The sequence below is a fragment of the Leopardus geoffroyi genome, chromosome C1, assembly GCF_018350155.1.
Source record: "Leopardus geoffroyi isolate Oge1 chromosome C1, O.geoffroyi_Oge1_pat1.0, whole genome shotgun sequence".
Taxonomy (NCBI): Eukaryota; Metazoa; Chordata; class Mammalia; order Carnivora; family Felidae; genus Leopardus; species Leopardus geoffroyi.
In genome coordinates, this window is record NC_059328.1 from 115,898,208 (window position 1) to 115,970,296 (window position 72,089).

The 72,089-nt window shown below is 39.7% G+C and overlaps 1 long non-coding RNA gene and 1 pseudogene across 1 annotated transcript; one reads left to right on the plus strand and one right to left on the minus strand.

Moving 5' to 3' along the window:
* Nucleotides 1–9,738: 9,738 nt before the first annotated feature.
* Nucleotides 9,739–38,062, plus strand: LOC123596727. The gene is made up of 4 exons (XR_006711828.1): nt 9,739–9,751; nt 27,094–27,098; nt 27,725–27,727; nt 37,946–38,062. It is a non-coding gene; the product is annotated as an uncharacterized LOC123596727 (long non-coding RNA).
* Nucleotides 12,349–13,537, minus strand: LOC123596726 (annotated as a pseudogene).
* Nucleotides 38,063–72,089: the final 34,027 nt, after the last annotated feature.

The window sequence follows — 72,089 nt, forward strand, 5'->3', positions numbered from 1 at the left end:
ATCAGTGGGTGAAGGGGGTCAAAAGGTACAAACTTGCAGTTACGAAATAAATAAGTCATGGGGATGTAATGTACAGCATGGTGACTATGGTTAATACGACTGTATTGCATATTTGAAAGTTGCTAAGAGTAGATCTTAAAAGTTCTCATCACAAGAAAAAAAATTATAGCTACAACAGTGATAGATGTTAACGAGACTTATCGTGGTGATCATTTCACAATATATACAAATATTGAATCATGTCTTACACCTGAAACTAATATAATGTTATAGGTCATTTATACCTCAATAATAATAATAAATAATATATAATAATAATAAAGTCGTTTATAGTGCCCTTTAATGAAATCCCAAGCTCTTATCTTCAAGATTCTACCCACCATCCTACTCTACCACACTTCACAATGTAGGAGCTTTACATTTGCTGCGCCCTACTTTCTTGAATGTTCCTTCCCCAGATCCACACATAACTGCCTCTTTCTCACCAGGTGATACCCATTTCAAATACCCCCTCTTGGATGACACCTTCTCAAATCACCCAACATACACACCTTGTCGCTTGATCAGACTTTATTTGCATCACAGCACTTGTAAATTCCTGATATTTTCTTGTGACTTCATTTGTTTGTTCGTTTATCGTCTGCACTTAGAAAAATAGGCACATTGCAGGTAACACGGTACCGTGCAAGTTCTTTCAAAAGAAACAAAGTTAGGTATTTTATCACTGCCTTCAAGTTTCTGTGAATTTATAAACTCAAAAATCTATGGAAATATGTTTGCTAAACCTACATTTGCGGGATGCCATATTGTTAGAGTATGGTTATGAAAATGATAACAAAAATAACATGGCTACTGATTTTAAAACAGTAAAATCAGCCCTCCCTAATTCTCTGCTCAGATACAATAGCACAAGAATAGGGAGAAAGAAACGCAAGACCAAAAAGTCGCTTTTTCACGAAACTAGAAACCACAAGGTATGTAGTATGTTGAAGGACAAGATGAAAAGTGTTGTCATAGCTTCCCAGATGGTGCAAAGTCTGGGGACACATGATTACAATGTCAAAGGAGACAGTGAGGAATACACTCAACTTAAGAAAACGGGAGCGAGAGTGAGAGCTTCCATGGAAATTGTTTGGTACCAGGAATAAGCACAGGAGATGGGAACCTAGGACACAGTATATAACCTCCCATAAGAGGCAGCCTTTAGGGGAGGGCAATGGTGGGGAGTGAGAAGCACAAATAATAGAGCCCTACAGCTGCTCTGCACAGTTAACTAAGGGCTCACTCATGCACATAACCAAATCTATTAGCCTGACCTTGGCCTTGGAGTTTCATATGTACCTCTTGTAAATGTGGCTCAGAATATCTCACCCAACTGAAGATGAATAATTATGACAAAAATAACCCCTGGGGGCATCTGGGTGGCTCAGTCAGTTTAGTTTAATAAGACTCTTGATTTCAGCTCAGGTCATGATCTCATGGTTCATGAGTTCAAGCCCCACATTGGGCTCCACACTATCAGCGTGGTTGGGATTCTCTCTCCCACTCCCTCTCTCTCTGCCCCTTCCCCCACTTGCTCACTCTCTCAAATAAATAAATAAAACTTAAAAAAAAAGCTCTAGATCTATAAAAATATATTACCATTTATACACACACATATACACATGTGCCAAAAAAAAAAAAAAATACTGCTATCCAGTAGATAAAACCTGCCATCATTACCATAAAAGGAAAAAAAAACTTTAATGAAGTAATAACTTAGAAAAAAAACCAAAGACTCAAATTTGAAAAACAATATCTAAGTAAGAAAATCATGAAACAAAAGAAGGGCATGAGGAGCAGAAAAAAAAAAAAAAACTAAAGGAAAAGAAATGAAAAAATAAAACCAATGCAAAGAGTCGTATATAGGAGAATGAATATTGCAGAAAAACGGAGGCTGCTATAAGGAGCACAGGATGGAGAAAAGCAAGCCCAGGGATCAATGAGTTAACAGAGAACTGAACCAATAATATGATACAGACCCGAAACGATATTAAGAGCTATAGAAGACACATTCTTAAAATAGTTGTTTGGAAAGAAAAATATTGTTTCTGAAGAGGACAAAAGTAAAAAAAAAAGGAAAATGGAGCTATAATTTAATATTTTCCCCAGGTATAAAAGAAAACTTGATTTTAGATATTAAAGAGGGCATTGAGTCCTGGGAAAGAATTGACACATAACGATTAGCCCTGAAACATCTCCTAATAAAGTTACTGAAGAGTAAATTAAATCAGGAATCTTTCAAGCTAGGATTTCTAGCAGTGCTAAAAACTAGCAGGGAGTGCTTCAGTTTCTAAATGAACCAAAAAGTCCCAATAACGTGTATCAGCATTTAGGGGTTTAAGAGCAAAGACCATACACACACATTGTTAGGAATTTCCAGAAACAGAATAAAGATGTCTGGTGAGGCCTCCTTGAGGAAGCTATGATGGGATAACCTTGAACCAAGTGAAAAGTAAATGGAGAAACTACAGTGAGTGGTTAGGGCTGACCATGGACCCCATTTCCCTGTAGAATGAAGACCGCAACAAATGTGGCACTCGGCCTTCAGTACAAACTTTGAAGATTATAAATTTTGGTGTTTTAGAAAATCTATAACTAGCAGGAGTTAGATGAGGGAGAGAAGGTATAAGATGGTAGAAGGATGAAATTTCCTCATATTTCATGGACAGAGGTAAAAAAAAGTATTTGAAGGAGATACAATAATTCAGAATATTTTAAAGGCATAAACACATTAGGACGCATAATACAATCATGTAGAATGTGGAAGTGAAGAGAGTGAGCTCTGGAAACAGACAAAGTGGAAGATTTTTCCCTGCTATTATCATCTATGGAAAGGCAATACTACAAAATATTTAAGTGAAGGGAGACAAATGCAATATTTATATATATACACACACTATATATATAGTATATATTTATATATATACATATATATGTATATATACATATATATGTATTTATATATGTATATACATACATATATATGTATTTATATATGTATGTATATATGTGTATATCTATATACATATGCACACATATATGTATATATACATATTTTTATGAAGGTAGCAATTAGCTAAAAAGCATAAGAAACATACAATGCTAGCAAAGCAATCACAGACAGCAGAGTAGAAGAAACAACAAAACAAAATAATTGCTCTAAAATCAAATCAGAAACAATGGCATCAAAGAACATAATAGTACCAAGTCAAAACTATCTGCCAATCAATAAAGAAAAAAAATTAATAATGTCAATTAAAGCTAAAAAAAAAAAAAGAAAAAAAAGACTGGATCACAAAAACAAAATTTAAATAGTCTTAAAAAAAAAAAAGCAAGATGCAGGGCACCTGGGCAGCTCAGCCAGTTGACTGTCTGACTCTTGATTTTGGCTCAGGTCACGATCCCAGGGTCATGGGATCAAGCCCTGCATCAGGCTCTTCACTGAGCATGGAGACTGCTTAAGATTCTCTCTCTCTCCCTCCGTCTGCCCCTCCCCCATCTCCCTCTTTCTCTCTCTCTCTCTCTCTCTCGCTCACTCTCAAATTAAAAAATAAAATAAAATGTGTTTTAAAAGGCAAGACAAAGTGACTAAGGATTGAAAACAAAATGATGGGGAAAAGTTTTTATGCAAAACCAAACAAAAGGAAGGAAACAAAGACCAGCCATGATTTCAATATCAAGAAGTGATTTCAAAACAGCAGCATTAAATGAGACAAAGACAATTTATAAAGCTAAAGAGGGTAATCTAAAAAGTGAATAGAAAATGGAAAATTATTTATGATTTGCAACTAAACTAATCAACCAACCAAAAAAGGAAAGAAAAAAAAAAAACCACCTCTTTTGTGAACAAGTTTTTTCAAAGAGAAAACTCAAATGACAGAGAAGATAGAAATCAGTGAGTATGAAATACTGTGACTCAAAATCAACTGGACATAACAAGTGTTCAAAGGAACACTTAGTCTTAAATATTTAGTGACTAGAAAAGGATCCAAATAATCAAATCACTTCCATAGTCAAAAATATCAGAATAAGGAAAATAAAAATTTACAAATGATAATGAAGTGGGTAATAACAATAAGTAATAGATTAATGAAATAGAAAAGAGAAGAATAAAAGGAAAAATAAATAAGTAAAACCCTTGAAAAAATTAACCATCTTTGGGGCGCCTGGGTGGCGCAGTCGGTTAAGCGTCCGACTTCAGCCAGGTCACGATCTCGCGGTCCGTGAGTTCGAGCCCCGCGTCGGGCTCTGGGCTGATGGCTCAGAGCCTGGAGCCTGTTTCCGATTCTGTGTCTCCCTCTCTCTCTGCCCCTCCCCCGTTCATGCTCTGTCTCTCTCTGTCCCAAAAATAAATAAACGTTGAAAAAAAAATTTTTTTCAAAAAAAAAAAAAAAAAAATTAACCATCTTTTACTCTAATAAAAGTTCAAGGAAAAAGCATATACAAGCCAACAACCACAACCACAACACCACAACAAAACAATACAAATTTAAAGCATGAAAGCAATAATGATATTCAAAGCTATGGAAGTAAATTGAAAAAGATTGAACGGGTGCTCACTATGGACTACATAAATTATCAAAACTGGTGACTATAGAAAAGACAGGGAACCTAAAGAGATAGGAAACCAAACTCCGTTAAAAACAATTAAGCTAAAGAACACGTTGTGAAAAATCGCCTCTGTCAAAGAACGAAACAAGACAGGCAAATAAAAACAGGCCAGTGCGTTTCACAGAGGATTTTCACTAAATCATACCAAAACTCAATTAATACTCAATTAAGATCAATTTCTTATATAAATGTTGATTTAAAAAAAAAATCCTAAACAAAGTAGTTGCAAACTCTGGCCGCTCCCTGAAAAACAACATAACATGTCCAAGAGGATGGATTCCACAAAAGTGGGTGAGTTCCTATTAAAAAAATACACCAGTTAAATTCATTTGATTTCTACATCAAAAGTGAAAATGGTCTTCAAAAACTCAGCAAAAGCTTTTGATAAGATCAGTATCAGTTCAGGGCACCTAGCTGGCTCTGTCAGTAGAGCATACAATTCTTGATTTCAAGGTTGTGAGTTCAAGCCCCACATCAGGTGTTGAAAATACTTAAAAATGAAATGTTAAAAAAAATCAGAATTAGTTCTAGACAAAATGCTTTCAAAATACCATATATTAGTGATATGCATTTATTGAACTCTTACTCTATTCCAGTATCAGCGATATACATTTACTGAACTCTTACTGTATTCCAGGCAGCACTCTAAGTGCTTTTTGTGTATTAACTCATTTTATCATTTACAGCCACATTTACAGCCATTTTATCCTGAATACAGCCTTATAAATTCATCACGAGCAATGAGGCCAGGCACAGTTCTTTTTTTTTTTTTTTAATGTTTACTTTTATTTTTGAGACAGAGAGAGACGGAGCATGAGTGGGGGAGGGGCAGAGACAGAGGGAGACACAGAATCTGAAGCAGGCTCCAGGCTCCAAGCTGTTAGCACAGAGCCAGACGCGGGGTTTGAACTCACCGTCTGTGAGATCATGACCTGAGCCGAAGCCAGACACCCAACTGACTGAGCCACCCAGGTGCTCCAAGGCCAGGTACTGTTCTAAGTACTTTACATACATTATCTCCTTTAATCCTTATAATACCCCATGAGATAGGTGTTACTATCCCATCTTTATACATACATGAACATGAGTATACAAGCACACTTAATATATCAACTCAAAAGCCCCCTTCAGGGTAAATACGGAAGCATTGAAAATCTTCCCATTAGAGGCAAGAAGGAGATACGGGTTTTCATTAGCACCATTATTATCTCACTAGGCTTTGCAACTGCAAATAAATACAATTACACTGGAAAGAAAAATACATATAAAAATAAGATAACAAATGGCCAGATCCATTGCAAAGGTACAACCTTATTTGTGGAACACCTGCCAGATTCAATTGAGAAAACTCATTTCAATGTTCAAACAATCAAAAGAAAAAAAAAAAAAACCTCAGGATACTTGCTGTGAATTTCATATGTAGAAATAAATACTTTCTTATTACCATGTTGGAAGAAATAATGGAAGGATATATGTCATTTATATCAGGATTAACAGTAAGGCAGAGATTGTGGAGAACTAGACATAAATACCTAGAAGGTCTATCTTGAGGCAAGGTCTGCATTGAAAATTAAAATGAAAGTCATAAACACACAAAGACTTCAACAAATAGGTAGCCTTGCCATATTTAAGGAAAAGATAACCATTTTCGTTATCTCTGTAGACATATAAACTTCATGCTGATTTAATAAACATACCATGTTTTTGAAATACAGCTTTGTTCTCAAGATCCTTAGAAAATCTTGAGAAGAATGGCTTGAAAGTTCTGAGAAAAAAAGAATATGAGGGAAGATTACCTTAGCTGGTATTAAACATATTCTAAACCTCCAAAAAAGGAAGAGCGTGATTCTTGCATGAAGAGACAGGTAAATCAGACAACTGGAAAGCTGACAAGAACATAAAATATCGCTATCATGATCTAGGTGTCAAAAGGGCACTTCAGTTATTCTTTTTTTTTTTTTGTCAATATATGAAATTTATGTCAAATTGGTTTCCATACAACACCCAGTGCTCATCCCAAAAGGTGCCCTCCTCAATACCCATCACCCACCCTCTCCTCCCTCCCACCCCCCATCAACCCTCAGTTTGTTCTCAGTTTTTAAGAGTCTCTTATGCTTTGGCTCTCTCCCACTCTAATCTCTTTTTTTTTTTTTCCTTCCCCTCCCCCATGGGTTTCTGTTAAGTTTCTCAGGATCCACATAAGAGTGAAACCATATGGTATCTGTCTTTCTCTGTATGGCTTATTTCACTTAGCATCACACTCTCCAGTTCCATCCATGTTGCTACAAAGGGCCATATTTCATTCTTTCTCATTGCCATGTGGTACTCCATTGTGTATATAAACCATAATTTCTTTATCCATTCATCAGTTGATGGACATTTAGGCTCTTTCCATAATTTGGCTATTGTTGAGAGTGCTGCTATAAACATTGGGGTACAAGTGCCCCTATGCATCAGTACTCCTGTATCCTTTAGGTCAATTCCTAGCAGTGCTATTGCTGGGTCATAGGGTAGATCTATTTTTAATTTTCTGAGGAACCTTCACACTGTTTTCCAGAGTGGCTGCACCAATTTGCATTCCCACCAACAGTGCAAGAGAGTTCCCGTTTCTCCACATCCTCGCCAGCATCTATAGTCTCCTGATTTGTTCATGTTGGCCACTCTGACTGGCGTGAGGTGATATCTGAGTGTGGTTTTGATTTGTATTTCCCTGATGAGAAGCGACGTTGAGCATCTTTTCATGTGCCTGTTGGCCATCTGGATGTCTTCTTTAGAGAAGTGTCTATTCATGTTTTCTGCCCATTTCTTCACTGGGTTATTTGTTTTTCAGGTGTGGAGTTTGGTGAGCTCTTTATAGATTTTGGATACTAGCCCTTTGTCCAATGTGTCATTTGCAAATATCTTTTCCCATTCCGTTGGTTGCCTTTTAGTTTTGTTGGTTGTTTCCTTTGCTGTCCAGAAGCTTTTTGTCTTCATAAGGTCCCAGTAGTTCATTTTTGCTTTTAATTCCCTTGCCTTTAGGGATGTGTCGAGTAAGAGATTGCTACGGCTGAGGTCAGAGAGGTCTTTTCCTGCTTTCTCCTCTAGGGTTTTGATGGTTTCCTGTCTCACATTCAGGTCCTTTATCCATTTTGAGTTTATTTTTGTGAATGGTGTGAGAAAGTGGTCTAGTTTCAATCTTCTACATGTTGCTGTCCAGTTCTCCCAGCACCATTTGTTAAAGAGACTGTCTTTTTTCCATTGGATATTCTTTCCTGCTTTGTCAAAGATTAGCTGGCCATACGTTTGTGGGTCTAGTTCTGGGGTTTCTATTCTATTCCATTGGTCTATGTGTCTGTTTTTGGCACTTCAGTTATTCTATTCACACCTTACTTTCCTTGTCTGGAGAACACAGTCAAGAGTAGCAACTACCAGGTCACTTTGAATAAGCATTGCATGAAGGAAAGGCAAATCTGTATCCAGAGTCAGTGTCTATCACAGTAAGAACAAAACATTGTCCTTTCTGTTACAGAAGTGGCCCAGTGTAATGAACCTGCTACCAAGTATCTGATTGATTAGCCTGGGGAGTGGTGCCATATGAGGGACTTTGCATTGGTTACAATGGCTGGTGTTTTGGGCAAACTGCTTCTGAGAGTCGTTTCTGACATGCATGGAGAAAAAGGCACTTGCCAGATCAACGGATACCTACAACGTACCAAGGGATGTGTTAATTTACTCAAGCAATAAAACCACATCTTATACAATAACTGCAGTTACAATCATCACCACGTTTAAGTTTTGGTAATCTGCTCTCATCCTCCGAAATCTGTCTTCTGCATGGGCCACACAGGGGAGTCAAATATCATGAGAATCACCACCTTCAAGTCCTTGCTGGGGGCAGTGACCTCTGCAACCCCTCCATGAATAATGTATTGTCTTTGTTCTCTATTTTCCTGAGTAGAGACAGTCCTAATGGCTTCACTTGGTCCTTCTCACCATAGTAGCCCTCATCCCATAGGTCAGGGGACCAGACTGAGGATTCTGCCAATTGCTGAGCATGGCTATTCCAAACAAGCATTCCAGAACCAGGGAAATAAACACCAAAAGACTCCAAGGACTCACTAGACCCCACCGTGAGGTGAGCCTGAGCTACAACTCCATTGATCACCTGACTTCCAAAGCCTCTACTCTGACCGATGGGCTGCAGTGACGTTTTGGATCTCCTGGAATTATTGTCAGTTCAAAGTCATATTCAGTAATCTCTGGAAGGTCTGATTAGTTCCTTATCCCCAGTGCAGAGTCACCATGGTGAAAGGCCATAATCCCTTTTGGGGAAGACTGAGAGAAAGACTGACTATACATTTTTTATAGGGTACACGGTCGTCCCTCGAGGGAGCTCCTCGTTTTCTTTGTGCAAGGAGCTCGGGGTCAGTAAACTGGATCGAGTTTGGAAATTGATGTGAGGCGTCCTGAGTCTCTATTTTCATTATGTAAATTTGACTTTTGTTCACTTGACCTGGAGCCCTTCCTCTTAGAGACGTCAAGTAAGAATTTAGTAGGCTCCACATCTATTCCACTTTTAGGAACATTATGATCAACTAGCCAACACCATGGGTCTTTGTGAGTCAGACTATTTTAATTGCTGCTCGGACGCTGTTGTCCGTTGCAGTAACTATGGCCATCTTGCCTTTGGAAGTTGATGCGGCCACTTGGCCCCCACCACCCAGGATCCAATTTACCCTCTTGTATTAGGTTTTCTGTTGCGTTCAGTGGCAGCAGTTCCCATGGTAATTTCAGTCCTATGGAAACAGTGATTTCAGAGATCTGCAGGGAGGCTGGGGCTCCCCTCACAGTATTGATGATGGACATGTCCTCTGGACCCTCCTCTGTGGGTGAGCAGGCCTTCCACGACAAATCCACTCTAACGAAGCCATTTCTTTTTTGAAGCCATTTCTCTCCAGTATGTCAAGGCAGGGCTAGCATTTCAAGTTCATTTACTGGGGGCCACCTTTGTTCCCCATTTCCACAAAATAGCGAACTTTTAGAGCCCTTTCTAACACCGCACGTGGCAACATTAAATCCAGAATCTCTGCTTTGTGAGCTCATAGCAATAAATTCAGTCTGATACAACTTTATGTTCCTTCCATTATTACCCCATGCCCTTAGTGTACATTTCTACCCATATTCACCAGGTTTGTGTCTCAATAAATTGGAAAAATCAAATAGCTCTTTTGGAGTGCAGCACACCTCCACGTGGGTCACAATTTTCTACCTCACCTTTGGAGTCAAGTTAGAGGTCTAGAAGCAAAGAAGGGCGGTGGGGGTGAGGAGTATCAGTAGTGTATACAACTGTTTCAGGGGAGGCCACAGCTGTTTCCTCATGCAAATAGGGTTAATCTCCTCAGACAGGGAGGGAACAGCTGCTTCTATTGGCAAAGAAGAGTCATCAGAATTTAGGGGTTAGATTCTCCAGTTTCATCAGAGTCTTTCCATTTTTCCCCACTTCAACTTCCAGGATCTCATCCCTCCCACCCCCGTCAATGCCCTTGCTTTAACAGTAGAAATGCAGTAAGGTTGAGAATTCAATTTGTATTGCAATTCAGCCACTTGGGATGAGTTTCGGGTTTTGGTTTTTTGGCAAACTCAGTTCATTTACATGGCACTTCAGCTGGAAGCTGGAATCCTTGAGCTTATCCCTTTCTTGTCCGATGATATGGGAGCAACCAGACAATCTCATTATACTCGTTAATTTGATAAAAATGTTCAAAGATATCATACCTGTGGTCACATGTGTGGTCACAGAACCTTGCCTTTTATTTGATTATGAATATCCAATGGTGGTATCTTGCTTATCACTATTGCCACACCACACCATGGGCCACCACTGCTCTCCATACTACTGGTAGTGCCTTGAAACTTCATCTTTTAGAAGACCAATTCCAGGGAAGCGTGGGTGGCTCAGTCAGTTAAGGATCCAATACTTGATTTTGGCTCAGGTCATTATCTTATGGTCATGGGATCAAGCTCCCCATAGGATTCTGTCTCTCTCTCCCTTGCTCTCTCTGCCCCTCCCCCACTCACATCCATGCACACACTCTCTTGCTCTCTAAATAAATAGTTACTAAATAAATAGAAAACCAATTCCAGAAACACCAGATTCAATGTAGAAAGCTCACCTTTCAGATGATATTTCCCTTGAACCACTCTTTGTACCAAAATCTGAGGTAGTCAAAATTTCCCAGAGAAACAACAAATAGGATGCATGTGTTAACACACATATACCTATATAGACATATAGGTATAGATAAGTATGTACATGCATACAGAGATAAGTGTTTTTTGTAAGGAATTGGCTCACATGCTATGGAGGTTGGTAAATCCAAAATCTGCAGGTCAGATGGCAAACTTAAGACCCAGAGAAGAGTTGCGGTTTGAGTTCAAAAACAGTCTGTTGGCAGATTTCCCTCTTCTTCAGGGGAGGTCAGTCTTTTTTTTTTTTTTTTAAGACCTTCAATTGACCGGATGAGATCTATCTACATTACGCAGGGCAGTTTGCTTTACTCAAAGTCCACTGACTCAAATGTTACTCTCTCTTAAAAAGCCTTCCCCAAAATATCTAGACTAGTGTTTGACCAAATATCTGATCAAAATAAATCAAAATAAATAATCAAAGTAAACTTCAAAATAAATAGCAGGGTAATTTTAACCAAGTGAATTTTCTTAATGTAGCATGGAAGTTATAATGCTGATGCAAGTGTTGTTTTAAGATTTAAATGAGGTAATATGTAAGGTACAGTTCCGGGCTATAGTTCATATTTAATAAAGTGACAATTAGCCATAATTAAACTATCATTGTTCATATGTGTCTTTAAGCTAATTTCATTCAAAAGGTAAGTAAAATTTTATATCCTGCTTTTGTTGCTTATTATTAGTTGTGAGATTGCTTTGGATATTGTTATATAGAAGTAGTAACAATAATTTTACAAATATATAATATTCTATATATGGGCTTATCATAATTTGCTTATCTTCCACTTAGCTTTTAACTTATATCCTGTTTTTCGCTGTTATAAACTATGTCACAAATTTTGAATGAGAATCTACACTGCTTTTAATTTTTATTATTACACTCCATACAATGTTTACATCTTCCCATATACACACATGTTTTGGCCTGATGTCTTTATTTTTGAATGCAGATTTTAACTTTAAATATAAAACCTGAATTCAAGCTATGCCTTGGACTTCAATTTCATGTCTTTCCATCATAACAGGCAAGGCATTTATTTCCTTGGGAACACTGTAGATTTATTCATGCCTCCTCTACAAGAAAACAGTTAAGTGACCTTTTCCAATAATCTGTGCTTTGAGGGGAAAGGAAAAGGTTTTACAGGTGCCTTGAGAACCTTCCAGAATTTCATCTAGTATTTCCTGGTCTTCAAATATAACCTGAGTGCAGAGAGGTATAGCTGGGTACCTGGCAGAAATTAGTCAGAGAGGGGTTAATATACGAATGTATGATGGATCATACTAATGGACCAGCAAAGTAACTTGGTAAAAGTCTCACCTGTTATATATGTCTTTATCCTCTACCTTAGAGCTTGAATGCCTACCAAGTTACTTAACCTACACCTTAAGAACCTTAGTTCTTTCCGGGGAGTAAGGGCATAAATCAGAATCCCTCAGGGACTGGTTTTATTTATTTTTATTTTTATTTTTTTGTAGTTTTATGGTTTTATTAACACAAATTTATGTGCACATAAGCTGTCTGTCCATTCATTTTCTTCACTGCACAGCCTGGCACTGGGATTCCAGACTCTGATGGCCGGCTGGGCTGCTCTTTCCACACTGGCTTTGGGGTTCTTGGAGGAGACATTGTGAGCAATCTGCACAGGAAGATTTGCTGCACATCAGCAGCACTTCAAGCTCCTTGACCTTGTGGACTAGGAACCTCCGGAAGCCACTGGGCAGCATGCATTTTATTTTCTTGTTGCTCCTGTAACCAACGTTGGCCATCAAGATCTGGCCCTGGAATCTTCTGCGCACTCTATTGTCAGCGCCTCTGGGTTTTCGCCAATTGCACTTCATTTTGACATATCGGTCTGAATGGTGCCAGATGAACTTCTTGGTCCTCTTTTTAAGGATCTTGGCCTCCACCAGAGGTCTGAGGGCAGCCATGATGCCGAGTAACAGACGGCTGCCACCTCGAGTGCCCAGGAAGAGAGGGGAAGGTGGCGCGCGAGGGCTGATGGGACTTCTCGGGAGTGGTTTTGAAATGCGCTCGTCAGTTTCCACAGCGCCACCCTTGCTATTCAGCCACAACTTGAGGGTTAGAGTATGGGAGAATGCAGCTCTAATATACCGAAAAGAATCATCCCCAGGTTATTGTGATTACTCTGAGCCTAATTCTGCTTCCATACCCTGTGAAGGCCACAGATCTTGCCAAACCCTGATATTGTACAATAAGAACTGCCCTGTGATATGAGCTAGGAACAGAGCCAGAAATGGAATGCAGATCCCTTGATTGCCACCCCGATGCCCTTTTCAAGGCATCTTGTCTTTCCACAGGGATTATCTTCAATTCATCATTTGAAATTGGAAATATATTATATCAGCTGCAATCATTTAAAATGTTAACAAGAACTAGTTTTCTATGTTTCCGGAGATAGACTAACGCTCTCCAAAATTAGAAAGAGCTTGGAGGAGAAGTAAAAGATCAGGAGTGAGAGTATTTCAGATGCTCAAACATGCTACACACTATGGGAAAACAATGAATTTAGGAAATAGTTGCCTTGGAGATGAAACCCAACATCCCACTTACCAGCTGTGGGAACTTGAATCAATTACTTCACCTTCCTTTATCTTTGTTTCCTTATTGGGGTTATTGGAGATAATAATGCCTATCTCGTGGTGTTGTAGAGAGAATTAAATGATATCATTTATAAAGAGACCTTCTTGCTTAACAACAGTGGAAAGGATAGTAGTCATAATAGGAGTGGCTGTGACACAATAATTTCTAATTTCCCTCCTTATTCTCCCTAAGTTGGCAGTAGGTTGGAAGAGGGGTAGCCTTTATTCAGTGGGACCAGCAGAAGGCATCTCAAAAAGTTTATTTTGAAGATAACAGAAGAGTATTTTATGCTTCATATTTCACTAGGAGTATTCCCTATGGCCTTGTAGAATTGTTGGAGAAAATGACCCTGCAGAGAGAGAGAGAGAAAGAGCTTTCAGATCCGACATTTATCCTGCTTGACTCCAGGACACTCTGGAATACAGATATCGTTATCTTGTGTGACCCGGGACAAGTAATTTATTCTCTTTTCACTTTCTTCCCCAATTGTAAAGTGAGGTGGTGGGACACAGCTATGTCTATCATTACATGTGTCTTTAAGATTACAGTGCCCCCAGAAGGGTTCTTGCCCTAACGACAGTTGACCTGATGATTTTTACCCTTACGAGACCTGTCTAATTGGCAACCAATAGATAATGCGAAGCCAAAACAGTAGGAAGAAGGTAGTAAGGCAAGTTTCTCACAGGCAATGGTGCTCATACCCTGCCCTCCCCCACAGCTCAGGTAATAAGCACAGCCGGGATGCCCTCTGCTCTTCTGCATTTATGGAGCCTGCAAAGTGTGCACCCCAACAGGCACACGATGAAAGCGCGGAAATATTTGGATTCATGCTGAATTCTCTATGAAACTGTAAATTTCTATCTTGCTATCACTGCCGTAGGAAAGAAAGAATGGAAAGCTGACGGCCCCTCCTCATCCTCTACCTGTTACCCTTTCTTAAAAGCCTATCAATCCACGGAGATAGGAGGCCCTCCTGTGCCTCTCCAAACCAGTGAACAACCAAAGAAAACTAATCGCACATATTTGTATATATATATACATATACATATATATGATACACACATATATGTGTGTATATATATACATATATATGTATATGCATCATAATATATTAATATAAATTATATGTTTAATTATATATAATTGTGTGTATGTATATATATATATTTATATGTTATATATATATATACATATATATAAAATACATGATAGTGATCCTAATAGTAGTGGTTATAAAAGTCCTACTTTCCCTCCTTATTCTGCTATACTGTACCGTATATCGTCTGTTGTCCCATAGAGTAGCCATTTTAATGGGATGGTGATAGTAAAGGGAGCATACCATACAACAAAATGTGTCCTAGGAGTCCAGACACCCATGCCACTTCCCGGATAGCATCTGGAGGCTGGGAGGCTGGGACTTCTAAAGAAGCACGTACATGGCGAGGGGGGGGGGCAATTCAGGGGAGTGGATACAAAGGGTGTGATCTGGGGAAGCTGGGACCGCTTCACCTGCAGCCGGTGGCAGTGTGTTCAGCCGTACCCAAGAGAAGGGATATATTTATGTCCTGAAATTATGTGGCCATGGCCCTCTTGGAAATAGGAACATCTCTTGTGACTTGTAAAACACATTATGTTGCTCTACAGAACACACGATTTGGTGTCTTCAGATAGCCTTGTCCTCACTGGATTTAAATCTGAGTTGCATCCACAGTACTACAAAAAGACGTCCTAAAAAGACCTCGGTCTACAGAGAGAAGGGGCTGCAACGGACTGTCTCAATTTTTGTTGGCAGTTGGAGGGAAACAAAGGAGTTACATTCAGGGCACACGCCAACCAAGGACATAAGTCGGACTCCGGTAAACAACCATTGTGCTATTTCTAATCTATATCCATCCTAGTTTTTGCTCATCACAGCCTGATAGAAATCCACATGTGGAAAAAAAGACTGTTAGATTCTCCAGAAAATGCTGCTTCTCTTCTTCCGCATCAGTGCTCATTTGCCCCAGCTTGGTGTTTCCCTGGGGGCTTGGCGAGGATTGACACCTGAGAGAAATCACGGCTCACCTTAAGGCTGCTCGAGATAATGTTGGGCTTTAAGCTCCACGGTTTTATGTTCTATTGGACAAACCTTCAAAAGGAGAGAGGGAAACGTAGCGACGGTGGCATAGAGCAATTTATACTCTTGGGGCACTTCAGAGAATACCGATATTCACTCCAAGAAACCCGGTTGGCGCCCTGCCACCATTTCTCTTTGCAAAGGCTTGGGGGCCTCCTGGTACGTGCCACGGGCCTTTTTCCCTCGTTCTCCTGTAGTATTTTCTAGCACAATCATCCGAGACCCCACTACCACAGCTGCAGCCCTACAAAAACCTACCGTATCAAAGAGTAGCTGCTACCCTATCATGCAGTTTGGGCATTACTTTCTTACCACTGCTGCAGCCAAGGACCGCACGTTTGGTGGCTTAACACAACACACATCTATTCTCTCATATTTCTGGAGGTCGGCAATTCTAACATCAAGGTGTTAGCAGGGCTGCATTGCCTCCGGAGATTGTGAGGACGACCTGTTTTCCATCTTTTCCAGCGTCGAGGGGTTGCCCACAAGGTCTTAGCTCTGGACCCTTCTCCGTCAAAGCCAGAAGCCTGGCACCCTCAGATCTGTCTGAGTCTTTCATCTGCTTCTGTCACCACGTCTTGGACCCAGACTCTCTGCCTCCCTATTATAATAACACTTGTGATTGCAGCGGGGCAGTGTTTTTCTCTCCATCCCAACCTCCCTAACACTCCCGTCCGCAAAGTCTCTTTTGACATATAAGGTGTTATATTCCCAGGTTCCAAATATCAAGACGTAGACATCTTTAGAAGCACCATTACTTAGCCGTCTGCAGATACCTTGACTCTGAATCTCGGGTTTTGTTTGCTTTCTCTCTCCCAATGGGTCTTCCTGAGGGAATTCTCACTAGATTAGCAGCTGATTAACACCCCTTCGATTGGGTCCATTAAACAACACTCAACTAAATGTCTTTTAAACTTGTTTCAGCCATGGGATTAAAAGCTTCTGGGGCTTCTTTTTAGAATATGTCTTAATATATATATGGTGGCTTGAGAATTGAGACTTAACTGGATAACATTACAGGAGGCAATGGCAGGGGATGGTACACTTTTAACTTCCCACAGAGCATTCTTCATGGATCTTAGAACCTGGTTATGCCTCAGTTTGGACCCTTTATTTTAAAAACTCTTCATCCGGATTCCCAATACATAAGAGGGAAAGGCAAAGTTGGCCTGCCCTTTGAATTGCAGAGTGGAGACATGTTTTCATGCATATAATAATTTGTATCCCCTCTTGAGCTTGCAGAAGGGAAATTTCACCAGCACCAGAAGAGGATGAGCATTCCACAGAGTGGGGGAGAGGGCCAGCAGGGGGAAGTTCTGGGAACAGAGGATCGATTTCACACCTTCGCCTAAGGCCGTCCCTAAAGGGTATCTGATGGGAGAGACCAAAGTAGTAACTTAACGGGAAAGCGCAAGACGACCTGGAAAAAAAGACAAGCTTTCTTTACACTCAGAAATACCCAGCCACGTCCAGTGTTTGAGGCTTGTACTACGAAACAATAAATAAAAAACGGAAACAGAGAAATCAGCTGTGTGGCCTCCACCCTCTCTCACCATTCACCCAAGCGATGGACATATGTTTAAATCTGGTAATGTAGACCCTCACTGGAACTCTTCAGGCCCAGTTCCGTGGGCCAGTGACACAGGAGCAGGCGTGAGGCTACAGTGACCAACACACAAGCCCAGGTTGTCTGCTTGTCACCCAAGTTTGTCTGCTACCCGAACACTACATGATGCCAGACAAGACAGCTCACTCCTCGAAGGACAAGGGAGATGGTAGAAACCTGGGGCCTGACATGTACAGAGTTCATTTGGATTCTAGAAAAATGCCACCACTTCCGAGGCAATCACTGAGGCTCCTTCAGTTTCTCGTCCTTTACGGACAAAGAACAGGGTTGATTTGAGAAATGAATGAAATACCGCGTGCAAATTGCTGCTATGAAGGAATTGTTGAGGCACATTCTGCTGAACGTGTAGGAATTTTAGTCCCTTCCTCCCTCTCCCATCACCTCTTAATGAAATGGGTTGCCATCAGTGGTGTGTGTTTATGGGTAAGATACTACCTACAGAAGCTCTCAGCTTTAGCAGGAGCTGAATGGAGAGGAGCTAAACCCTCAGCTTTAATCATGGGGAATGTGGTTCATTCTTTCCATGGCCTCTCAGCTGTTGATATACTTGTGGAGTGCCCACGACTGCTACTCCACAGTTTCCTCTTTTGGGGTAGATGAGGTGGCCAAGGGCACCTTGAACAGGAGGGAGTTATGGGCCCCCCCTTGGCTTATGCTCCCGGTGGCTCCCACCCTGGTGGAGGCTGCTGGTAATTATTTGGTTGCACACTGTCTTCAAAGTTCAAACTTGCCTCATATCTCCCCGCCCTCTTGGGAAGTTTATATCATCTCCGCTGTCGCCTGAGTTTTATGTGCCTTCTGTGTGTTTCTCCAGTCACACCTATTGTGGCTTATGACTTATCCATCCGGTGCCCTTTCAAACATAATTACACAGAATGGCTGAGACCAAACGTAAAATAAATATATATTCAGTGGTTCTCTGTAAGCTCTGTTAACCTGCCCTCATTAAGTCACATTACTCAGGGTCAGATTCTCTTCTATGACAGAGACAGGGGAACAATTTAAGCCAGGGGATTACCAAGTATTTTTGTCTGAAGACAGAAAAACCATTGGCTGCACCTGTGCCTGGAACGAGCGCCAGATCCTTCCTCTGCCCCTGTAACCCTTTCTTGGCACGGATACTCAGGAACCCACAAACGACTTCTCGGCACCAGAAGCTCCAAAGACATCAACTTCAAATGATTTCAATGGATGCATTCTGTTACAACCTCGCTGTCTGTATAGCTCTGTGCATGTTTGTCTAGAATGCTACCTTTTCTCACGACCTCTCCTGCTACCACCCCAAGGGAAGCCACACCACAATCCCTCCCCTGGACTGCTGAGTACTTCTAGTTCCGGCCTTTGTGGCTCCAACCGTCCACACTTAGACCGGCATGCAGATAGATAAATGGAAGTCAGACCATGTCAGGCTACTCCAAATGCCCCATGATTTCGTGATGCAGTGCAGAAGCCTGAGTCCTTCAAGCTGCCAACAATACCTGGTCAGCCCAGCCTCGCCCCTTGGGCCACAAGACCCTCCACTTACTCCTCTCCTCCTTCCTTGATTCCCTCTCAGCTCCCCACACACCCAGGGTCTGCTCTCCCAGCAGTCTGTTGACTTGCTTTCTCCCCTGCTTACCAACTACCACCCCCGCCCCGTGGGACATCACCCACTCCTCCCACCTTTCCTATCAACACTTTTTGAATCTAAACTCATTCAAAGAATGCCTTTTCTAAGGTTCTGCCTTATTACTTTCATTGGAGTATTTAACACAAATTAACATATTTCTCGTGTGTGTGTGTGTGTGTGTGTGTGTGTATAGATAGATAGATAGATAGATATCTACATATATACTTTAATTTTTTGAGTTTCTCTATTCAAAGGAAATGTCCCTGAGGGCAGAGGGGTTCGCTGATTTTGTGGCTGGTCGATCTCGAACACAATTCCTGGGACAAAATAGACACTCGCTATGTATTTGTTGGAAGAATGGACCTATAGGAGTTATCTTCAAATTAAAAAAAAAAAAAAGCATGTGCAAACATTTCTTCAAAATATCTCTTTCATGAAAGCTGAAGGTATAAACAGGGAAGAAACTGGGAAGAAGTGTGATTTTTGTGGCTGAAGTGTGATCGCCATCTTATTAGCCGATGGTGTATGCATTGCACTATATGCCAGGCTCTGTTCTCAGACCTTTGCACAGATTTACACAATGTATCTTCATGACAAACCAATGATAGGGTCACTATTCTTTCCCCATTATAGACATGCAGAAACGAAAGCACAGAGAGGTTAGGAAACTTATCCAATGTCACACAGCTAATAACACGGGCGAACTTGATTTTGTCTGCTCATCACCGCATTCCACTGGTCTGGTACATCCCAGGCCTCACAGGGTGATGCCTGAGAAATCCACAGAACCACTGGAGTTCTCAGGGATTGAGTTTAACAACCACCCATCTGTAGGCTGAGGTACAGGCCATGAGTGAGACTATATGATCTGGCCAGATCAGTCTTCTTCTACTCATGTATACATGCATGTGTAGGTGTCATTTCCTTTTTTGTTCGTTTTTGGAATGGATGTCTCATCCTCATCCACCTGGCGAACTGCCGTCTGGCTGTGGCAAGGCTCTGCTATGAAACCCCGCAGAGTTAACGTGTCCCTCAATCAATTGTGCACACGTAGTAATGCGCTTTTCCTATCAATTGACTATTACTCACTTCATACTAATTACTCACTTAAATCCTAACTCCCTTAATAGACCACGAACTCCTTGAAGATAAAGACCATGTGTTTGTTGCCTCTGCAAGCCCAGAACCCAGAATCCAGCCAGAAGACCTGGAGGGCTGTTAGCAAATGCTCTCTGATAGGTGGTGCACTTACCTGGTGAAGGTCACAAGCCTGGAGAAGAGAAGAGGTGGAATGAGAACCCTCCCTCCTAAATTATTAGGATAATGATAATCACATAAACTGGTTTTGCTTCTCTCTACGTCTTTTACCGTAGACACTCAGCACATCACTAACATCCATTATCTACGCCCATCCCCATCTTGTCTCTATGGCAACGCCAGCAACAAACCCGGACATTCAAATTTCCCCTCAGCTGGAGTATTGAAACCCCCATTCGGCCCCAAAGTTACGGGAACCAGAGAGGATGAGTTTCTCTGCTATGAACAGAGCACCCGGCTCCAATTGGCTTAAGCAGTAACAAGGAGCCCAGAGCAATTAGGGTTGCAGGGCTTATTCATGGGTCAAGATGACCGAAGCAGTTTCCAGGCCTCCCCCATAGAAATACCACATCCAGTTATGAAGGAGAGAAGGATTTTCTTTAATTCATCTGTTTTTCTTAAGAAGATAAAAAAAAAAAAATCCAGACCTAGGTAAGGGGAGACTGTGTCTGAAAGTATTATAGCACTGAGGAGGGGGGCACCATTGTCACAGTGGAAACACTCAACACGGTGAGATGTGCAAGCATCCTAAAGGCCAGGCAGGAAAGGGCATTTCTTTCATTTGGAGCAGTAAACAAGGTGGCCAGAACTGACGAACTAGATGTGGGCAGGTGGGATGTGCCAGGGTGGTGGGGTAGGACTATAGGTCAGGCAATGTATGACCTGTGCCCAGCCTGCTGTGGGGGGTAGGGGGTGGGGTGGGGGGGGAGGTGGGTCTAAAGAAGGACTGTGTGCAGGTCAGACTGAGGGTGGGCCGAAGTTCCAGGACCTGCGGGGAGAGAGAAGCTTCAGTAAAGTCAAAGAGGTTAAATACCTTGCCCAGACTCGTCCATGGGTACAAACAGTTCAGCTAATCGTGTTTGAGGCAAAGATTGGGAATTTGGAGAGCTTGTGTCTGGCCTGATAAGTCACCTGCCATATGGGGAAGGGTGGAGTTTTCAGCCAACTGATTTTTGGATTATACAGGTGGGCAATTTCTTTAACCATCACTGCTTTCCAGGGTCACAGGGCCGAGTGAAGTTCAACATTGACAGAGGGAACCCTTTTCCCTGTAAGTTCAACAGGCAGACTAGTTTTTAGGACTCAGTGGAGAGAAATGGATTACAGGCCAGGCTCCAGGGCCAGGTGGCTGGCAATTTCAGCCTTTACAATGCGACACAGGTCCTCCAGAAGGGAAGGGTTGGCAAGGAGTGGGGGAGGCTCCAAAATAGAGACCAGAAGAGTCCATCACCATTCATCAAAGTCCACTTTGTTACTTAAAACAGCTTTCCAGCCTCCGTTGGAACAGGGAGAGCAACACCCACGCCCTCCCACCTCCGGGGAGTCACCAAGAGCTAAAGTGAAGATTAAAGTCACCAAGAGCTACAGTGAAGATATTTGCCATGTTCACTGTAGGCCCGTCGCACCTAGCATAGAGCCACAAAATGCACCCCATACGTACTTAAATCTGATTATGTGCAGATACAGCTATATTGCTGGAAAATTATTACAACCCTGAGATTGATTTATTCATGTAATGAATTAAAAGTAACTACTTGATAACTTGCAATATATCTGTCACTGAATTCTCAGTATTCACATTTTCTTCCCAGGGTCCGCAAGTGCTAGGTAACGAGCATAAATGAAAATGGATCTCTTTGCAATTATGTATCTCAGGCCAGGTTCAAATGAGGAGAGGTTTTGTTTTCCCTTCCCTTCCCTTCCTTTCTTTCTTTCTTTCTTTCTTTCTTTCTTTCTTTCTTTCTTTCTGTCGTGTCCCTAAAAGCCACAAGGAATTTCTACCAAATTGCTGTTGTTGTTGTTTTTGTTGTTATTTTTATTTTATTTTTTAGCGAATGAAGGTAAGTAGGGCTTGCCTTTTTCTAAGCATGCGGACACAACATCCTTAAGCAACAGTGATGCTCAAGAGATTGAAGCTTAGGGGCACCTGGGTGGCTCAGTCAGTTAAGTGTCCAACTTCAGCTCAGGTCATGATCTCGCGGTCCGTGAGTTCAAGCCCTGCGTCCAGCTCTGTGCTGACAGCTCAGAGCCCGCAGCCAGCTTTGAATTCTGTGTAACCCCCTCTCTTTGCATGCCCCCCCACCTCATGCTCTGTCTCACTCTGTCTCTCAAAAGGAAATAAATGTTAAAGGAAAATTTTAAAAAAAGAGATTGAAGTTTGGAACTGGGCTAATTCCAGGAGAAGTAGTGAGGAAAGCAAGGCCCCTCCATAAGGATATTAGAATTGCCTGAGACAGGGAGTCTCTCCATTCAAGTTTGTTATAGCATTACTGGGGCAATAGGGAATCAACCTAGGTGTTCATCGCCAAGGAAACACATAAATAGGGAGCTGTGCAAAACCAGCCAAATAAGGTTTATAATCCAATGCTACTCATGTACAGTAAAACCTTGGATTATGACTAGCTTGTTCTGCGAGCATTCCGCAGGCTGAGCAAACGTTTCTAATAAATTTTCACTTGATAAACGAGCGATGTCTTGCAATACAGGTAGTACGTGAGGCTAAATGTCACATGATCACCACTGAGCCAATGGTTCTTGAACTTTGCTTTGATATACAAGGGCTTTATATTATAATCATGTTTCTGGAAAGAAGGATGCTCACAAACCAAGGTTTTACTGTAACTTAACAAGCATCCAGCATGACCCATTTTACTTGAGAATATGTCGGCTTATTAGAATATTTGCCTCTGGTGAGGAAATGGAGAAGAAAAGAAGTAACAAAGCAGAGGCCTTTCATGGACCACCTGTGCTGCCATCTCCAAATACAATCACCATTGACTCCTGATCAAAAAAATCCTTCTCTAGATGAAGCCAAGTATTAAGTCAATGAAAGCTGTGAGGAAGAAAGTTAAAAGTCCAGGACAAAATTTCTACCATATTTTTAAAGGCTATCAGTAATCCAAACGTCTTTATAAATAATTGCTATCACTCCCCAGTGTGCATAGAATAAAGCGCAAAGCCACTCATTTGCAGTTCAAAGGCTGACTCTCTCACTTTCTCTACCTGTTCCTCTTGTACATGGGCCAAATAGAACTGTCACCTCTTACTCATTTATTCATCCTGAAAATATGATTGAGGACCTGCTATGAGTCAGGGAACAGTCTTCTCTGCTCTCATGGAGCTGAGGTTCTACTGACAGAATATAAACAATAAACTTCGTGCGTAAATAAAATATATGGTGCTCTAAAAAGTTCTATGTCTGCCAGACAAAAAGAAAAAGAAAAAAGAGGAGCAGAGCCAGGGGTCTCAGGACTGGCAGGGAGCAGGTGACAGAATTGCATCGTGTCACCTCATTGAGAAGGTGTGATGGGAGTAAAGGCTACAGAGGTAAGGGGGTCAGTCACCAAGGTCTTGAGGGAAGACATTTCTAGGTTGAGGAAAGATCTAAGCCGACGGTTGATGTGTGCCTGATGTGTGCAAGGTACAGCGAGGCCAGTGAGGACGGGAAGAGTGAGACAAAGCGAGAGGATGGGAAAGGAAGTCCGAGAGGTAATTCCAGCCAGACCAAGAACAGGCTGGTGGACTCCGCGTCTACACTGAGTGAATGGAGAGCCAGAGGAGGGGTGGTACAGGTGAGATGACTCTCGCTCTGAAGGCTCAGTCTGGTTTCCCTTGTTGAGGATAGACTGTAGAAGCAGGGGGACTGTAAAAAGGCTTCTGCAGTAATCTGAGAGTCACTGGTAACTGGGGTGATAGCAGTGCACGAAGGTGGATCGGAGTGGCCAGAATCTGAAGGTATTTTGATTGGACTTGAGCTGTAAGAAAAAGAAGAAAAGCCAAGGGTGAGACTAAGGTCTTTGGCCTGAGAATTAGAACACACAGCTGCTGAGACACGAGAGGCTGCTGGAGGGACAAGTTTTGGACACCTTCCGATTTTGATGTTCAGAAGACATCCATGTAAGGGGGTCCTCTGTCCCCAGCGCTCACACTCCCCTCTCCATCTAGAATCCCTTGTCTTCTGCATTTATGTTTCCCTAATCATCTATCCATCAAAGCCCAGCTCAAAAAGAAAATTCTTGGGGCGCCTGGGTGGCTCAGTCGGTTAAGCGTCCGACTTCGGCTCAGGTCATGATCTCACGGTCTGTGAGTTCGAGCCCCACGTCGGGCTCTGTGCTGACAGCTCAGAGCCTGGAGCCTGCTTCCGATTCTGTGTCTCCCTCTCTCTCTGACCCTCCCCGTTCATGCTCTGTCTTTGTCTCAAAAATAAATAAACATTAAAAAAAAAAAAGAAAGTGGCTGCACTATTAAAAAAAAAAGAGAAAATTCTTGAGCCAATCTTTTATACCCATGATTTTTTCTATAGAAAAAAAAGTATGTGTGTGTGTATATATATATATTTCTTTAAACCAGAGTAATTTTCATTGATTGATTGATTCATTCATTCATTCATTCATTCTAACTCAATTCACATCCACTCCATAACAATTGAACGTCACTTGGCCGCACACACTTTTTAAAGAACATCAAGATCGCCACTTCTGCGGAACTTTCATTCTAGCTGGAGGAAAGAGAAGAAAGTCAAGAAATAACTGAAAAGAAAAGTTCCGATGGAGACAAGTGCCAAAGAGTAAAGAGAGTGTGGCATTGCAAAACACAGGGCCTGGGAATGAAACTGAGTAATACAGTCCGAAGAAGGCTTTTTAAGGAAGTGAGAATGGAACGGAGACGGGAGTGTTGGGAAGGTGTCAGTCATGCAAGGCTGGGGTAATGTAGATGCGGGCGCTGTCCAAGCAGAGTGAAAAGCAAACGCGGAATCTGTGACCTGTGGGAAGGTTTGCCATGTGTCCACAACAGCATGCAGGACAGTGAGGCAGGAGTGTAATCCACGAGGACAAGGAATGAGGTCAGAACGCTGGCATGGGTCCAGATTGCTTCTTAAGCATGGGAAGGCGTTTGTTAGGATTTTGTTCCTCAAGGTGGAGAAAAACCACCTTCTCTTCCAATCTCAAACCTTCTCGAAGACAGGGCATATGAATGATGCCGAACGCCCAGGAGTACTTTATTCCTAGCAAGCATCAGGCGATGTTACCGTTAATAATAATAGCAACCACTCATTATATATTCTGGGTAAGCATTTTCCATCTCTTCTTTTTTTTTTCTTTTTTTTAAATTTATTTTTTTCAACGTTTTTTTATTTATTTTTGGGACAGAGAGAGACAGAGCATGAACGGGGGAGGGGCAGAGAGAGAGGGAGACACAGAATCGGAAACAGGCTCCAGGCTCTGAGCCATCAGCCCAGAGCCCGACGCGGGGCTCGAACTCACGGACCGCGAGATCGTGACCTGGCTGAAGTCGGACGCTTAACCGACTGCGCCACCCAGGCGCCCCAGCATTTTCCATCTCTTCTAGCGATACCACCCCCAAATCCTCACAAAACCCTAAAAGTCACTATCACCTCATCTTCTAGATAGGTGAAAACATGGCTCAGGCAGGTGGGTGACCGGCTGAGCTTCTGGTGAAAACAGAACTCCAGCTTGGGCCAGCCCTATGCTTGGGTGACACAGCGGAGAAGAGCAGGGTCAGTCCTGAACCCAGGTCTGCCCTCCACGGACCAGCCCTGCTTCCTCTGCACCAGGCTCCTGTCCCCATGCACAGTTCTCAGTGTAATTAGGCATGTAATGAATACTTATGTTGAGCAGGATAATGCCATTTTCTGTAAAGAATAATGAATCTATAGAATAGTTGTTGAACAAAGAGAATCTACTGGGGCATGTGAAATTAAAATGTTGCCAGAAGGTCAAAATTAATTTTGGAAACATTGGTGGAACAGGGAGTCTTACAAAGGGAAAATACAAACTGCATGAGCTCAATGAATAAAAAGGGCAAAACATCTATCCGGAGGTCTTTTGCTTTTGTTGGAATTCATTAACTTTTTTATTTTGTTTCAATGCTTTGAAAAAGTTCTGCCTAAAGGAATTACTTAATTTGGACTTAATGTGACCTATGGAAGAAAAGTAGGGTTTGAAGGGTCGCAGAGGCTGAGTGGAGACTGGGAAGAGTCCAAGAATACCTGGGGATGCCCAGAATCGATGTGGTGCTGCGGGCAGAGCAGGGAGGAAAGGCTTTTCGATGTTGGACAGTGTGATAATGACCACCTGTGAGCCAGAATCAATCTTGCTTATAAAGGCAGGTGCCCTCAAAGAACACAGCACCCAGAGAGCTTGATATTTCTCTTGTCTGTCTTTGTCTCCTGGCAATTGACAAAGTCTCACCACTTTGTTTCTCAGCTACAGAATCAGGATTCATGGTTTTCAGGTCTTCAAGGATTATTTTCACCTCTCCTCATCAGCTTTAATATTTTTTTTTCATAAACAAACACATAATCTGTAAATTAATCAGAAAAGGGGGAAAAAGAAGCAGAATCCCTATTATCCTCACCATGTGAGGATAGTATCATTTACCATTTTATTAAATATGTATAGTCCATTGACCTAATACAGTTCACTCTTGAACAATGGAGGGGTTGGGGCACCAAACCCCCACACAGCCAAAAAGATCTGTGTATAATTTTTCACTCCCCAAAGTCAATTATTAATAGCGAACCGTTGACCAGAAGACTTACTGATAACATAAAACAGTCACTGATTAACATATATTTTGTATGTTATATGTATTATATACTGTATTCTTACAACAAAGGAAGCTAGAGAAAATGGCATTAAGAAAATGATAGGGAAAATATGTTTCTAATACTGCTACGTATCAAAAAAATCCACATATAAGTGGATGCACACAAACAGCCTTCTAGAGAGGATAATTGTCATTTCTATTTGTATATTGCAACTTCCTTACATACTCAGTACCTACAATAGAGTAGGCATTGAATGTATATTTAAGAAAATGACCAATATTGGTCATGAATGAAGATAACTATAGTGGTATCACTGAAAACAAAGAATTTAGTGATCACTTTTCAAACATTTTACGTGGAAGCTATTCAGTCATGGTGAAAACCCTGCATATTTAGAAATTGCCAGCTTCATTTATGGAGATAGTGGGCTGAATAGTTTCCTCCAAATACATGTTCACTCGGGATCTCAAACCATGACCTTACTTTGAAATAGGGTCTTTTCAAAAATTAAAAAATATATATATTTATTTTGAAAGAGAAAGATCACGAACAGGAGAGGGGCATAGAGAGAGAGAGAGAGAGAAAGAGAGAGAGCGAAGGAGGGAGGGAGAGAATCCCAAGAGAGAATCCTTGTTTGCACAGAGCCCTACACAGGGCTTGAACCCAGAAACCACAAGATCATGACCTGAGCAGAAACCAAGAGTCAGATGTTCAACTGACTGAGCCACCCAGGCACCCCTTGAAATAGGGTCTTTGCAGATGTAATTACTTAAGTATCTTGATATGAAATCATCTTAGATTTAGAGAGATTCCTAAATCTGATGAGTGGTATTGGATGAAAAGTATCTCGTAAGAAGTAGGGTGGACACAGAAACACAGGAAACAAGGTCACGTGAACATGAAGGCAGAGATTGGACATACACTGCTACAAACCACAGAATGTCAGGATCCACAAAAAGGTGGAAGGGGCAAGGAAGGATTATCCCTGAGAGCTTTTGGAGGGAGTGTGGCCCTACCCACATCTTGACTTTGGATTTCTATCCTCCAAAACTATGACAGAATAAATTCCTCTTATTATTTTTTAATTTATTTATTTTTGAGACAAGAGAGAGACAGAGAATGAGTGGGGAAGGGGAAGAGAGAGAAGGAGACACAGAATCCGAAGCAGGCTCCAGGCTCTGAGCTGTGAGCACAGAGCCCTACAATGGAGCTCGAACTCACAGACCGTGATATCATGACCTGAGCTGAAGTCAGACACCTAACCAACTGAGCCCCCTGGTGCCCCATAAATTCCTCTTATTTTAAGTCACCAAGTGTGTGGCATTATTTTTATGGCAACCCTAGGAACTAATACAATGGATGACGATGCTCTGAGCCTGCCAGTTCACTTCTCTGAGACTTAGTGTCCCTGCTGGTGTGTGAAGGGGGGTTGAGTTCCCAGGGCTGACACCACACCTTGTGCAAAGCTTCCCAAGTTATTGGAGAAGGACAGCAGGGGTCCTCCAGCACATGCAGAAAATGGGGTAGACATCAATTAATGATGCGCTTACGATACAGTCCAAATAAAGCTGATTCTAATACAAGTATTCTTAGTTTTAGGAACAGTTTATGTCAGACCTTCCCAGCCCATCTCCTTCTACAATTTTCACTTTTATGATGAATGATGCAATGAGTTGGTCTTATGATTCTTGTCCTCACGGCATCATAAAACTACCACCACATTTATCAGCCAGCCAGCCATATTTCTTTGCTTTGCGGATCCCACTTTACAACAGCAGCACATGTGCTGATAACATTACAACCTCCAACAGCTCCTTTCAGAAACGTCAAATGGACAGGACCTGTTTGCACAGACTCACTCAGAGAAGGCATTCCTGTTCCTGCCGCTGAGAAAGATCTTGCTAGACATGTAAAGGATTACTAATTTAAAAGCATTTGAACTTTCCTTAGAATGATTTCCTCCATTTCAGGCAATACAAGGACTGCAAGTAAAAATTTAAGGTGAGACCATTTAATACTATGAAAGAAAGGTATCGTTTGGTACCATCTGAGTTTTCAGATGTCTTTCTACGGAATTGTTATGATATATTTTTAATCATTGTCCGTATATTGTATTTTGTTCTCATCACAGACCCTATGTTTCAATTTCCCAGCATTGTCCCGAGGTTACTAAATTATCTTATTCTTTAACTCTACCTCTCTTTCTTCTTCCAGTAGAATAGGAAATATAAAGGCCAGTGAGATGCCTTGGATTTCCACAGGTGAGTCCTTTAACAGAATTCAATAGAAGCAGACATTTGAAGATGAATAGAAAAACAAATTTCAACACAATGAGAAAAACACTGTTACATTCATCATGTGATACTCAGGTAACATCATTATTTTAAGGCTAATTCACCACTTCCTTACTACCTGGAATGTGGGAAGAACTCAGAATACAGAATCTGTTAGTGAATATGCAGTAATAGATAAGTCATTAAATTTTCAGGGCCTCCATTTCCATGTCCAAAAATCAAGACATAAATGCTTGATAAAGTTGTAGTCGTTTTAATTGTTAAACTATAACTAAGAATACCTAGTACCATAATTAAGTATTTTGGGACTCAATAAATTATACCAAAACTCACAGTCTCATAGGGCCAACCACTCCTGAGTTCTACAAAAGTCAATAATAATGGTATAGCAGAGTTAGATTTTAGTTTCTCCTATCACAAAATGTTGGATATCAGTCACCAAAATAGCCCTTTTGGGTGAGGATTCCCTAGGGTGTCCAACTGGCTAGGACTGAGCATAATTACAAGGGAGGATTAGTTACTATCTATTGTTTCTTGTGCATCTACTATGAGCCAGGCATTGTGCAAGTTTTTGTGCTAGGATTACATTTTTTAGACAGTCTGTTCGATTTTCTTTACTAAACTCAGAATTGTCCTTATCTGCAAGAAAGATCTGGAACCTAACCCAGAGGTCAGATGTCTTCTTGCCACGGGGGCAAGGAGTCCCACAGACTCCTCAGGCTTATCCAGATGAACCTCAGGTTTCAAGTTCCCTACAATTGATACTTAAGTTGGGGCCCTGATACCATAAGCCAGTGGTATGGATCTTATTTCACTGTGGAAGAATTGCTATGTTCACAAAAATTCATCAGTGGACATTTGAAGCAGGAAAGAAAGAATGCTCTAGGCTTTAACCCAGGAAAAGGGAGGGTCCCTCCCCCACCCCAAACCATTCTTTATAGAGTCCCCAAGACTCAGATGGTGATAGCCAGTGGTTATTTTTTGAGCCCTGTTGTAACTTATGCCAGATGTCAAGGCTGCTAGCATGTTCTCCCTTTGTGAAGCCTTTTTTTCTCCTGTCTTTCATTCACAACCACACACGTATGTGTTTTGTCCTACCTCACCAGCTCTCCTTCCCGAGAAGCTCCTTCTTTGCGGGATATCTACAGTCTGTGTTCCTCAGAATTCAATCTTGTTCAGTTTTCTTTTTCTTTTACTAGTCTCTACATACACTTTTCCTAGATAATCAAAAACATTCCATGAAATATAATCCACAAATGAGAGACTTTCATTGTTGTGTCATAATGAAATAACATGGAGCTCCGGAATCACATATGCTTCTATGACACATTTCTTCTTAGATATCTCAGAAACATCTCAAAATTTGCATGAACATTGGATGCAAAAATCATTTTAAAACATAACGGAAATGTGTATCGTTAAACTGTGAAATTAATATGTCCTGCTTTTCAAAAGACCCACACTATCGACAGGGTCTGCCCTAACCTTCCACAAAGACCTGGAACCTAACTCACGAGTCTTACTTTTCCTTGCCATGAGGATCCTGAGCTTTTTCCACAGGCCCTTCAGGTTTGCCCAGATGAACCTCAATTATTATTCATATCACTTACCAGTTTCTCTCTGTTGGTATCTTCTGTAATTTATGCGATCACTTGTTTTCGTCTTTTTAAAAACTAGACAATGTAAGTACCACGAAGAGAAAATTGACGTGTCTCTTACTCACTGCTGCAGCACCAAAGCCCAGCATGGATTTGGCCTATGTATTTGCTGCTTAGAGAAATGATGGGGTAGCGGGGGAGGAAGTGTGCTAGAGAGGGTTCGGCAGGACGTGGAAAGTATGAAGATAAACCATGCTTGAGACTATTTCTGTGGATCTGAAGCAGAAAAGGCAGGAATAACAAATGAAAAAGAGAGGTGGAAAACAGAATTGTTTGTATGTTTGTTTGTTTGTTTTATTTTAGACTGAGAATGTGCCAGAACATATCTATGTGCTAATGGAAATGATTCAGCATAAAGATGGATGCTTATATTTCAGGAGAAACAGGATAAACAAGCACAGCAAGAAGGGATGAGGCTCGAGCCCTAGGTGTTGCGGGCACTGACCTCTGAGAGGGAAAGAGATCATTCCTTTTTTGTCTAGGGGCTAAAAAGGTAAAGCTCAGTAGATGTGAGACTACTGATGGGTAATGGGAAAATGAGGTATTTTTTTTAACTTTCTTTCTTTCTTTATTTTGAGAAAGGGGGAAAAACACAAGAGGAGGAAGGGCAGAGAGAGAGAGAGAAAGAGAATCCCAAGCAGGGTCCTTGCTGTCAGTAAAGAGGCCAACCAGGGCTTAATCCCAGGACGGTGAGATCATAACCTGAGCAAATATCAAGATTCAGACACCTGACTGACTGAGCCACCCAGGTGCCCCAAGGTAGTTTGTTTTTGTCAGATTTTTTCCCTCTCAGTGCCATGTGAACAGCGTCATACTTAAGAGTGGGGGTGGAAGGAATATGGTATGTCATTCTTACGAAGACGGATGTTATACAATATTTATTTCCTGCTAATAAAAGACGATCCTTCCAGAAAAACACAGACAATGCCATATATCAAATGCCCATTTTGACTTTACTACAGGTTTAAAGTGAAGCTGTTGAGGATGGGTATGTGATTTTCCCCAGTAGCTCGTCATCCAGCAGAGGGTTTCACTCTGCCTTCGGACTCTGGCAGGCATTACACTGTCATCAAAAATATCTTTGGTTCGAGGATTGCAATCAATGAAGCTTGTAAGTATTTTAATGTACTGAGTCAATTAATAATAAGACTTGGTTGCTGTTATTATGCCTGTTTCACTGACATGGAAACTAAAGTTAGCGGCGTTATGTGACTTACCCAAGCTCGTATAACTTGGAAGGGGAGGAGCCAAGATTCTGCCTCATATGGTTCTGACCTCATTATTTTGACAAACGCAGAGAAAGGTCAGAATCACAAGAGTCAGAGCTCAGGGGGGGAGGAGGCAGATGACTCAGCTGAAAGACCAGTGCTCTCAGCCAGGAGGCAGAGTGCGTCCCGGAAGCACCCTGGTCAGCAAAGACCTCCAGGGCACTCAGTGGGTTCCTTCCGAGCCTCACTCATTCCCCATGTTCAGGGTCTAGACAGCCCCTGACAACATGACAAGTTTTTGTCTTATTTTTTTTATACAAATGGAAAATGAGCCACTTAGAACCGAGTTTACAGTTACCTCTCCATGGTGGCCTCGTGTAGATATAGCACCTGCCTGTCCTGGCCAGCCTCTCGCTGTCAGGCGCCATCTTCTCCAACAACTTTCCCTCTTGACAATCTGCCTCCTCCATTTCTCTGTGTTTGCACCAGGCCATAAATCAAGGCCCTTTGCTTTTATACAACCCAACAACAACAACAACAACAACAAAGAACTAAATGCTTCTCAAACACTGGATCCAAGCGCCCAAGTTGAGAGTGACATATTTGTGTCATGTCAGAAATGAAACTGGGTTACTTTATCCTCTCCAAACACATCTGTTCTCATAAACACAGTCTAAGGAGTATAGTGTTTCCTAAAACTAGGTTGTTAGCTTTTTTGTTCCTGTTGTTAATAGGTCTGATTTCAGCACTGGCCATGAGGAGGAAAACAAACCATTTTCTTTATTTGAAGATTTTGAAGACAATCCTTTCCAACATCATTTTACCTTGATACAGTAAAAGCTATGCTACATTTAGTGCTGTTAGCAAAAGACATTGACTTGTTCTTATATTAATTAGGAGAAGAATACAGATCTTGGCTGTGGTACTTTATTAAAATGTACTCTAAAATTATATCAGTTCACTTACATTTGACCTGGGTTGAACAACATCCACCATAGGCTGGATCCAAACTCAGAACAAAAAGACTCCTAAGCATGATATAACACAAGAAGCTTAAATGGCTTTTAGTTGTAGATTTTAATCCCATATCTGCCATGGGTCATTAGTTTGTCCTGACACTCAGTTTCTTGCTCTAGTAACTGAGGTCAAACAACACTTATTTTGCCCGGTTGTTTTAATGGATAAATAAGATAATATATACCAAAAGATATACCAAATGACCAGAATACAGTGAGGATATTCAGTTGCTATTGTATTTCTCTTCCTTTTCATAGTTCTTTATAGACCTGCATGAGAGTTGATTAAAACACTAAGTACCGGGGCACTTGGGTGGCTCCGTCAGTTAAGCACCCGACTTCAGCTCAGGTCATGATCTCACAGTTCTTGGGTTTGAGCCCCACGTCAGGCTCTGTGCTGACAGCTTAGAGCCTAGAGTCTGCTTCCGATTCTCTCTTTCTGCCCCTCCCCCACTCATGTTTTCTCTCTCTCTCTCTCTCTCTCTCTTTCTCTCTCTCAAAAAATAAATAAACAGGGGAGCTTGGGTGGCTCAGTCGTTAAGCATCCGGCTTCAACTCAGGTCATGATCTTGCGGTTCGTGAGTTCGAGCCCCGCGTCAGGCTCTGTGCTGATAGCTTGGAGCCTGGAGCCTGCTTCGGATTCTGTGTCTCCCTCTCTATCTGCCCCTCCTCTGCTCTCTCTCTCTCTCTCAAAAATAAATAAACATTAAAAAAATGAATAAACATTAAAAAACTTTGCAACAGTAACTATTGAAAATGCTTGATCATTTAAAATAGTGATGTAAGTGTATAGTTTTTCAATGAAAGACGTGGTTAAATTCTTGGCTTGAGTTGCAAGGTGCATTTGTTGTAGTGATTGCCCTAAGCTCATGGAAATGTTGAACCAGAATAATGCCAAGTTTGTACAGCCAACTCCTGACATTTTAAATCTCAGAAAACAAAGGCACAAACTGTTAAATATAACTGGCCCAAGTAGGTGTGCTACAACATTGCAAATATGACTTACTTGAGAAAGGAGTTCCTTGAAAATCTCTGATAAATAAATCTTTGACTTTATAAAGAGAGGGTTAAGAATTCCTGATAGAACACAGTTCCCAAATACAAAATGAGAGTGAAAGCCTAGACCAAGCCCACAGCGGCAGTTATGTTTGTCAGGGAGGATGAAATGACACACATATGTTGAATGAGCAGTTCAGAGAGACAGGCTTCTCCAGGTACACCACCAAGTAGCTGACCTGATCATCAGTTGGTTCCAAACTGGATTAAATCTAACTGGGTAATAGTCATAAGGCTGCTTCGTATCCTTCCATCCAGTATGGACTTAACACAGAACAGAAGAGACAGGGGGTGTGGGGCATAGGGATCCTCCCTGACAACTTTCTTATGTTCTGTGTGTGTGTGTGTTTAGGACCCACCCTACCGGTCACAAATAAGTGCAGCAACACTGTCACCCGTAGCTACAATTGCCCAAACTACACAGGTACAATTATTTATTCTCCACATATTTCTCTATCATGCTTGGACCTATTCATATCTGTTCTTCATACCTCCTATCCTCTCTAGATTTTTGTGTATTCACAACAATATTCACTGCATTGGAACTATCTGCTAGATAAACCACTAGGTACCGGTGGGCTGGAATTGTAGTCATTCCTGAATAAGGCAGAGCATCACTTTTAGGGAATTTAGTCTGGTAGACTGCAATGTGATGGTAAGGATATGAATGTGTGTGTGTATGTGTGTGCATGCACACATGGCAATATATGAAATAAAGAAAAACCACCTGTATGGGTTGGATTTTATCCCCCAAATTCATATATTGAAGTTCTAAATTCCAATTACTACAGAGTATGGACTTATTTGGAAATAGGGTTATTTTAGATATAATTAGTTAAGATTAAATCATACCATTGCAGGATGGGTCCCTACTTCAATATGACCAGTGTCTCTATAAAAAGGAGAATTGTAGACATAGCCATGCACATGAGAGAATGCCGTGTGAGCATGAAGAGAAAGAGCACAGTGATATGCCTACAAGTTGAGGAAGACCAAAGATTGCCAGAAAACCACCAGAGAGCATGGAAGGAAGTCAAGAACAGATCCTTCCTTAGGCCCACAAAAAAGAACATGGCAATGTCAATACCTTGATCTCCAACTTCTAGACTCCAGAACTATGAAGCAACAACTCCCATTGTTTAAGCCACTCAATTTACAGCACTTTGTTACAGCAGCCCTAGCAACCTCACGCACACCAATGAGAATAAGCAAAAGCTATTTATTTAGAAATTACACGTGTATACACACAGATGGAACAGGAATTTCAAATACCGTATTACCCAAAGATGCTCATTTTCTGGAAATAGGGCTCATAAATTAATAGATTCACATCATGAGATAAGCAAATACTTTCCAATCAGAAAGAGAAAAAAGATTTCTAGAATACCCTTAAGACAAAATCATTAATATTTAATAAAATAAAAATATAAAATATTTACTCTTAAAACTGTTAATTTCAAAATAACAATGACAGTCAAATACCAGAACTCTCAACATATTATTATACATTTAGTATTTGTATGTTTAATTAACAGGAGCTAAGTGATAATAGCTTTGGTGTTTACTGTGTATCAGATTCTGTACTAAATGATTTATATGCATTAACTCACTTGACTCTCAAAATATTCTTATGTGATAGGTTCTACTAATAACCTAGTTATACAGGCATGGCACTGAGTTTTTGAGAGTCTAAATGGTGTTTGAAGATCAAACCAAATAATACATAATAGATTAATCTAGAACTCCCCTCCATTTAGCCTATACCCTTAAGAACTGCTTTGTATTATTTGCATATATTGTTACTGTCTGAGATTTTATGAAATGCCCATCTCCCTAAGAAATTCTCCATTTTCTACAAGAAGACCTGGCCTTCAGCCAAGGTGTTCAGTTGTCCACAGCTCCTTCTCAGGGCTTTTCAAAGGAGCATATCACAGCCTCTGCCTCCCCTCCCTGGGCCTCGGGTCTCACTCATTATACTTTATGATGTACTATAAAGCACTAGTCCACAGAGCTACCAAGAATTGGTTCAAATGCTTAGTCCACATAGGTTATTTAGTGCTATTGAAATTTAGTTCATCTATATAATTTTTAAAAATCTTACCTTAAATGGTTTGCATATATTAAATGAGAAAGCATAAAACATATGTACACATGCAGAAGTGGTTTAAAGATGATAAGGTCTTCAATATTTAATGTAAAATGGCACTTGAAGAGAACTTTCTGAGAATGGGACCCTAACGGATAGTTGTCATTTGATCATATGTTAGGAGGTAACTGCTGAATGTGCACATCACCAGGGAAGGAGGTGAGCCCTCGCACAGGTTTCCAGCAGGGCTGATGTAAGGGCCTGACAGGGTGGGAAAAGGTTAAGGCGTTGGCTGAAAATGAAAATAGTCAGATATGGCAATTAAAATAATAAAACTGATAAAATAATAATTAAGACTAGCAGGCATTAAAGTTTACCATGTTTCTTACACTGTGCTAAGGCAATTTAACTGATTTTACAATTTAATCTTCACAACAAATCTCTCTAAGCCAAACCAATTTCATTGATGAGAAGGATAAAACTCTGAGATATCAGATGAATCTGTCAAGATCTCAAAGCCAGCAAATGGCTGACCTATGATTCCAATCCAGGATTCCTGGCCTTGTGGATTCACTACTGTTCTATAGTGAATATCTTAGGGGATTGTTGGGGGCCAAACAAGAAGTCCAAATTATTTCATAAAATCTGAGTAGAACTTTAAGACTTAAATGGTATAAAATCAAGACTAAGAATCAAATAAATGTGGAAAAGAACAAGGCCCAAATGAAGATCATTTTGCAAATTGTTCTAAAAATTCTGTAGTGTTCTGAGTTCTGGAAAGACAGCAGAGTAGGAAACATCAGGAATCTGTCTCCCGACCCAGATAACAACTGCAATGGCACAATCTTTCTGATGTAGCCATTTTGGAACTCTGGTGTTTTGGAGGCTTGCAGTTGTAAGGGAAAGGCTGAGACAATAAACTTTGGTTAACAATTTCAGCTCTTAGCACATTAGCAACCACCCATTGCCCACCCCAGCCATATGGCAGGCAGCCATGTATGTTTTCCTGAAACAGAAGTAAGCATGGGTGAAAAGGACTGTGTCTTCCAAATATTGGGCATCTATGTTCTCATTGCTGATTGCTGTTTCTGATCACAGAGGTGCAGACATGGATTTAATGGGTTGGCACACTTTTTACCCATTTTTATTATTCTCTTTTTTTCCCTTCTTGCGGAAAAAAACTTGAATTAAAAATGTGCATTAAAAAATAACCACATAGATGGGGGAAATAGAAAGTGGCTGTGCATACCCAAGAAAGGCCCAGTAATGATCTGAGACGACCTTAAGTTTACGCATCAGGCTGACTCTTGGCACAGAGACAGCCTAAGACAATTAATTAACTAATTAATTAATCAAAACAATAGCAAAGAGCAACAAACTCTGGGGAAGAGCGGAAATCTGACTTCCAGAGTCACCACATTATTAAATTAGGTATCCACTTTTCAACAACAACAACAAACATGAGGCATATGAAGAAACAAGAAAGTACAACCCATGCTAAGAAGAAAAGTATAATCAAAAGAAACTTTCCCCAAGAAAGACCATAAGAGAGATATACTAGACAAAGACAAAAGCAAGTTAAAGATGCTCAAAGAACTAAAGGAAAAAGTTGATAAAGTTGAGAAAATACCATATGAATAAAATGGAAGTGTTGGTAAAAACATGGAAACCTAAAAAGAAACCATAAAGGAATTTTGGAACTGAAAACTGAAATAACACAAATGAAAAATTTACTAGAAGAATTCAAAAGCAGATTGGAGCAGGGAGAAGAATCAGCAAGCTTGAGGACAGGTCAATGGAAATTTTCAAGTAGAAACAGAAAGGGGAAAAAAAGATTGATAAAAATGAACAAAGCCTAAGGAACCTATGGAACACAATCAAATGGCACATTTGCACTGTGAGAGTCCCAGAGGGAGAAGAGAGAGAGAAAGGGGAAGAAAGAATATTTTAAGAAATAATGGCTGAAAACATCCTAAATGTGATGAAAGACATGCGTATAAATATCCAAGAAGGCCAACAAATTCCAAGTAAGAAAAACTCTAAAAGACCCATACAAAGACACGCTATAATTAACCTTTCAAAAGACAAAGACAAAGAGAGGGTCTGGAAAGCAACAAAGGATAAGTGAATCATCACACACAAGGGATTCTTAAAAAGAAAAAAGGAGATTTTTGTCTTCACATTTCTCCTCATAAATGTTGGAGACCACGAGGCAGTGCATTAAGATATTCAAAGCTAGGGGCGCCTGCGTGGCTTAGTTGGCTAAGCATCTGACTTTGGTTCAGGTCATGATCTCACAGTTCGTGAGTTCAGGTCCCACATGGGTCCCTGGGCTGACAGCCCAGAGCCTGCTTGGGATTCTCTCTCACCCTCTCTTTCTGCCCCTTCCCCACTCGTGTCTGTCTGTCTCTCTCTCTCTCAAAAATAAAATGAACATTAAAAACAGGTATTCAAAGCTAAAAGGAAAAAAAGAAAAACAGCTTTCAGCAACAAATCCTATATCCAGCATAACTGTCCTTCAAAATGAGGGAGAAATCAGGATGTTCCCAGAAAAACAAAAGCTGAATGAATTAGTTACCACTAGATCTTCCCTCCAAGAGATGGTCAAGTGAGGCCTCAAAAGTGAAATGAAACACTACTAAATATTAAATGGAAGCCATATGGAAGAAAAAAGTAAAGGTATATATATATGGACAATTATAAAAGCTAGTATTACTGTAACAGTTTATAAACACACTTTTGCTTTCTACATGAAATAAGAAAAGACTATATTTTTTTAAAAAATCATTAATCTGAGAGATAGTATTATTATAACTTTAGCTTTAAGTCTAAGTCTTGTGCCCTGCATAATGTAAGAGACTAATGCATTTAAAAGAATTATTAGCTTACATTTGGGGGCATAGAATGTATAGAGATATACATTTGTGACATCAGCAACCAAAATGAATGAGGATGAAACTCCAAATGGTGGAATTTTTGTACACTATTGAATAAATTCAAATTAGAGTGTTATAACATTAGGATGTTAAATGTAATTCCCATGGTTACCAAAAAGAAAATGGCTATAGAATATACACAAAAGGAAATGAGAAAGGAAATCAAATAGTTCACTACAAAAAATTAAGCTAACTACAAAGAAGACAAGAAATGAGATACAAAAAGCTATAAAGCATATAGAAAAAAATTTAAAAAACAACAAAAACAAATAACTCGTCAGTATTACGGTAAATAGTTTACAGACTAAAATCTCCAGTTAAAAGACAGAGACTGGCAGAATGGGTAAAACCACATGACTGAACTATATAGTATCTATAAGAGAATAATTTCAGATTGAATGACACACGTAGCTTGAAGTTTAAAGAACATAAAAACGTATCCCATGCAAGCAATAAGCAATAGAAAGCAAGGATGGCTATGTTAATATTAAACAAAATAGACTTTAAATCAAAAAAAGTTACAAGAGATAAAAAGGAATTATATATTAACAAAAGTTCAATACAGCAAGAAGATACAACAATTATAAATATGCACCTAATGACATAACATCCAAATATATGAAGCAAGGAGAGATAATAGTTGGAGACTCCCCTACTCCATACTCCATAATGGATATAGAACAACCAGACAGAAGGTTGCTAAGTAAACAGAGGACTAAACAACATGATAAACCAACTAGATATAATAGACACATATAGAACACCCAAAAGCACACACACACATATTTCTGAAGTGCAAATGAGACATTTACCAGAACAGACCATATGTAAGACTATAAATTAAGTCTCAGTATATTTTAAAAGATAGATACCACACAAATTGTTTTCTCTGATCACAATGGTAGAAAGTTAGAAATCAATAACAGGGAAAACTGGAAAATACACATACTTATGGAAATTAAACAACACGCTCTTAAAAAGCTAGTGAATCAAAAAAACGTAAGGGAAATTAGAAAACACTTATTGATAAATGAAAATGAAAATACAGCATACCAAAATTTATGAGACCCAGCAAAAATGGTGCTAAGGCACATACTTACAGGTATAAAGGCTGACATTAAAAAACAAAAAAGATTTCAGATTATAAGCTAACTTTACAATTTAAGGAACTGGAAGAAAGAAGAACGAACGAAACCCAAAAGTGGCAGAAGGACGTAATAAAAATCAGAGCAGACATGGGGCGCCTGGGTGGCGCAGTCGGTTAAGCGTCCGACTTCGGCCAGGTCACGATCTCGCGGTCCGGGAGTTCGAGCCCCGCGTCAGGCTCTGGGCTGATGGCTCAGAGCCTGGAGCCTGTTTCCGATTCTGTGTCTCCCTCTCTCTCTGCCCCTCCCCCGTTCATGCTCTGTCTCTCTCTGTCCCAAAAATAAATAAACGTTGAAAAAAAAAATTTAAAAACAAATAAAAAAAAAAAAAAAAAAAATCAGAGCAGACATAAATAAAATAGAGACTAGAAAAGCAACAGAGAAAACATATGAAACCAAAAGTTGTTTCATAAAATAAAAAATTTTAATGATAAACCTTTAGATAAATGGATTTGGAAAAAAAGAAGACTTAAATTACTAAAATCAAAAATGACAGTGGGGACCTTACTACCAATTCTATAGAAATAAAAAAAAATTATAAATAGTACCATAGTAATTACACACCAACAAACTGGATAACATATACACTGGATAAGGTCATAAAACACAAAACCTACCAAGACTAAATTATGAAGAAATAGAAAATCTGAGTAGTCTTATAATTACTCGTAAGTCTCAATCAGTAATCAAAACTATTCTAATAAAGAAAAACTCTGAACCCAATGACTTCACTGATGAATGTAACCAAATATTTAAAGAAGAACTAATAACATTCCTTCTCAAATTCAGCAAAGTAGCAGGATAGACACTCAACACATAAAAATCAGTTGCACTTGTATATACAAAAATTGAACAACATTAAAAGGAAATTACAAAAAATATACCCTTTTGAATAGCATCAAAAAGAATAAAATGCTTAGTAATTAAATTACCCAAGTTAGGGGGCGCCTGGGTGGCGCAGTCGGTTAAGCGTCCGACTTCAGCCAGGTCACGATCTCGCGGTCCGTGAGTTCGAGCCCCGCGTCAGGCTCTGGGCTGATGGCTCAGAGCCTGGAGCCTGCTTCCGATTCTGTGTCTCCCTCTCTCTCTGCCCCTCCCCCACTCATGCTCTGTCTCTCTCTGTCCCAAAAATAAAAATAAACGTTGAAAAAAAAAATTACCCAAGTTAGATAAAAGGATAGTGTAATGAAAACTTAAAATTTTGCTGAAGGAAATGAAAAAAATACACAAGTAAAGGGAAAAGCATCCCAGATTAATGAATTGGAAGATTTAATATTGTTGAGATGCTCATACAACCCAAAGCAGTCTACAGATTCAATGCAATCCCTATTAAAATCTCAATGACGTTGTTTGCATAAATAGTGAAACCCTTTCTGAAACTCATCTGGAATATCAAGGGACCCCAAATAGCTGGAACAATCTTGCAAAATAACAAACCTGTAGGACTTTCTAATTTCAATATTTTCTATAAAGCTACAGTAATCAAAACAATGTAATACTGCAAAAGATAGACATATAAACTAAAGGAATAGAATAGAGAGCCCAGAAATAAACCTTGACATGTATGGTCAAATGACTTTTGACAAGGATTCCAACATGAGCCAATGAGGAAAGAGAAGTGTTTTCAACAAATGGTTCAAGGAAAACTGGATATCCACATGAAGAAAAACAAACAAAAACAAAACAAAAATACATAAAATTGTCTTCTCACCTAACACCATACCAGAAAAACTTAATTCAAAATGGACGTAAGATCTAAAACCATAAAACATTTTTTTAAGCATAGATAAAAACTTCATGACATTGGGATTTGGCAATGAGTGTTTACATCTGGCAATGAATATTTACATCTGACACCAAAAGCACAGGTAACAAAACAAAACAACAACAACAAAAAATAGACAAAGTGGACTTCTTGAAAAATTTAAAAATTTTGTGCACCACAAATATTAATAATAGAATAAAAGGTAACCTGCAGAATGGGAGAAAATAGTTTAAAATTATATGGGGCGCCTGGGTGGCTTGGTCGGTTAAGTGTCCGACTTCGGCTCAGGTCATGATCTCACGGTCTGTGAGTTCGAGCCCTGCGTCAGGCTCTGTGCTGACAGCTCAGAGCCTGGAGCCTGTTTCAGATTCTGTGTCTCCCTCTCTCTCTGCCCCTCCCCTGTTCATGCTCTGTCTCTCTCTGTCTCAAAAATAAATAAATGTTAAAAAAATTAAAATAAATAAAATAATAAAATAAAATAAAATTATATATCTAATATATATCCAGAGTATATAGAGAAGTCCTAAAACTAGACAACAGAAAACATACAATATGATTTAAAAATGGTTAAAGGACTTGAATAGCTATTTCTCCAAAGAACATACACAAATGTCCAATAAGAAGATGAAAAAATGCTCAATACCGCTAATCCTAAGTAAAATGCAAATCAAAGCTACAAGATGCCACCTCATACTCATTAGGATAGCTACTATAAAAGAAAAGAAAACAAAAAAGAGAATTTGGAGGAATTAGAACCTTTGCTCATTCTTGGTGGGAATGTACAACGGTCCATCCATTATAGAAAATGGTATGGTAGTTCCTCAAAAAGTTAAAACTAGAATTACCATCTCGCCCAGCAATTCCACTTCTGGGATATCTCCCAAAGAAATGACAGCAAGGCCTCGAAAAGTTATTCATGCACCCACATTTATAGCAGCTTTATCCATGAGTTAAAACATGGAGGCAACCCAAGTGACCCATGGGTGGGTGAATGGATAAGCACAATATGGTGTGTACATGCAGTGGAAGAGTATCCAGGATTAGAAAGGAAGGAAATTCTGTCACATGCTATAACATGCATGAACCTCGAGGACATTATGCTTAGTGAAATAAGCCAGTCACAAAAGAACGAATCCTGTATGATTCCACACTTCCGAGGTACTTAAGACGAGTCAGGCTCATGGAGACAGAAAGTGGAATGGTCGTTGTCAGGGCAGGAAGAGGGGGAGATGAGAGGTTATTGTTTCATGTGTATAGAGCTTCTGTTTTGCAAGGTGAAAAGATCTGTAGACATGGGTGGCAGTGACGGTTTCACAACATTGTGATGTGTCTAACACCATTGAACTATACTAAGAAATGTTTAAAATTGTAAATGTTGTTATGTATATTTTATTAAAATATTTTTTTAATTCTGTATTGCTTAAAGATCAGTTTTATCCGCTCTTGGTATTATTTGTGTGGATGAGTAGGCTTGGTAGAGTTCAGGGTCAGGGTCACCCAGCCACATATGAGTGGACTGGGCATCTGGGCATCTGCTGGAGGTATCAGTCCACAAAGGACTAAAATATCAATGGAATTAATAGGAAATAGGGTTCCATTTAATATTGGTTTTTGCCACATAACTCAAATAAATGGTAAATTATAGATTGTGTTATCTTGCATTGCGGAGACATAATAAATTCCTTCCTTTGAATATTAGCATGGAAAAGGAAGACATTATCTGTCATGTGTCATAACCTGTTGCCTTCATAAAAAGGAGACTCCTAGCAACCAAACCGTCTTTTCCTTTAGTGAGAACAAACAAAATCCTCAAAAACCAAAGCATTTGAAGCCCTTGAAAACAGTTTTAAGAAACAGATGCAGAACACAAAATAAAGAAGCTGGGGCAGGATGAAATGGCTCCAGCAGAGAAACTGAGAAGCTTGTGGGACAAAGTGAAGAGAAAGAGACGTCAGATAAGTGGTAAAGAGCCAAGAAATCTGAACACAAGAAAGGAGAGAGAAAAAACGGAGGCTAAGACAATGGGATTTGGAGCATGATTTTGCTACAAGCTCAGGGCTGGGCCCTGGGAGCTCGTCATATGTATCTCCCTTATAGAATCTTCAGTAAGCTCTATATTTCTCCTTAATTCTTCTGGACAAGTCCGGTTTAGCTTTGGAGTTAGCCATGGGAAGGTTGAAGAGAGGACATCTTATATATAAGTGAAGAGGCATTCAATTTAGATTAATTTAGAACTCTAGTTTTTTTGTTCCCAGTTTAATAGAATGTTGAGTTGAAGGACAGGGGTGATTCTGACCCCGCCAAGGGCAGCCTCATGTTCTGTTTGGCCTCAGGTAGATACAATTTAGTTTACTTACCACAGGCCTAGTCAAAAGATTTCACTGCTAGCTCTTGCCAGGTACTAATTAAGAGATACCTACAGTTGTGTTTAAGCCCAAATAGCATGGGCCATGATTAAAACAGCACCCCCAGGGCAGTACAGCATGATATTTTAACTCATGAGAATGGAATTCTTCTGGCTTCCAGAGGTTTTTGTTGGTTCTTAGTTTTAATGTAAGATAATTAGTTGAACTGGGAATTGGGCAGCATACACTGAAAGGTGGAGTCTAAAGGAAGATGTGGCCAGGATTTGCAGAAAGATGACACAACCCTCATGAAATGCCTTTAGTTGGCCTCCCCCGTGGTCACCCTATAGAAAGCAAGCCCTGGGGAATGTGTTGTAGTTCTGTTTCCTGAATGTTATTTTTCTCAGCCTGAGGAAGACGAACAATTCTCTCTGAAACAGGAAACAAGATCCTGAAGTAAGTATGGAGCTATTTTTAAAACCATAAAATGACTGTAGAGGAGTCCCTATTGGAAATCTATGTAGGAGAAAGTTACAGTATTTATGCTCCAATATGCCACCATTCAGAAGCTATATATTACACAATGGTCATAAAGGAGAAAAACAGAGGCCTACCAGTTTGATGTGAACAAATGAGCTAGTGTTCTGGCTGCTGATAATAATAGCTACGGTAATAGAACGCAGAGTGAGCTCTTTCTAGTTGTTCCATAATTCTGCATTCAGAAAACAGCTATCAAGAAATGGAGCCAGATACAAAGACAAGATGGAAATATTTCTGGAATGATCACCACTGGATAGTTTGTCAACCCAGAATATGGAGTGGGTGACTGAGGAGGGGCAGAGGAGAAACAGAGAGAGTCATTAAAAAAAACAAAAACAAAAACAAAAACATTTTCAGTCTTCAGGAATAAAGCACTCATAAATAAATAAAATAATGTCTCTGACCTTACTCTCTCCTTGCCCTGGGATCCCCCTCACCACCACACCCCAAAACCAAGAGATGGTGGGCAGTGAAGCCCTAAGCAAATCATCCTCAGAGATTTTATGTGTGTTCAAGAAAGAGAGATTGACATTTCACTCACCACATAATGTTCACAGCAGGGCTGTTCTAAGGCTTTTGGAGAACACTGCACTGTGAGAGAGTTCTCGAAAAATTTGAAGTGCGTGCCCTCAGAAATGCAAACAAAAAAGACTATCTGATTTTTGCCAGGCAAGATGATATCTGAACAATATGAGAGATTTACAAGAGTGGCCCCAACCAATAGGCAAAAGTTTGCTGCTCCTGACCCAGATCCCCAAGGCCCCCACAAGACATAGAAGGAAGAGGACCTCAGTAGTCCCAGTGGCTCCTTCTGAAGAGAAAATGTTGACCGTGTGGATTATTGGTGAGGGCAGCCAATGAAAAGACACACATGCCTCTCTAAATGGAGTCTTCTAGTGGGACTACGTCAAACTGAAAAGCTTCTGAATAACAAAAGACATCATCAGTAAAATGGAAACCCAATTGAGTGGGAGAAAATTTTGCAAATCCTATATAAGATAAGGGGGCAACTTACAAAATATAGAAAGAACTCATACATCTCAATAGCAAAAAAAAAAAAAAAATCCACTTAAAAATTGGCAGAAGGTCTGAGTAGACATTTTTCCAAAGAAGACATACAGATGTTCAACAGATATGTGAAAATATGCTCGACATCATTAATACCAGGGAAATTCAAATGCAAACTATGATGAGATCACCTGATCGATGTTAGAATGGATGTTATCAAAAAGAGAACTAAAAGTGTTGGCAAGGATGTGGATGAAGAAAGCCGTCATGCACTGTTGGTGGGCATGGAAATTGGTGCAGTCACTTTGGAAAATAGTATGGAGATTCCTCCAAGAATTAAAAACAGAATTACCAGGGGCGCCTGGGTAGCTCAGTGGGTTGAGCATCTGACTCTTGGTTTCAGCTCAGGTCATGATCTCATGGTTTCATGAGTTTGAGCCCCACGTCGAGCTCTGCACTGCCTGCTTGGGATTCTCTCTCTTCCTCTCTCTCTTCCTCTCCCCCACTCATGCAGTCTCTGTCTCTCTCAAAATAAATAAATAAGCTTAAAAAGTAGAATCACCATATGATTCAGCAATTCTACTTTTGGATATTTATCTAAAGAAAAGGAAAACACCACCTTAAAAAGGTGTCTGAACCCCTATGTTCACTGTAGCATTATTTATAATAGCCGGAGCCAGGATAGGGAAACAATCTAAGTGTCCATTCATGCATGAATGGATAATGAAAAAGTGATATATGAATACACACACACACACACACACACACACACACACACACAATGGAATGCTATTCAGTCACAAAGAAGATTGGAATCTTGCTTTTGGTGACCACATGGATGACCCTTGAAGGCATTATGTAAGTGAAATAAGTCAGAGAAAGACAAATGTCATATGATCTCACTTATATGTGGAATCTAAAAAAAACCAAAAAGAACTTATAGAGAATGGGTTGGTAGTTGTTAGAGTCAGGGGTGCGGGGTGGGCAAAATGCGTGAAGGGAATCAAGAGGTACAAGCTTCCAGTGACAAAAAAAAAAAAAAAAGCAGATCATGCTATAGGTCATTATTCACAAAGGGAGTGATGGGGGGATGCTAATGTTGATGATAATGGTAGCGTCGCTGGTGCAAATGACCGGGACAATGGTCCCTTTTCCTGGATAAAAATTATTAGAGGAATCAGATACGACATTCGAGGGAGAGTCTTGATTCTTTTGTGAGTTGTTTTATACAGGCTCCCCAGCGCTCATCAACTGTCACGCTGGCAAAAGAACGGTCGGGAGCTCAACTCCTTATACCGAAGAAACAAAAGTGTCTCTTTTTTCTTTAACCTTCCACGAGGTGAAAACCGGGAGGGTACATATAAATTACAAGCACAGGAAAGGGATTTGTGAGAAGATTCTGGAGGAAGTGTAAGGATTGGAAGTTTGAGACCTAGTTGGATATAAACTGATGCTGAAGTGTGGCTGCAGAATATGAAATACAAAGTAACTAAAAAGTACAGGGAAGAAAGGTCAATAGCCTCACACCTTCCACGTTCCCATGGGAGCAGGACAAAAGTTTAAATCAAACAAACTGTCCTTACTGTCCAAGGAAAGGATACATTTTCTCTCATGCACTTGCTTTCTGTGGGGCATACCAGAGGAGAGGAAATGAAGACAGTTGAAATAATGTCCCTGACAATTGATAATCTAATGAGGACTCATATATAAAATTGTATGTGGATATGTGTGTGTGCTTATATTATGCTGTTTTGTATTGCCACGTACATATTCTTTAATTCCTCTGAATAAAATGACTCAGCAGGACACTCTAGGGGCTGTTTCTGCCCTGACACAGACAGATATCACCAAGTCCCTGGTCCTAGCCAACATCAAAAGCTTATGGTTCAGTGGAACTCAAACACCAAACCATATTTTTGTGTGTGTTTTCAGCTCCAGCCCTTCCACTTGATATGTCTTTGACTCTATTTCTCTCCTGACCCTAGAACTTGGAATTTGATACCCTTTGGGGGCTCTGAGGACTACCCATATCTCTCGTCCTTCTACTGGAGTTCTCCTGACTTTTTGGGGTGTACTAATTAAACAGCACCCTGCCTCAGATCTCACAATCCAGACACTGGAGTTTATTTTTCTTTGCATTTCATTTGTTCTAGATAGTAACGATACTTTAGCTAGCTGGCTGGCTATAAAGGACGAGTTAAAAAACTAAACTCACAAGCTTTATTTATATATGTCAGCTCATGTTTAAACTAGTGTGGTACAATGGAAAGAAAAGAGGCTTTGGGGACCAGAGATAGACGTTCAAATTCAACTTCTATCAGGCTAAGAGAGCTTTTGCTTCTAAATTACAAAATGATCGTTTGAAAGTCATTTTGAAAGCCATGTTGCAAATGGAAAATCACAAAGGAAAAGATGAACAGATCTGACGATGTAAAAATTTGAAGAAAAAGAAAAGTTCCATAGAAATATTTCAAATGAAAGTAGAGGGCAAATGAAATTTGGGAATAAATATCCTCAGCAAACATTGGCTTTTGAGAAGTTATTATGTTTAATATATGAAGAATGCTTAAAGATTAGCAGGGAAACCACTAACACTCATGTAGACACATAAATCGACAAATAACATGATGGCACAGTCACAAGGAAAGCAATGCAAGTGCTCGATAAACACTGAAAAGGAAAGTTCTACAAAAGAAAAAGGAAAAAATTAAACATAATAACGGGATCCCGCTACCACCTATAACATCAGATTTTTTTTAATGGGTCCTTTTTTTTTTTTTAATTTTTTTAACGTTTCTTTATTTTTGAGACAGAGAGACAGAGCATGAACAGGGGAGGGGCAGAGAGAGAGAGAGAGACACAGAATCTGAAACAGGCTCCAGGCTCTGAGCTGTCAGCACAGAGCCCGAAGCGGGGCTCGAACTCACGGACCGTGAGATCATGACCTGAGCCGAAGTCGGACGCTTAACCGACCGAGCCACCCAGGCGCCCCAATGGGTCCTTTTTTGATAGTGCCATGAGTGGACAATTATTTCTTCCCCTGGGTAGCTTCCAGGCTGTCATTCAGGTCTTTCGAAGTCGCTTCCTTCCTCCAAGAGCTCTCTGAGCATGTCACATATGTTTTCATTATCTTCCACCACCTGCTTTATTTTTTCCTCATATAACTGACTCACTAGTGTCTAGCATCATCTTATTTTTGCTACATGGTATTACTGTTTTCCAACTGGAATATAAGAAACCTGAGAATAATACCCCGCCTGTCTTTTTTTCCCCCAAATCTAGAAAGAGTTCCCACTGTATTATCCAACTCAATAAACATACACCGACTGAAAGGCTGGAAGGAGTGCGTATTTTACACTTACGGGTCACAGGTCTACAACATATCAAGAGCTTTCAAAAAAAAGTCTTCCTTTTGACTCCGTAATCCCACTTCCACAGATTTATCCCCAGAAAATAATCAGAAATACACATTAAGATTTATGTACAATGATAGTCATTTCAGTATTATTTATAATAGCAAAAAATGAGAAAATAATATAAATGTCCAAAAATACAGAAGTGGATAAATAAATTACGGTGTGCAGCTAGTATATAAAATTATGCAATCATCAAATGCTATGCCATGGAAAATTATTGTATGACCTAAAAATTTTTAAAACTGAAGTAAAACAGTACATAAAATTTTGTATATGGAATAATCCCAATTTTTAATGTATGCATGTAAGTAAAGATATCCTAGATGTGGCATAATTCACTGGCCTTCCAGATCATGATTTCATTTACACCAAATTCACCCAAATTACAATTGTCTAAATGCTCATCTACTGTCACTGAAAGAGTTCTTGTATTTTACCATGTTAATTGCCCCCAGGCACCTGGGTTGCCCTGATAAATTATTCCATGTCTCACAAAACCATCCCGGCTATCGCTGTCTTAAGTATCTCACTCATTTTTTTCTGAGGCACCAGTCTTGTAAACCCAAGTATTTTCTTTTATACAAGTGTAGCTTGAACATGGGAGGAGCCCTCGCCTTTGGATAGCTCAGTAGCCAGCATCCTATAATACTTAATGAAAAGGTACAACGGGAATATTAGAATGAAAATACAGTACAGGGGCGCCTGGGTGGCGCAGTCGGTTAAGCGTCCGACTTCAGCCAGGTCACGATCTCGCGGTCTGTGAGTTCGAGTCCCGCGTCGGGCTCTGGGCTGATGGCTCAGAGCCTGGAGCCTGTTTCTGATTCTGTGTCTCCCTCTCTCTCTGCCCCTCCCCCGTTCATGCTGTGTCTCTCTCTGTCCCAAAAATAAATAGACGTTGAAAAAAAAAATTAAAAAAAAAAAAAAAAAGAAAATACAGTACAGAAAAATAGCCTATAAACACCACCTTTAATGGGGCTATCTGTGGACTAACTCTCAGACAGAGAACTGGGTGCAGAAATTAATGGAGAAATGTTCTTGTGAGATAAACTTCTAAGAAAGTGAGGAGGACAAAATTGGGCAGAGAGAAAAAACTGAACTAGGGACATACTTACAATGCTCTAGTGATCCTGCAGTGAGCTCTAGAGCTGAGAGGACCTTTCAGAGTTGTCCCAAATTGAGGTAAGGGACTGAAGCCTGGATTCTCCATATCAGCTGGTCTTTGGCTGTGAACCACACCCTAGGAGAAGGCACATTCCTGCATGAGGCAATTGCCTGTGGCAGAAGGTCATATCCAGTGAGTGTCTGTGTACTATTTCCAGGGACTGTGGGGATGGGTGTGTTAGAGCTTAAGGGAAAACCTGGGTGGGGCCCCATTATATTAATCTTTTGGGGGACGCTCTAACAAAATACCACACACCAGCTGGCGAAAACAACAGAATGTATTTTCCCCAAGGTCTGGAGACGAGAAGTTTAAGATCAACATTCTAGCCATTCAGTTTCTGGTGAGAGCTCCCAGCCTTGCCTTCTTCTCATTGTAGGTTCAAATGGTCTTTCCTTGGTTCTTGGACCAGATGACAGAAAAAGCAAGCTCCCTGATATCTCCTCTTGTAAGCACCCTAATCCTCTCAGATCAGCACCCCGCCCTTATGATCTCATTCAACCTTGATTTCTTCCTCAGAGGCCTCATCTCCCTACGCAGCCACACTGGGGGGTTAGGGCTCCAACATGTGAATTTCGAGGGGCACAACATTCAGTCCATAGGACTCATCTTTGCACTGCACACTGAAAAGCTTAGCTTCCTTCCTGAAGCAACCCTGCTTGCTGTATGTCCTGCTTTTCTCACACCAGATGACAGTTTCTTTCTTTCTTCCTCCCAAACCGAGAGCATCTCTGTGTCCCTACAACTCACAGTCTTGGTGAAATTAAACCCTGAATTTTGAGAAACCATGGTGATCATTCTTGAACCCAATCCTGGGTCCTCGTTTCCTACCAAGGAAACTGCAACTACAAGATCTGTTAAAGTCATGTATTGGTTAGCAAGTGCTACGATAATGCTATGTAACAAACCACTCCAAAACTCAGTGGCTTAAAACGACAATCAGGTGTCTTCAAGTTGGCTGATCTAGACTGTCAGAGAATTAGATACAGACAATTCATTGGGACCATGATTTCCCTGTCTTCTAGGAAGACCAAAGGAGGCAAGATTGAGCCAAGAGAGAAGCTGATCTAGGCTGGGTCTGCTGAGCTTCGCTCCAAACTGCAGATCAAATCCGGGTGGTTCCATGTATCCCTCATCTTCTTTGGAATGTGAGCTAGCTGAGCCATGTCCTCAGCATGGAGATGGCAGAGGTGAAAAGAGAGTGTAAGTGTATCTGTCCAGCGTGGGTGGGACAATAATAATAAAAATGTGAAATTGCTTATCACTTGAATTTTTTCTCCTAGATTTTTTTCTCTTGTTCTTGGATTATTTCCTATAGGTGTTTATGGCCTTCATTCCTCTTACAAACAATCGGGTTCAGCTGCCAGAGTAGTTCCCTAGGGCAGCATTTTCCTCTGATTCATCTGCACCTACCTGTTAAACATCAGTTTACTCCTCATTTTTTTCCCTCTAACCTTTAGAGATGCTTCATACCTTCCTAGAGGCTAACAACGTACTTAAAACCAGCATATATAGGTTCTTCCAGCATTTATCCAGCATATATAGGTTTTTCAGTGAACAGAAGACCATTCAGCATCCCTGAATGGTAAATTTCTGAATGGTAAATCTCTTTTTTATTGGAAACGCCTTTGAGACCAGTAACGTGCAATGACCACATCTTGAAATCCATTCCTTGGAATTTCACAGACAGAAACAGCAGTCCTTGTGGATCATCCTTTTGACCTGCCTGTGTGGTGGTGCAGACACCCAGCAGAACACAGCACCAGGATCTAGGGGATGGCTAGGATTTCTGGAGCGTAATGTGACATGCCAGCTACCTAGCCTCGGCCTGTCTTGTCCTCTGTGTGTGCACCAACATCTCCCCGAGTGTGATCAGAGATGGAGAAGCCCGCCTCCTGGACGCAGCTGTATGATAGACAGACGGCTAGCTCTCCCACTGGAACACTCTACCAGGACCCCTTGCCTTAAATGCTCAGTGGCTCCAATATTCATGGAGCTCTGTAGAAGACCAGTCTCAATCTGTAGCCCTTCTGCTGGATCCTGTTTAATCTCTGTGATTTGTATTTATTGTTAAGAGTCCAACATCAGCTCAGGTCTGATATCAGCTCAGGTCATGATCTCACGGTCCGTGAGCTCAAGCCCCACGTTGGGCTCTGTGCTGACAGCTCAGAGCCTGGAGCCTGCTTCAGATTCTGTATTTTCCTATCTACTCCTCCCCGACTCATACTCTGTCTCCCTCTGTCTCTCAAACATAAATAAACGTTAAAAAAAAAATTAAAAATAAATAAATAAATAAATAAATCTGCCACTTCAGTATCTTAACTCTTTATTTTACTCCAATATCTTTCTTTTTTTCCCTCTCTTTCTATATCTTAGCGTGCATATCAAATTTATTTCTGTCTTGAAAATTATGTCTTATTTTAATTTTTCTGCTGCTGTTACAAATTAATTAAATCAATACCTTATTTTTTTTCCCTTCATGATTTTATTAATTTCTATGTTATTTAGGTCTTCCCTATGTTACCTCTTTCTTGACTTCTTCACCAATGTCACTGTCATGTGATCTTCAGCCACAATTTACTCTTACATTATTGTGCTCCTTTTTATAGCTTTACTAAGTTGCAAATGGCATATTACAAACTGCACATATTTAAATTGTATCATTTGATATTGGAGATATATATGTGTGTGTGTATATATATATATATATATATATATATATATACACACAATCCCTTGTTTCAAGATATATAGAGAGAGAAATTTTAGAGATATAGATATATCTATATCTCTATATAGATATCCATCTATATCTATATCTATCTATATCTATTTATATGTACAGATAGATATAGATAGATAGATATATCCCTTGAAACAAAATTGATTTTTAAAATATATACAATAAATTTAATAAATTATTTACCACTTCAATTTTGTTTTCTCCTAGATTTTTCTTTTTCTCTCTTGTTCCTGGACTGCTTCTTCTATGAGAGCTTTCAAAGTAAATTATTTTGTAATAAACTTACTCAACTGTCTATAACCTTAATAACTTTCACTTGAAGTCCTCATCCCATGATTCTGAAAGTACTTATTGTCTTTTTGCATTCAGTAATTCTTTTGAGAACTCTAAGGTTAACTCAGTCTGAATTGTATTTCTTATAAATAATCTGTTTCCATTCATAGGACATATCAAAATTGTTACTTACTATTTAATCTTTCAAAATTTAAATATAATGTGTCAGGTATGAGTATTGGTTCTTACCTCTTTGGCTCTTAAAAATCTCTGTCAAATGAGGTTCTCTATTTTTAAACAATTTTAAAATTCTCCATGATTTTATTTTTAAAATACTTCCTCTCCTCGTTTATTTTTCTTTCTGAGTACTTGAAAATCCTATTTTATGGATGTTAACGCTTCCGATTCTGTACTCCGTACCTCAGTGTTCCTGCCTTTCTTCCCATCTTTTTATCCATTTCTGGTCCCTTCAAGAGAGTTCTACAATGTTGTGTTCAAGCTCACTAACCACTCCTTGAATTTATCCACAGGGTTCTTCTATCTACCCAATGAACTCATTATCTCAGCCTCCATATTTCCATACCTAATGGTACAATTACCCGCTTTCTATTACACTCTATGTGCTGTAGTTTTAGTGCGAGGCCAGGTTAGAGGGGGTGAACTAGTCTTTACTTTCCTGGGTCTCCAAATCTAGAGGAACTGTATCAAGATGTGAGGTAGATCCTAAACTCTTGGGCTTCAGGCCTGATCCATGAACAAGTGAGACTTTGGGGTGCTTTATGGAAGGAGTGAGGATAATACATAACTTTGATTAAGTGGGTAGACAATGGTAAAGTGAATCGGTCCCTCCGTTCTTTACTTCTTCCTTTAAAAGAATTATATTCAGGCCTTTGGTATGGCTTCATGGTGAACAGGTTTGTCTTCCCCATCATTTGAGTTGCTTTCAAGGTGGAATGTTAGTGGATGTGACATCATCAAAGTGTTATATGTAGGCGCACATTTGGATTGTCCCTTGAACTTCAATGATTCTTAACACCACGCCCAGGGAAGCTACAGTTCCAAATAGAATGTGGACAAATGTAAAGGAGACCTGAAGCCATCCAAGGCCAGGGACCAGTTCCAGTGAGTCTGTCTGCCACTGAGTGAGGAATCTGATTGTAATAACATTATTAGGCAATAGCTGACAAATTCATACAGTACGCACCATTGGTTAGTGTGTTCATGATGAATGTGGACATCTTCCCTTGGTTTTTAAGACATTTATTTTGTCCGTTTTATATTATTGTGGTGTCCGTAATTCACACCCCTGAGGGTATCTTCTAGTGCCTTCACCAGAAGGGATGCACTTTTCCAAGAGGTACTTCTCTTGATTGGACTTACTCAATCCCCAGGGCTGCAGGAGGTGGCATTACTGAGGTAGGACAGCAGATGGAGCCTATTGGGAGTCACTCCCATGACCTTCCAGGCTTGACCCTGCTCTGACATGATCTTGCAGCCTGTGATAAAGTTAGACTATATGAAAGCTGCCCCAGGCAAAAAATGCAGGCATGCTAAGTGTTGATCTCCTGACAGAAGGCGTCAAAAAGGGCGCCTGGATGGGTCAGTAAGTTCAGCATCCGACTTCAGCTCAGGTCATGATCTCATGGTTAGTGGGTTGGAGACCCACGGTGGACTCTGTGCTGACAGCTGGGAACCTGAATCTTGCTTTGGATTCTGTGTCTCCCTCTCTATCTGCCCCTCCCCTGCCATGTTCTGTCTCTCTCTGTCTCTCTCTCTCTCTCTCTCTCAAAGACAAATAAACATTTAAAAAAATCATAAAAAAAAGAAGGGCTCAAAAAGCAAATTCAGGAAGTTTTCTAGAGTCCTATTCCCCTAGAGAATTTTTATCTCTATGCTGCCCACACATGCTGGGATACAGCTGTGCCTGATGTTTTTCTCAAGGAAAACACATTTCCCTATATAATTTTCTCTTTATATATTAAGGTGTAAAATATGTTTTCAATTCTGACTCCTTGTGTAGTTAGTTATTTTTATATAGTGAGGGCTTAATTTGAAAGCCACAGTGTTCCCCAATCACCCTAAAATAGCAATAATGACTGAATAGTTACAAAATTTACAGAAATTGGCAATATTAGCTTCAACTCGTTCATTTTTAGTTTCCTGTACTTTAATCGATGTGTAGCAGAGACCTAAGAGTTCAATTTGTTTTCCAGCAACACTGGTTCATCCATTTATTCACCTTTTACACATTGCCTGAACTATTTGCAATGAGATTTCCTAATATTGTCTTCCGTGTTGACTCCAAATAAACACCATCAAACCCCTTGCTGTGCAAAGGGGCTGCATATTGAGTTATATTGTATAATCAATGGAACATATTCATCTAGCTCAACATTTGGAATTCCAACAGTTCTAATAAAATATGCAGATAAATGGAAGTGGAAATTAGATCTACGAAGAATGCAATGAAAATTGTTATAAGCAAAGTATAGGATAAAAGTACATTAGCTTCAGTGTGGTTGTCAATAACTGTCTGCATATCTGCTTATTCTGAGGGAAAAAAAAAAAGTCTCATGCCCCAGTAGGAGAAGGTTTTCAGGGGCCACTTCTGATCCCAAACTCTTGGTCTATACATTTCATTTTTCCTTCCTCTTCTCCACCCCTAAAGATGATAGCAGTTTTGTGTAACTACTGATTTTTGGATAGCAGCATAAACTTTTATATGCTTTGTGTCAAAGTCTCTGTATTAAAATTCCTCTTTCTTAAATACCTCAATGGATTTCTGGACTGATGCAACCCACCTCTGCCAATGTCCAGATAGGCTGGATTCCCTCAGGATTTCAGTTTATTGTGACAATAAACATTTTGCTCGATAAAATTATATCTGTTTTTCAAGACTCACTGCAGGTATCACCTTCTCAGATATTGGTAGGCCAATATTTCCTATTTTCTATTTAAATATGTCTTATCTTCGATAAGAAAAGGTGAATAAAGATAGGAGAATAAATATGCATATATCACCTCCCACCACAAAGCCCTAAAATAAATATAATTTTTTTAAAGTTTTTTAATGTTTATTTATTTTTGAGAGAGAGAGAGACAGAGTGCAAGTGTGGGGGGTGGGCAGAGTGAGAGAGAGACACACACACAGAATCCAAAGCAGACTCCAGGCTCTGAGCTGTCATCACAGAGCCTGACGCGGGGCTCGAACTCACAGACTGTGAGATCATGACCTGAGCTGAAGTTGGACGCTTAACCGACTGAGCCACCCAGGTGCCCCAGATATTATGATATTTTAAATATTTAATCCATAACAACCTTGGCAGGAGCGCACATGCACACACACACACACACACACACACACACAATTAAATAATTTGTGGGATTCAGGAAAGATAATTAATCGATAAGGGAAACTATCAGGAAAAATAATTGATGAGAGATACCAGAGAGAAAGACTACAGAATGAGAAACACACTGACTGTTCAGAGGAAGAACAGGCTCCCTAGAAAACCCACTGCTTTAAAAAATGTGTATTGAAATCGGTTCTAGTAATCTGTAGCAATCTCTAGTAATCTGTAGCAATCTCTTACCCCTAAGGAGAGGTAAAATAAATATATCAAAGCGCAGAATTTAGTTTTCTTCATAAATTACCCAAGGGGAACAAACACTACTTTTAAAAGTGGGTGGAGGGGGGAAAATATGGTTCAAAGAGAAAAGAAGAAAAACTTATTCTGAAGTAATTGTAATGAACATTCACAGAAAGAGTACAATGACCATGATATCCAAAACCAAAAACAACCAAAAAGTGACTTTTACACCATAAAAAAATAAAGAATTCAGAAATTTAAATTGTGAAATTAAATTTTTGAAATAATTACGTTATATTATGTCACTGAATTAACACAACTGAATTAGTTGTTACTGATTGAGCAGACAGCTTCTCTCTTCTTAGAAAATGGCCCCTGGAGGTCCAGAACTATGAAGAATAAAAGCAAAAGTTCTAAAGTAGACTCATTTCCAGACCAAGAGAAAAGAGAGAATAAAGGAGGAGAAGTACTCAAAGAAATAATGACAGAAAATTCTCAGAGCAGAATAGTGATACTAACAAAATTCAATGAAAAGAAAAAAAAACCTCAATATAATGTGACAAAATTTTACAACTGAAAAAGTAAAGAAAAATTATTTTAAAATTAGAGAAAAAAAGATGGGTAGTAAAGGCGTTATTTAAAATAAACTAGAGGGACGCCTGGGTGGCTCAGTGGTTTAAGTGTCTGACTCTTCATTTTGGCTCAGGTCATGATCTTGCAGTTCATGAGTTTGAGCCCTGCATCAGGCTCCATGCTGACATCTCAGAGACTGCTTGGGATTCTCTCTCTCTTTCTCTCTCTCTCTTCCCCTCCTCCTTTCACTCATGCTCTCTCTCTCCCTCTGAAAAATAAATCAATAAACTTTAAAAAAAAACTCAGTAAATAAGATAAACTAGAATAAGATTGGTATCTATTACTAACACTAAATACTTAGCATTCATTTCAAAGGAGTATTTTAATTTATTGAAATTATGACCAGCTAAAAAGGACAAAATATATTTTAAGGCATACACAGATTCAGAAACATTGCCCTTTCTAAACATAATAATATAATATAATATAATATAATATAATATAATATAATATATAATGTAATATATTTAAGAAAGAAGAAGTTGTAAAATACAGAAAGAACTGTGAAAACAGTATCACTAAATAATAGTAATAAATAAAATACCTGTTGAAATATAATATAAAATATAAAAACTAATTAAAACTCACAGATGATCTCTGGGCACCGGGGTGGCTCAGTTGATTAAGCGTCCAACTGGATTTTGGCTCAGGTTGTGATTTCATGGTCTGTGGGATTGAGCCCCGTGTAGAACTCCATGTCGACAGCTCAGAGCCTGTTTGGGATTCTCTCTCCCTGTCTCTCAGCCCCTCCTTCTTCCTTTCTCTCTCTCTCTCTCTCTCTCTCTCTCTCAAAATAACATTTTTTTTTTTTTAATCACAGATGATCTCTATGTTGCCTCTGGGGGAAAGGAGGAGTACAGAGTTTACTGATGGATTGTTTTGTTGCGGGTAGTCTTCAGATATTTTTGACTTCAAAAGTGAAAAAAAAAGGCTTGCTTAAGGTGTAAGTTAATTTGATTGCAATAGTAGAAAATGACATATGTAATATACAGTTTTAAAATTATCACAAGATACTCCATATCATATGTCATCAGGGAAATGCAAATTAAAACAATTAGATAACACTGCACACTATTAGAATGGCCCAAATCCAAAATACCGACAGCACCAATTCTGAGGATGGTGAACAACAGTTACCATAATAAATTGTTGGTGGGAATGAAAAATTGCACCACCTCCTTGAAAACAGTTAGGCAGTATTATACAAAACAAAACACACTCTTAACATATAGTCCAGAAATCACACTTCTTGGTATTTACCCAAAGGAGTTTGAAACATGTCCACATAAAAACTCATACACAGATGTTTATAGTAGCTTTCCTCATAATTGCCAAAACTGGGAAGCAATCAAGATAGCCTTCAGTAGGTGAATGGATAAATAAATTGTGGTGCATGTACACAGTGGGATATTCTTCTGTGCTAAAAGGAAATGAACTACCAAGCCATAATGAGACATAGAGGAAACTTAAGTGCATATTACTAAGTGAAAGAAGACAATCGGAAAAAGCCACATACCGTATATTTCCAAATATAGGTCATTCTGGAAAAGGCAAGACAATGCAGATAATAAGAATATCAGTCACTGACAGAAGTGAGGAGATTGAGGTAAACAGGCAGAGTACAGAGTTTGTTTCGATTTGTGAAAATACTCTGTACAACATAATAATGATGGATATATGTCATTGTTCATTTGTCTAATACCATAGAAGTTACACTGAGAAGGAACTCTAAGGTAAACTATGGATTTAGGATGATTATGATGTATCAAAGTAAGTTCATCCTTGTAAAAAAACAAAAACAAACAAAAAAACAACAAAAAAAAAAAACCAGCATCATTCTGGTGAATAATGTTGATAATAGGGGAAGCTAGGCATGTTTTGGGGCAGGAGAAATTGGGAAATCTGTAACTTCCGTCCATTCTGTTGTAAACCTAAACCTGCTTCTAAAAAGTCTTTCAAAAAAAATGAAACAATTTGAAGACAAATTATAAGACAGTGCAATAAGACATAATGTTATCATTCTAATAAATGTCCAAAAAGAGGAAAAGAGAGTGAAAAGAAAAATAAATAAAACATGAATATGGAAGCCTATTGCACATATATTATACAACAAGGTGTCTAGAATAAATCTAAACATACTATAATCATAATAAAAGTGACTGGATTCAAACACTTGTCCTCCAGTCCCTAATTAATATTTATAATTCCAGAGGTGCAGACACGGAGATGAGCAGCCATTGTTGCATGCCCTCCCTCTTCTGGATGAAGCAACCTCAAAATGATATAAAGGTCCAGCTCCTTCCCCTCTTTCATTTTTCTCCTTTCTCCTCGTGGGAGCAGACATCTAAGGACCAGAACATTAGGATGTTTAAAAGCAACCACATATATGGGGGAATTTACAAAGACCCAATGCATGACTGGAGAAAAACATGCACTCACAAAAGACCTGAAAACAGCATAAGACCTTCAGCAAATCCCTTGCACAGAGACACCCCACAAACACCACCACCATTACCACCAGTACCCCAACAATACCAACAAACCCTGGCGAAGGGGGAAAATCAGATCTCCATAATTACCACATTCTAATAAAGGTGTTCAGTGTTCAAAAAAAAAATCACAAGAAATATCCACTGAGGACAAGAAACAAAAAATCAATAGAAGCTATCCCTAAGAAAGACCAGATGGTAGACATAGTAGACAAACACTTTAAAACCACTCTCTTGGTGCCTAAAAAATGACAGAAGTTACAGAAAAAAGTCACGAAAATGATGTATGAATGAGATGTAAATATGAACAAAGGGATAGAAATCATTAAAAGGAACAAAAAAGAAGTTCTGGATGGAACTGAAAAGTACAATAACTGAAATAAAAATCCACTAGACAGATTTGAAGGCACATTTGAACAGGCAGAATAAAAAGTCAATAAATCTGAAGATAGGACAATTGTAATTATTAAGTCTGAGGAACAGAAAAAGAAAAGATGGAAGAAACGTGAACAGAATCTAAAGGATCTGTGAGACACGATCCAAAGGACTAGCATGGACACTGTAGGAGTACCAAAGGGAGAAGAGACAGAGAAAAGGACAGAATGTATTTGAAGAAACAGCAGCCCCAAATTTTCCAATTAAAAAAAAATTGTTTATTTAGTTTTGAGAGAGACAGAGGCAGAGCACAAGTTGGGAAGGGGTAGAGAGAGGAGACAGAATCTGAAGCAGGCTCCAGGCTCTGTCAGCACAGAGTTCGACACAGGACTTGAACCCATGAACCACAAGATCATGACCTGAGCCAAAGTCAGACGTTCAACCAATTGAACCCCCCAGGCGCCCCTCAAATTCTCCAATTTTGATGAAAGACATGAATATAAAGATTCAAGTAGCTCAAGGAGCTCCAGTCTGGATTGACTCAGAGACCACACAGAGGCACGTTATAACCAAGCTGCTCAAAGGCAAAGAGAGACTCTGGAGAACAGCAAGAGAGAAGTTACGTGTCACATTCAAGGGTTCCCCAGTAGCAATTAAATTTCTCATCAGAAACATGGGAAACCAGGAGTCAGTACATGGATATACTAAAAGTTCTGAAGAAGAAAACTGTCAACTGCAAATTCTAACAAGATTGTTCTTAAAAAATGAGGGAGAGATTAACACATGCCCAGATAAACAAAAGCTAGTAGATTTGTTACCACTTAGACTTGTTCTGTAAGAAATGCTAACACTTCAGGTTGAAATGGAAGGGCGCTAGTCAGTAACTCAACACCATTTGAAGAAATACAGGTCTCTGGTAAAGGTAAACGCATTGATATTATAAGAATTGGTTTTATTGTAACTTTGGCTTGTAATTCCTTTTTTTGTTTGTTTTCTACATGATTTAACATACTAATGAATTATGAAAACAATTATTAGTCTGATTTTGGACACACAATGTATAAAGATGTGACTTTCTTTGAATTCAGTAACTGAACTGAGTGGAAGTATTTAAGAGTGGAGTTTTTAAATGTTATTGGCATTACACTGGTATAAATTCAAATTGGAGTGTTATAAAATTATGATGTTAAATGCAATCCCATGGTAGACTACACACGCAAAAAGATAGCTATAGAATATTCACACAAGGAATGAAAAGGGAATCCATTCATCTCACTGCAAAAATGTCCTTCCAAATCCTACAATGAGCTTAGGATTCTTTGTGATACACTCTTCATTCTTGTTATTTTATTTTTAGTATTTCAGTTCTCGCTGATCCCTGCTCTTCCCTAAGTTGTTCTTTTTTTTTAAAGTGTATTTATTTATTTATTTTGAGAGAGAGAGCGAGTCGGGGAGGGGTAGAGAGAGAGGGAGAGAAAGAATCCCAAGCAAGCTCCACCCTGTCAGCATAGACCCTGATGCAGGGCTCAAACTCACAAGCCAGAGATCACAACCTGAGCTGAAATCAAGAGTTGAATACTTAACCGACTGAGCCACCTAGGTGCTCCAATTTATTCATCATGATCATGATCACCATTACTATTATCATTTATAGTAAAATATACATGTTAACGTAACAGTTTTGACACCATTTTTTCTTGCATCTCAATTCCTTCCTTGACAGTTCCATTTACTTCTGACAGAAGTGCCTCTTCAGTCATTCTTTTAAGAAGGGCCCAATTAGAAAACTTTCTTTCTCTTTGTATTTCTGAAAACATCTTTATCTTGTGCACACTGTTCAATGTAGTTTAATTGGACATAAAATTATTGGCTGATTAATTTTTTTCCTCAGAACTTTAGGAACAATATTTGAATGTCTTCTGTTACCTATTTTTTGATCAAATATAAGTCATATTATTCTTCCTCTTAGATATGGTGTTTTCACCTATGAACCTTTTGAAAGGTCTCTCATTGTGTTTGAAGTTCTGCACCATCACTTAATAGCCTCGATGTGGAATTAACTTCTGCTTGTTGCAGTACATCTATGCAGCTGCCAACTTTTCATTATGATACAGGGTGGATGGTATTGCATAAACTTGGTTATGCTGATACCAATTTCATGTGGTTCTGAGTTGGAATTGGTCTAATGGGAAACTTGAAAGACATTTGGAAGATAATGTGAAGGCCCTTTTCATCAGATGCAGTGAGAGATGATAGATAAATATAGATAAATGATAGATGATAGATAGATAGATAGATAGATAGATAGATAATAGATGACAGATAGATGATAGATAGATAGATTAGATAGGTAGATAGATAGATGATAGATGCAGAGTATCTAGAGGGTTCTAGCTTGTCTTCTCTCTACTTGCAGTGAATTCAGGTTTTCTTCCAGACAGTCAGCCCTGCTGACCAATAACAGGCCCAGGCCTACCGTAAGGTAATTGCCAGACAAGTTAAGGAAAAAATAACCACGCAGAGACAAAAATGTTCCCTAGGTTTATCATTGGCTCCTTTTTGTGCTCCAACTCTGGCAGGTGCAAATGCCTTATGGTCCCACTTTTCCGTTAAGGTCTGACTTTTGTACTCATATCAATTTTCCAAAAGAGTGAGTTAGTAATAGCTCACTGATTCCTCAATTTCCCCTCCAGCTTCTTACACCCTAGCTTCACCCATAATTGTGTAAGATCTTATCCCTGTAATAACAATGTTATTGACAATCAGTGGTTCTGTCTCTTTGATTCAATTTGACTTGTATATATTACTTCTTAACAACATCCTACAATACTTCACTGACATGGAAGAATAAAAAACTGAAAAGAGCTTAATTTCCAAATATATAGAGATTACTGACTGAAAAAACATTAAGTTAAATGGGCTTCAATCACAAACAAGGATCTTTTCACTCACTTTCATTACCCGTATCTTGAGCACATTTTTCACATGTCATAGACACTCACTTTTAGAATTTATCTTTGTGTGTTTAAAAGGGAAAGGAAAAAGCAAAGTTAGTTTCACCAGTACATCCAACAGTCGTGTTAATAAGTTATACATGGGAGATTATTCATTTTCCTCATGCTCCAAAGTGCATAGTCCTGCCAGTTTCCAAAATAGTAGCTTGCAAATAACTCTTCTTATCTGAGTGATTACTGTTCTGGCAACACCCAAACGTGACAATGAGAACGGCTGATTTGGGTGAAATGAAAATTAAGACACGATTAAGATTTTAACCTTCAATGCACTGCATATTAAGAACCTTAGAGAAACTACACAATTATTTTCTATAGCATAAATGCTTATAAAATACATGCACCTCATTCTGAGAATAATTAATAAAATCTCAATTAAAAGAACCAAACTTCGTAAAAAGTACAACCTTAAAAATGTTCAATAACTGAGTGACCTCACCAGTATGGTAATATGAATTGGTCCTGACTTCATCCCCCCTAGAAAAACAAATAGCATCTATTCAAGATCAAGACACCACAGAGAGCCCTAGAACACAACAATGGAAGCACCTTCTTGCAACACACAGACCAAGGCAGGCTGTCTTAGAAGGGAAGAATAGTGGATCCACACTGGCTGGACTTCCCCTCTCCCAGGCCAGGGCAGCACCACGCAAAGAGGTCTCTGCTGGGCCTCTGGTTCCCTCAGTGGGAAAAGATGACCCCGTGGGGACAGCCTGCCTTCCCCACAACTGTGGGTCCCTTTGTGGGAGTCCCTACTCTGATCTTGCACCATGGGGCTTTCAGGGGAATCTGTAGGGCCCAGCCACTGGGAATCTGACCATAACAGAGAAGGAAGTAGATGCCTATTACAACCAGCACACAGCCCTTGGAAGACCAAGTTCATACCTGAGGTACCCAAGTAGTAATCCCAACCAGCAGCTTTGCTCATCTGCGAAACAAAGGTTGAAGCACGCTGTGACCAGGGAATTTGGTGGGGTGGTACAGATCTGCCTGATTCAGACACGTAAGCAAAGAGTCCTGCCAGCCTTAGAGTCTTGTTTGCTCATTCCCAAGCAAGATGCCAGCATGCTATGAAGATTGACTTCCAGTCTCACCAGACCAGAGGGGCTGAAAAATGGCCCCTGGAAGCCATGCTGCCTGGTGATGCTTGAACTGAAGGACAGGCAAAACTGATTGCCCCTAGAGCAAATTAGCAGTAGGTATGAAAGCTTTCTAAGCTACGAACAGACAAGAAGATTGATTCATAACAAGACTGAGGACAGCTCCTGGCTCCTTCCAAACCGAGAGCCTGTTTGATAACTTGAGAGTAGCCTGGATCAGCCCACGTCCCTCCCAACCAGTCATAGAGACTGAGATATATACCTACCCACTGTGAAGAGTGCCTTCCAGCCCTATTTGAACAGAAGGGCTGGTGAAAACACCTGACTGTTGTGCAAAAAATATATGGGAATATATCCAAAGATAATGAAAACACTGACTTGAAGAGATATCTGCATCCCCACAGCCAAGACATAGAAACTACCTAAGTGTCCAGTGAATGGATAAAGTAGGTGTGATATCTATCTCTATCTCTATCTCTATCTCTATCTCTATCTCTATATCTATTTCTATCTCTATATCTCTCTCTATCTCTATCATCTATATCTATCTATATCTATATCGATATAGATATCATCTATATCTATATCGATATAGATATCATCTATATCTATATCTATCTATATATAAAATGGATGATGTCACACACACATGCACACACACAGACACTCACACACACACACAGTGGAATATCATTCAGCCATAAAAAATTAGAAACTCCTGCCACTTGAAACAATATGAATGGACCTTGTAGGCATTATGCTAAGTGAAATAAGTCATCAAAAGACAAGTACCATACGATCTCATTTATATGTGGAGTCTAAAACAAACAAACAAACAAAAACAAGAAACAAAGTCATAGAAAAAGAGATCAGACTTGTGGTTGCTAGAGGCAGGGAGTGGGGGAAGTGATCATAGAAACATGACCAAAAGGCACAAACTTCCAGTTAAAAGATAAATAAGTACTAGGGGGGTAATATACAGCACAATGACTACAGCTAACAGTGTTCAATAATATATAAAAAAGTTGCTAAGAGGGTAAAACCTAGGAGCTCTCATCACAGGAAAATTTCTTTTCCTTTATTTTTTTTTCTTCTCTTTATTGTCTCTATATGAGAAGATAGACGTTATCTGAACTTAATGTGGTAATCATTTTGCCATATATGTACCTCAAATCATCATGCTGTATGCCTTAAACTTACACAGTAATGTATTATTCAATTCAATTATTCAATTCAATTATTTATCAACTGGAAAAAAACAGTTCAACGATTCTACCTCTAGAATATACTAGCAGCAGTAGCAGCTGTAGTCAACCTTTACCAAGCACTTTCTATACAAAGTGCTCTTCTGATTGCTTTACGCGTATCAAGTCATTTATCTCTCGTAACAACCCTAACAGTTGTATAGTGTATTTGCTAGGTGAGGTGCCAGCTCAGGACGTTAAGAAAATTGTCCATGGACAATTGGTAAGTAGAAGACCTTGATTTATTCCCATGGTTTAGTTGCTACACCAGAGCTCTTCTCAGTTCAGTTCAAAGATGCTCACTGCTCTGTCACTGGTACTGGTACAAAATAAAATATTAATGATTCAACATTAGGAAATGCCCAAATTAATTTTGAAAGGCTTCTATGGTTGAATACGATGAATAGCCAAAACGGTCTGGAGAGGGAAACACAGGGCCGGAGGCATGACACTGGTTGATTTCAAAACATGGTACAAAGCCACAGTAATCAGGTCCGTATGGCCCTGGACTAATGATATATAGACAAACCAATGGGACAGAATAGAAATCTCAGAAATAATCCCTCACTTATACGGTTGTATCATCTTCAACCAGAATGCCAAGGCTACCCAGTGGGGTAAGTTGAATCTCTTCAACAAACAGTGCCAGGAAAACTGAGTCCCCACATGCAGAAGAATGACTCGTGACCCCTGCCTGACACTGTAGACACAAACTAATCCAAAATGGATTCAATACATGAATGGAAGATCTGAAACTACAACAAAAACTCTTAGCAGAAAACATATGGAAAAGCTCCATGACATTGAATTTAGCAATAATATTTTAATATGATACCAAAAGAGACACAGTCAACAACAAGAAAAATAAACAAAATGGACTACATCAAGCTCAAACAACAACAACAACAAACTTCTGCACAGCAAAGAAAACAATTAACAGAATGGAAAGGCAACACACAGAGTAGAGGAAAATACTTACAGATCATTTCTATCTGAGAAGGGGTTACCGCCTAGAATATACAAGCAACTCCTACAATTCAGTCACAAAAAAAAAGACAATTGTCAGAGTCCAAAAATACTCAAAGGACTTGAATTTCCCCAAAGAAGATTCCCAAATGACCAACCAGCATATGCAATGATGCTCAATATCACTAACCATCAGGGAAATGCAAATTAAAAGCACAATGAAAAAAATAAGTAAATAAAATCATAATGAGGTGTAACCTCACACCTGTTTGCATAACAAACAAAAGCAGAAGATAGTAAGTATTAATCAGGATGAGGAAAAGTGGAACCCCTGTGAACTATTCATGGGAATGTAAACTGGTGCAGCTGCTATGAAACACAATATAGAAGTCCCTTAAATAATTAAAAATCTAATTACCATATGACCAAACAATCCTACTCCTGGATATACATCCAAGAGAATTGAGAATGGGATCTGAAACACGTGCACACCCAGGTTTACTATGGCATTTATGCACAATAACTAAAAGGTAGACGCTATGCCTATGTCCATCAATGGGTGACTAGACAAACAATATGTGGTATATACATACGATGGATTATTTAGCCTTAAAAGAGAAGGTAATCATGTCATATGCTACATGATTGAATTTTGAGAACATTATATTAAGTGAAATAATAATACTAGTAGTACTACTAATCATAATAAAGGCAGAGGGGCGCCTGGGTGGCTCAGTTGGTTAAGCGTCCAACTCTTGGTTTTGGCTCAGGTCATGATCTCATGGTTTTGTGAGTTCGAGGCCTGCATCAAGCTCTGCTTGGGATTCTCTCTCTCTCTCTCTCTCTCTCTCTCTCTGTCCCTGCCCTTCCCCTTCTCAGGTTGTCTCCATCTCTCTCAAAATAAATAAATAAACTTTTTAAAATTATTTTTAACATAAGAATAAAGGCAGAGAGTTAAGAAATAGCCTGGCCTTTGATGTGAAGGGTGAAGGCGTGGAGAAGAGGCCGGGGAAGAAGAACTTTCTGAGTTCTACCAAGTGTACACTTGGCCCTGTGAGCATTGGTGCTTGAGAACTTTTAGTGGGCAAGAGGGAATTAACTGACTACTTAAGTCAGTTTACAAGTCTTTCCTCCAGAGGAAAACATGATGCAAACCCTCTTGACCCACAAGCCCAGATCGCTAAGGACAGCGCCTCTGTGCTGGATGCGCGAGGGGCTGGGAGGTGGGGGCAGAAAGGGGTAGGGGGATGGGGGAGAGAAGATAGTGCAGACAGAGGTCTTCTTCTGAGCCAGATGAAGCAGAAAATAGACAAAATGAGCTCTCTCTAGAAACCAGGAGAAGGCAGAACAACAGTCCTCACATCAAAGAAGGATCTACATCTCCTTAGTCAGTCACCTACCCAGGCTGGTAGTGGGCCTAAAAAAAAAAAAAAGAAAAAAGAAAAAAAGAAGAAGAAAAAAAAAGAAAACTAATATTTAAGGAGAAATTAATTAGAATACTTAGGAATGTAGAAGGTTGATTTTTGTCCTTTTGTTCCTGTTGTTATTTCTGTTGTTTTTCTTCCCTTTGAGAATACAAATAAATTTTATAAAGTATTAAAAGACATTTTCCCCCATCCTACTTTGTATCATCTACCTTTATTGGGTTATTTAAAATTATGAATAATGGACATGTCCCTTGTGTATCTTATACTCTAAAGAAATACGTTGCTCATGAGTGCTTACAAAAAGTTAGTAACTAAAGAACCCGTTTTAACATCTGGTAAATAAATTCCTACCATTATGACCCCCAATACTGCTAAAAAAAAGAGTTTCTTTAAAGTAGCTCATAACAAACACAAATCGACAAAGTGTCTCAGCTCCAATTCCACTGTTGTTAGCCTAGGATCTGAGTCTGACATCTCATTATTATTTTATTTCTTCTTGCTTTCCTTTCCTGACCCTCTGCCTACTCTCTAGGGTTCTAGGTACATCTGAAAAAGTCTATTAAAAAAAAAAGCCAAGGGGGCGCCTGGGTGGCGCAGTCGGTTAAGCGTCCGACTTCAGCCAGGTCATGATCTCGCGGTCCGTGAGTTCGAGCACCGCGTCGGGCTCTGGGCTGATGGCTCAGAGCCTGGAGCCTGTTTCCGATTCTGTGTCTCCCTCTCTCTCTGCCCCTCCCCCGTTCATGCTCTGTCTCTCTCTGTCCCAAAAATAAATAAACGTTGAAAAAAAATTAAAAAAAAAAAAAAAAAAAAGCCAAGATAAAAGGGTAGGAGCTTTACCTTTTCACATTAAAATTCATACTACCTAGCACTCCTAACCCTTACCTTCTACAGGGCTTCCTCATGGAGTTCAAAGTCGCTACCAACACCTGTAATGAACAGAAACATGGAGAACAATTTTGATTGAGAAACTTAACAGAAGACCATGGGAAAGGGGAAGGGGTGAAAAAAAAGTTATAGAGAGGGAAGGAGGCAAACCATAAGAGACTCTTAAATACTGAGAACAAACTGAGGGTTGATGGGGGTTGGGGGAGAAGGGAAAGTGGGTGATGGGCTTTGAGGAGGGCACCTGTTGGGATGAGCATTGGGTGTTATATGGAAACCAATTTGACAATAAATTATATTTAATGTTAAATAAATAAATAAATAAATAAATAAATAAATAAATAAAAGTTACGTTTACACTAAAAAAAAAAGAAACATGGAGAACAAGTACTGAGACAAGAGTTGGGTCTCAGTTCTACCTTTTGCTGTGTTGGTGATTTGGAACAGCCCTCCAGCCCCCGAGTCTTGGGTGCCGTGGGTGATATAAATCCTTGCCCTTCTTTACTGGTCTGAGAATTGCAGGTGGTAGCAGATTGTTAGGGACTCAATGTCTACGTAGCCCCAAAATTCATATGTTGAAGTCTTAACCGCCAAGTGACCATATTTAAAGATGGGACCTTTACAAGATTTTTTTAAGTTTATTTATTCATTTTTGAGAGAGGGAGAGGAAGAGAGAATCCAAAGTGGCTTCCACACTATCAGCACAGAGCTGGATGTGTGGCTAGAACCCATGAACCATGAGACCATGACTTTGAGCCAAAATCAAGAGTTAGATGTTTAACCAACTGAGCCACCTTGGTGCCCCTAGAGAGGGAACCTTTAAAGAAGTAATTAAGGTTCAATGAGGTCACAAGTGTGGGGCTCTGTTCTAACAGGATTAATGTTCTTATAAGAAGAAACACAAAAGAATTTTCTCTCTCTCTCTCTCTGTTTCTCTTTGTCTCTCTCTCCCTTTTCATGAGCAGAGAAAAGCCTACGCAAGGACATAGTCAGAAGGTAGCCATCTACAAGCGAGGAAAAGAGACATAACCAGAAACTGACCATGCTGACAACCCAATCCGATCTCCAGAACTGTGAGAAAATCAATTTGGTTATTTTGTGATGGCAGCATGAACTAATTAATACACAGATGATAATGCATTTTTTAAAGTTTATTTATTTATTTTGAGAGAGAGAGAGAGAGGCATAGACAGAGGGAGAGAGAGAGAGAGAGAGAGAGAGAGAGAGAGAATCTTAAGCAGGATCAGTGCTATCAGCACAGAGCCTAACTCCAGGCTTAATTCAATGAACTGTGAGATCATGACCTGAGCCAAGACCAAAAGTTGGCCACTTAAGTGTCCACTCAGGCACCCCAATGATAATGCATTTTTTAACCTGTGAAATCCTTTTCAAACAAAAGCTATTGTCATTTGTCTAAAGAATCTCCTTTTTTTTTTTAATTTTTTAATGTTTATTTATTTTTGAGAGACACACTGCGCAAGCAGGGGAGGGGCAGAGAGAGAGGGAGACACAGAATCCAAAGCAGGCTTTAGGTCCAAGCTGTCAGCACAGAGCCCAATGTGGGACCTGAAGTCACAAACTGTGGGATCATGACCTGAGCCAAAGTTGGACACCTAACCGACTGAGCCACCCAGGCGCTCCCCAGTCTACACACATTTTTTAAATGTTTATTTATTTATTTTGAGAGAGAGAGAGAGCCTGTGAGTGGGGGAAAGGTTGAGAGAGAAGGAGAGAGGGAGAGAATCCCAACCAGGCTCTGGGCTGCAGAGTCCGACTTGGGGCTCACGCCCACAAACTGTGAGATCATGACCTGAGTTGAAATCAAGACTTGGACGCTTAACTGATTGGGCCACCCAGGGGCCTGTGCCAGCTTACACATTTTTGAGAGTATTATCTGCCCTTCCCATCATTTTCTACTACATTTGAGAAAGAACGCTTGGGCTTATTTATTTATTTCCTTATTTATTTCCTTGCTAGGTATCAGATAATTTCCTTTTCTTGCAACTGCTGAAAATAAATGACTTAAATTCCCAGATTTCACAATACATTAAAACTTATAAAAGTGAAAAATTAATTAATAAATCTTAAAAAAAATAAAACACAGTCCTGGGGAATTGTCAGGTGCTTTGTGAAATGGAAAAAGATGAATAACTCATGTCCTGTCCTGACACAAAGTCACAATCTCCTTAAAGAGACCATGTACAAAGAGAGCACAGTGTACCCAATGGATGTGACATTCCATGGCATCCATGGCATCCATGAAAGGGGGAACAGGAGAGGGGGGAGGATCACTGCAGTGATATGGATTCTTCCAGAACTTCAACTTTCCATCTCCTACTTTTTCTTCCTCCAAAATGGCTAATCCTTTCTCTTTTCCATTCCCACCCATCCCCTCTAGATACCCAGACTTCTTATTTTTACATGCACTAGACATTATTATTTATTTATTTTGAAAGTCTCCCCCCCTTATTAAAATACTGTAAATTCCTTGAAAATAGAAACTAGTGTTTTTTTATCCCTGCAACTTTTGCACCCTGGACAGTGTATTAAAACACAAAAGTTTCATGAAAACAGGAAACAGGATAAAACAGGATAACAAAGATACTTGAAGAATAGGTAAGATCAGGGAAACAAGAAAGAGGGCTGAGATATCTTCCACAGAAGGCGTGTGTTGAATAACATTTGGATAAATCGAATGGAATCAAATCGAGGAGTCCTCCCAAATGTTGGCAAAGTAAAGCCTATCTAGTGTGATTCTTTTAGCAAAGCATAACGGGATAATGAGGTTGAGGATCCTCCTCTGTACTTCCTTTTTATTTTTTTTGACTCTTCCTACATTCAAGGCACCAAACGTCAAGGACACGGCTTTTGCTTTGTTTGGTGTGTTTTGAACCAAAAGAGCAAATGACAGAATATGATTTAAATTGTTAAAGGTACCATATCAGACAATTTTGGAATTTCTTACAGTCATTTCCATCAACTGCCTACTTCCACCATTTAC